The following is a 72,089-nucleotide window of genomic DNA, read 5'->3' on the forward strand; positions in this document are numbered from 1 at the left end:
GTGACTGCTTTAATCCATAAAATGACTTTTTTAGCTTACATACCTTACCCTTGTTCATGTCTGTTCCGGTACATCCTGCTGGAAGCTCCATATAAATTTCTTCAATCAAATCTCCATGCAAGAATGCATTTTTTACATCGAACTGTTGAAGTGGCTAGTCTAGGTTCGCTGCCAGGGACAATAGAACTCGAACAATATTGATCTTGGCTATTGGAGCAAAGGTGTCCGTGTAATCTATGCCATATTTTTTAGTGTACCCCTTTGCCACTAGTCTTGTTTTAAACCAATCAACAGTTCCATCTACTTTGTATTTCATTGTATAGGCCAATTTACATCCCACAGGTTTCTTGCCTGCTGGCAAGTCCGATAGTTCCCAAGTAGCATTTTTCTTCAGCGATCTTAGTTCCTCATTCATTGCTTCTTTCCATCTAGTATCAGCTAAGGCTTCTTGCACATTGTTAAGAATATATACAGTAGATAATTGATTCATAAACGACTTATTTGATTCAGATAGGTGACAGGTCGACACATAGTTGTTTAATGGGTACCTCACTCTCGAGTTATTGGTTGGTTCACTCATCGAATATTTAGTTTTACACTTAGGGTTTACCTCATAAATGGGTTTAGGAATACCTCGATTAATCCTTTTCGGGAGACTACGAAGCGGTGGTCCATATGGAGTAAAAGGCGATTGGTTATGAGAATCACTAAGAGACGAGTCAGAATGTACTATTTCTTCTACAACCGCGGGTTCCAACTGCAAAGGGACTAAGAGGGTCGTGTTATCTGCTATCTTGGGCTCGGTAGCCTACCGTTCGGTGGTGGGTGGATACACTGCAGCTTGCTGCTCAATTTCATAATCAAACATATGAACTTCATCACCTTGAAACTCCCCCTAAAGTGAGGACTCAGAGGAACCAAAATACATCTCTGTTTCATGAAAAGTGACATCAGCAGTGATAAACATTTTCTTGGTTGGAAGGTGATGGCACCGATAACATTTATGAGTTGTAGCATACCCCATAAACACACATCAAAGAGCTCGAGGTTCAAGTTTGTTTTGCCTTTGTGAAGAGTGCGTGTGGACGAAAGCCACGCAGCCAAGAACAAGAGGGGAAAGGTTAAGGATCGGCGGGCAACTGAGTAGAGACATAAGAGTCTGAAACGATGTTTGAAACATGAGAGTTTGAGAGATAACCCGATTAATAAGGTAGGCAGTAGACGTGAAGGCATCACTCCAATAATAGAAGGGAAGACGTGACTCAAGAAAAGAAGCACAAACCATTTCTAACAAGTGTCGATTCTTCTGTTCAGCCACCCCATTTTGCTGAGGGGTATACATGCATGTGGTTTGATGAACAATACCATGCATGTCAAAGAAAGACTGGGGTTCAGAATTAACATACTCGCATTCATTATCATTTCGAACCACCTGAATTTTCATATTGTATTGTATCGAAACCATTTTGTGAAATTTCTTAAAGTCCATACTAACATCATTTTTTTTATTTTAACAAAGTAACCCAAGTCATTCTCGTACAATCATCAATAAATGTGACAAACCAATGAGCTTCACCAAGAGAGGCGATTTTGGAAGGACCCCAAACATCCGAGTGCACAATCATAAAAGGAACGGAACTCTTATTTAAACTTGGAGGAAAAGAAGTTTGATAACTTTTAGCCATTTCACACACATCACACTTCAACTGAGAAACATTGTTTTTCACAAACAAACTAGGAAATAACTTATGCAAATAACCAAACGAAGCATAGCCAAGATGACGGTGCCACATCTATACGTCGGACCCTTTATTATTCTCAGTTGGAGTCCCGTTCACTGATAATGCTTAAGTGAGCAATCCCGAGCTACTGGAATTCAACTCGAGGAAGTACAGCTTCCTTCGTCCAATACCATAACCAATCGTATTCCACGTCCGGATGTCCTTAAATACACAAAAATAAGGCCAAAAAACCACCAAACAGTGTAAGGCAAAGGTTATTTGGGCAACCGACAATAAATTATAATTTAAGGAGGGAACCACAAGGACAATATCAAGTTTTATGGTATCAGAAAGGGAAACCATGCTTTCCCCAAGAACTGGGGTGGCATCACCATTAGCCACATTAACGTATAGGTAGAGTTTTTTAGTGAGGAAACCTGTCTAGAATCACAAGTCATATGTTTAGTAGCTCCAGAATCAATTATCCATGTATTATTCATAACAGAAGTGTAGACATTAAGTGCCTTACCATCAGTACCTGCCACGACAATCAGAGCGGATGCTTTGCTTGCTACATCCGCTGAATCATCCTTAGTTTCTACAACAGAAGCTCGAGGTTTGTTGAAGCGAGGGTCACATGTCTTATCTCAATTCTCGAGATACCCAATTAGCTCGAATCACCGGCTTTTGGAGTGTCCCATCATACCACAATGCAAACATTTACCCTGAGGACAATCATGATCAGTTGAACTGGTTCTTGGCTGCCTAGTTTTAGTCTCGGTCCACCTTGATCAGTGCGGTTGGAGGGGCCTCGGGACTTGGTTGCCATTGCAACCAGTTCTGAGTTTTGGCCTTCCATCTTCATAGCTTCCTTGCGTTCCGCTTCACAACGGACATACGCACAAGCAGTTTGAAGTCCAAGTAATGGGTCTTTGTGCAGTATTTCTCCACGAACCTGATCAAACACATCATCAAGCCCACCAAGAAACAAATACAACCTTTGTCGCTCGGTTGTCTTCTGGAAAATCAGAACATCTTATTCACATGCCAAGGCCACTTTGTTAAAGTGGTCCAATTCCTGAAAAATCTCTGTAAATTCTCCAAAGTTACTAGCCAAAGGCCACCCATTCTGCCTAAGACTTGAAACATTCTAATTTAATGAATAAATTCTAGCCTCATCATTCTCATCAAAATATGCAGTCTTAAGAGCATCCCAAATTTCTTTTGAAGTTGACAATCGAAATATAACGTTTCATGATTTTCGACTTCATCACCGACAAGAACTAACTCTTAATTCTCTGATCTTCAGAGAACCAATCATCATATTTAGGATCATTCTCAGCAGGGGCCTTAATGGATCCACAAAGATATCCCATCTTCTTCCTTCCAACAATATGAATCTAAATAAGAAGAGCCCACAAATCATAATTATTCTCATCCAAAACCATCCAAATGTTGAAGCTTGAATTATCCGACTGAATCATGATCGGAGCGTTAGCATAAGTAATTAGGGTGTTCTCGGCACACATCTTCCACGAAAGATACAGAACCCGTGCAACGGTAAAGGTACTCGGGGCAACAACAACACACGTCATTCATTGCAAATATGGGCAGAACCTCGGAACATAGCAACGACTTCACGTCGCTCGCTATTTGTCGGAGACACAATGGTGGTGCTGGGCATGGCGCAGTAACAAACCCGATTAGCGTTTGAAACTTTCTTTCCTTTTTTGTACGACCTGGCTCTGGTGCCAAGAAGATAATGCTTTGAATATGTTAATTGTATTCTTCTCATTCTGAGGTTTATATAATCATGTACCATCCTACTACAATAAGAAAAGAGTAATTACAAGCAATCAACAACCTAAACTAGGAAACTCAAAATAATAGGAATCCCAAAATTAAAGGGAAATATTATACAAGTCAACACAAATAAATTAGCGAACAATATGTTCTAACCAAAATTGAAATTTTATCTTGACAATTAAATGGTCACATGGTTTCAAATTAGTATTTATAAGGTTTAATTTTACATCATGTGATTTTTAAACGTTTTTTTTTAATAAATGATATTATCTGCACAAAGAGAATATGAGAGTAAGTTAAGCCTCACAACATATCTTTTAAAATAAAAGATGCAATATTCACGTTTGAATTTTGGATAGATTTATCTATCCCCAAACTATTCTATGATGCTTAATAAAGCTAAAAAATAAGGAAGTTAACTCTTTTTTTTTTTTTAATACATCAATAGTTTTAAGGGCTGGTTTGGTATTGCTGTGCTTTGAAAAAAAGCTGCTGTGAGAATAAGCGGCTGTGCTGTGAGAATAAGCGGCTGTGAAATAAAGCCAGTAGAGTGTTTGGTAAACTTTTTTGTGAAAGTGCTTTTGGAAAAAAAAGCAGGATGATAGTGTGTCTTTTCATTAAAGGAGCACTGTAGCTCCGTGTGCTTTAAAAAAACTGGCTTTTTTTCAAAGCAGCAAATAGCAGCTTCAGCTTTTCCTTTGATTTCAGCTTATTCTCACAGCAGCTTCCAAAATAAGCCCTTTTTTTTTCAGTTTACCAAACACAAAAATGACCCTCAGCTTTTTTTCACAGTGGCTTTTTTTAAAATCACCTCAATCCCAAACGGGGCCTTACACTAAAGAGAAGTGGAGTTCGGCTAAGCCACAATATGAGTAACCTAATTTTGTATCGAATTTGCCATCTATGAGATTTGAATTTAAGACCTCTAACTTACAAGTGAAGAAAAATACCACCAAACTGTGGTATTGAGTGGCGAAAATTGAAGGTTGAAGGGGGCAAAAATGGGAGTATACCTTAAAGTTTTATGGGCAATCCTAAAATTCAACACTATCCTTCAGACCAAAACGCCACAGTTTTACGCATAACACGAGATTTGGAACAAAATAATATACAGCACGAGACATCCGGCGCCGAAATGATTTTCTTCTCCGTCTGAAAACAGGTGTAGACTGCGTTCCACCGCCTCAATTGCAGGAATCAAAACGAAACCCTAGCTTACTGCATATTCCGATAGATTGCAATTATCCAGAGAAAACCCAATTGCAATTGGCGAAGAAGAGCAGCCAAACCCTAAGTAAACAATCAGTAAAGTCAGTGTCCGTACAGGTAACACACAATGGGAAAGAAGCAGCACAGCAAAGATCGAATGTTCATCACCAAAACGGAGTGGGCCACCGAATGGGGCGGCGCCAAAGCCCAGCCCACCTCCACTCCTTTCAAGCGCCTCCCCTTCTATTGCTGCGCGTACCCCCCCCCCCTCTCTCTCTCTCTCTCTCTCTATATATATATATAATTGCACATTCTTTGTTTTTGGCTAATTTCAACTTTTGTTTGTTAAATTTGGTGCCTTTCTTCAATTTTTGTTGCAGGCTTACGTTTACGCCATTTGAAGACCCAGTGTGCACCGCAGACGGCAGCGTTTTTGATATACTGTGAGTTTTTCGTAGTATGCTATTCTTAGGCACATCTAATTTCGTGGGTTTTACATTAGCTTCACTGTTTTTTTGTTGTGTGGAGATTCTGTGTGACATGAATTTTGTTTTTGGGTTTTGGAAAATGGGTGCAGGAATATAATTCCATATATCAGAAAGTATGGGAAGCATCCTGTTACCGGAGCTCCGCTGAAGCAGGAGAATCTCATACCGCTAATGTTCCACAAGAATTCTGATGGTTTGTGCTTGTTAGTTTGCTTTTGCATACATTTTGACAAATCATGCATTCATTGGATAGAGTAGATAGTGGTTCATATGCTATAGAAGAACATGTAGGATAGTACCTCCTTTAGTTAGTTGAAGTTGGAATATAAGCTAAACTGGAATTATGGCACTGGATTAATGTTTATTTTTTCCAGTCTTGTGCTGACAGAAATGATTTTAGAATTTTTAAAGTGGAATATTCAGGACAGGAAAGACTGTTACAGTGCATGATTTAAATGAGATCTCAAACCTGAGTTGGAATATGTGTATTCATGCATACATACGTATCTGCATGAATTTAGTGGTTTAACGATATTAACCATAGAAAATGCAAATGAGAAATTGCTTCAATGACCATGAGGTGTGGTGGTAATTGCTTTCCCAGTTTTAGAACCAATATAACTATGTAAGTTTTGCATAAAGGAACACAGCAAGAAGTCGTAAACCGTAAAGTTATCACATCTCCAGTTAGAACTTTGAGGTTGAAAGTGTTACTGGTATCCCTTTGGTCAAACCAATTTCCAATGGTTTGGTGAATCAAATGAACATTTGGAGGCCTACTTTGTTGTTGACAGAAACCTTATTGAAACTAGTTTCTAAGCACAATTTTATTTTTTTTGAGGAAACTCATCAGACGGAATGGTATGATGGATAATTTTAACTACTAGTTGGTTTGGGTGCTATTATCAGCAGAATTTTTCATAGTTTCTTCCTCTGTATAGTTATGGGAGTATGTCAGCCAGACGGTTTTTGTTTGCTTCACCATTTTTATACCTCTGATTTGGCAGTTCATAATCTGTTGTTTAGGTATCTTCTCTTAGACGATTGAATTTTTTTTTTTTTTCACTTGTTGTGTAGGAGAGTTTCAGTGCCCTGTTTTGAACAAAGTTTTCACTGAATTTACACACATAGTTGCTGTGAAGACAACAGGAAATGTCTTCTCCTATGAGGTTTGTTTTCTTGCTATGATATAGTGTCAATGGTATAAGTTTTCTTCAGATTGTATAATACATATAACTGTTCTGTATACATTTTTATCTCACTTCTTCTTTCACTTTTTAGGCAGTTAAAGAACTAAACATCAAGACCAAGAATTGGAAGGAGCTCCTCACAGATGAACCATTTTCTAAGGAAGACCTGATTACCATTCAGGTACTGGAGAATTTTGAGATATATTTTTTTGTATCGAAACATTGTAAGTTCTTGTTTGAATATCATTGGTTTTTATGGATGCCCTTTGCAGAATCCCAATGCACTTGACAGCAAGGTTCTAGTGGAGTTCGATCATGTTAAAAATAGTCTGAAAATTGATGATGAAGGTGAGCTAGACGCTTCATTACCATTGTGGGTCAACTATAGTGTTATTTTTCTGTTAATAACTTTTATTTATTTTCTTCTTTTTATTTCATCTCTTTTTCAGATTTTAAGAGAATGAGTGCAGACCCCACCTTTAACATTAATGTAAATGGAGATATCAAGCAGATGCTCAAAGAGCTTGGAACTGAAAAAGGAAGGCTAGCTGCACTGCATGGAGGAGGTGGCAGCAAGGCACAAAATGAACGGGCTGCTGCACTTGAAGCCATTTTAGCTGCAAGATCGCGTATTAAAGAGGATCCGAAATCAAAATCAAATGGGGAGGTGAAAGCTCAGGCATATAGTATTGTGGATGCTGCTTCTGCTTCTGTGCATGGAAGAAGTGCTGCTGCCGCCAGAGCCACATCAAGTGACAAAACTGCTGCTCGAATTGCTATGCACAAGGCTGGTGAGAGGGCACCAGTGAATGCAAAGATGGTTAGCTGATTTTATTTATAATCTCTCCTACCCAATAGTAAATGCTAGGAGCTACAGTATGATTATTAAACTTAATTGTGTTTAATGTTTAAAAGAGTAGCACTATTCCAGCAACAATTATTTTTCCTCGCTGTCTGTTTAACACAAGTATTAATTTCAGGTAAAGAGCAGATTCACCACGGGTGCTGCTTCCAGATCTTTCACTTCTACCGCCTTTACTCCTGTTACTGAAAATGAATTTGAATATGTCAAAGTTGAGAAGAATCCAAAAAAGAAAGGATATGTACAACTACACACAACACATGGTGATTTGAACATTGAGCTACACTGTGATATTGCCCCCAGAGCTTGCGAGAACTTCATCACTCTTTGTGAACGTGGCTATTATAACGGAGTAGGTTTTCATAGAAGCATTAGGTATGGTGATATGCTCTAGTTTAAATTCCTTGTTCAAGTTAAATTCTTGTTGTGAATGAAGATAGAAATGGTTAAGGATTTACGATTCACTTTTCTGTGTAGGAATTTTATGATTCAAGGTGGTGATCCTACTGGTAATGGGACAGGAGGGGAATCTATATGGGGAAAGCCTTTTAATGATGAAGTGAACTCCAAGTTACTGCACTCTGGAAGGGGTGTTGTTAGTATGGCTAACAGTGGGCCACACACTAATGGCTCCCAATTTTTCATCCTTTACAAATCTGCAAATCATTTGAACTACAAGCATACGGTTTTCGGTGGAGTTGTCGGTGGCTTGACCACATTGGCAGTAATGGAAAAGGTTCCTGTTGATGATAATGACCGACCTTTGGTAAGTTTATTGTTTTTTCTTTTATCAAAACTAAAGTCCTGTATTCATGTTTTATAATTTTTTACCTTTTCAAATAAGTATTCATGTCTGTTGATTGTAAGCATTTTATCAGGTGTGTATAAGAATCATCCATCTACATTATATGTGTTTACTGTTTTAAATTGTCACTCTCGTTCTAGATCATGCTGGCTAGAGTTTATTGAAAGCCCTAACGTAATATTGTTGGTTCTCTTTACCATTTTATAGCTACTATAGTCCAAACCTAGTTCCTGCTAGTTGCAGCAGGAGTTTATGTATATCTATGTACATGCACGTGTTAATGCACACGGCTGTATGAATATCTATAGCGTTTCATCTTATCAGTACTAGTAGCTGAAATTGTTCCATGAGTTTCAATGTTCGACACTGCTACATATAACCTACTGGGCTGGTTTGGTATTGCTGTGCTTTGAAAAAAAGCTGCTGTGAGAATAAGCGGTTGTGCTGTGAGAATAAGCGGCTGTGAAATAAATCAGCAGTGTTTGGTAAACTTTTTTGTAAAAGTGCTTTTGGAAAAAAAAGCAGTCTAATAGTGGGTTTTTTCATTAAAGAAGCACTGTAGCTCTGTGTGCTTTGAAAAAAAGCCAGTTTTCCAAAGCTGCAAATAGCAGCTTCAGCTTTTTCCTTTGATTTCAGCTTATTCTCACAGCAGCTTCCAAAATAAGCCATTTTTATTCAGTTTACCAAACACCTAAAACCCTCACAGCTTTTTTTCATGAGTGCTTTTTTTTTAAGCACCTCACTCCCAAACTAGGTCTGAATCTTATGATTTTTTAAGCAAGGTCAAACTCCTTTGTACCCAGGCCTCACTTTCTTTCTTCTGCTGTGTCTTGTGCAGGAGGAAATTAAGATAACAAGTGTCACAATTTTTGTCAATCCTTACACAGAGCCTGATGAAGAAGAAGAAAAGGCCAAAGCTGAAGAGAAAGCTCAGGATGAAGATAATGTTTGTTACGAGACCCTTAAATTTGTGCTGGTGTTTTTTTTCAACTTTATTCCGTTTGTTACGATAGTAAAGCAATTCGTTTTGTGTTAACTTTCAGGACAAGGTTGGGTCATGGTTTAGCAATCCTGGTACGGGAGTGGAATCTGGCCTTGGTGGTGGTGGTGGTGTTGGGAAGTATTTGAAAGCAAGGAGTGCTCTACCTGAACCGGCTGCTGTTGGTGCTGGTCTGACAGAGCTTCCTTCAACAAAGAAAAGAAAATCAGGAGTTTCCGCGTCCAATTTTAATGATTTTTCTTCATGGTAGTTGGTAAATTTCCCTAATGTTGTATTGTACCGTATGTAGATATTGTTTTGGAAGAGTAGACCGAGCATTGTAACCTATTCTTTTGAAGGTATAAAAAGAGCAGATCGAACGTCCGAGGGATAAACATTGCTTATGATTCTACTTGAAATTAACAATAACAGAAGTTTTCAATCCGGCTGAGACATGCATGGATGGAGTGTGAACCATTATAGTTTTTCAGTGGAAATAGTACTTGAAGTGGGTTTATATTGGTTCGAGGGTGAACCATTATAGCTTTTCATTAGTATGTGTTATAATGGTATGGTGGACAGCTTTCAAATGAATGGTGGTGACACTGACCTTCATTTCCATAAACCAGTTGGAATCCACGGATGGAGGCTATTATGTTGTGATAAATATTCACTAAGTTCTCACTATTGAAACATATGAAATGATGCATCTTTTAAGTCAAGAGATTCATTACTTGCCTCTTCAAAATAAGTCACATATTTTGAGAAATGGCTCTTCAATATCCGTAAATAGGGTAATCCAGCATTCACATATTCAGACATATAGTGCACTAGGTATTAGACACTCATTGAGTCCATATGAGAGTTTTCAATACAATCGTGGTTCACTGGAACCTTGTGATTTGGTATGCTATTGTTATAAGGACATGGTCGTTATATCCTGGTAGACAAACCCCAATCAACCATGAGCGCTGTAATAGAACGTAAAATTGTCTTAAGGACCCTATATCTAACATTTGCCTCAGACTGATTTTTCACATTTTTCTAATCCATTTCCATGTGCATTTAGCATTAGTTATAATTGTTCGTATGCATTAATTTTATGTTTAACTGCATGATGACTTATTCATTTCTCATATGACTAAAATACACAATTAGACTATTTTTCCAACAATTCGATGACTACAAAATAAAGAGAGATGCTAAAAGGAGTACGAAAATCATCCAACAAGCTAATTTAGGACACTCTAGTCTAGCTTAAACTAATATTATCGTGTGCTCAAGCACATGCACACTGCATGCTTTCTCTAGTGATGACATGGGCGTACGTAGAACATATCTCTGATGTTAGATTAAATATAGAAATATGGAGAATAATCCGAATAATGACTTTGAGGTACGACTTGAATCGTTCCCTTAGAAATAACTAGAAAGAAATTGTATGAATGTGATGAAGAGAGAAAAGAGAGCAAAGAAATTATGTAGACAACAAATTTCTGAATGATTCTTTTCTACTAATGTTACCACTATATATAGAGAGAATTACACCCTTTAGACACATCCTTTGATTTGAGTATGTCTTTTCACCATGGGATACAACACATTGCATCATTATGTCCAATGGACATATCTAATACAAACACCAATTACCCAAATATCATATTTGTTGTAAAACATGCAGCAACCGTTGGATATTAGCAAAAGGTTACAATGCTAATTTGAAAAGATATAATTGTTGGGTCAATGACCCAACTTCCCGTCAAACATCCCCATATATATATATATATATATATATATATATATATATATATTATTATATATATAATATATTATTATATATATATTTTTAAAATATTCAACAATCCTTCCCTATTTGAAAAATATATAGAAAATGATATTACAACTCTCTTTATAATTATCACAAGCATACCGATATAATTATGCATACAATAAAGGTGTCTTTCGAATTAAACCTTTAATTAGTGTAAGTAATTCAAAGTTATAACGAATGCGATGGTGACCTAAGTTTAAACCACCTATTCTTATGTTAAAACCGGAATCACTACACACATGATTATGTCTTATTTCTTTAAAGAAATTTCTGAACCAATTAAGCACTATTATGGCCTTGTGCTTCATCCTGGTTTCATAAACATTTACAAGAGAAAACCCAACTCTTGGTAGAAGCGGCACCACTTCTTATGTTCATATAGGTGAGGTTCCTTCCCATGTCCCTGCTACTATAGACATAACTACAAATAACCTCATTAAGAGATAAAACTCATCCTCCTAAACGTAGCAGTCTTGCACTGATCATCCTGGAATGAGTTATATAATAATTTTCAGTGCTTACACAACCACTTAACAATAACTTGTTATTACCCATTAAACTTTTAAACTAGTGATGTTCTAGACAAAGTCGGGTTACCATTATTGGTGGCTAATTTTCAGTAAAGGGTTTTAGCCCCATTCCACTAGATGTACTAACTACCAAAGCTCTTGAAAGTGCTTTCGTTAACGGATCCACCAAGTTATTACTTGATTTAACATAAACAATATTAATAACTCCATCAGTTATTAACTGCTTGACATATTCATGTCTCAAGCTAATATGTCTAGATTTTCCATTGTATACCTTATTGTATGCTCTAGACAAAGTAGCCTCACTATCACAGTATAAAGAAATGGATGGCATTGGTTGTGGCCACAACTCTATTTCCAATAACAAATTTCTAATCCATTCCGCTTCTTTACCTGCTGCTGCTAATGCTATAAATTCAGATTCCATAGTTGAATGTGCTATACATGTTTGCTTCTTCGAAGCCCAAGAAATTGCTCCTCCGGCAATTGTAAAAATCCACCCTGATGTAGACTTATTATCATTAGCACTTGTTATCCAACTTGCATCTGAATATCCTTCAAGTACTGCTGGAAACTCAGAGTAAGTTAAACTCAGGTTAATAGTTCTTTTAAGATAACCAAAAATTCTATTTATTGCTTTCCAATGAGCAGTACCTGGATGACTAGTGTATCTAGAAAGTTTGCTTACTGCAAATGCGATATCTGGTCTGGTACAATGCATGACATACATTAAACTTCCGATTACACTAGCATAGTCAAGCTGTGCAACAGACCTACCAGAATCATTAAGCAAAGTTTCACTATGGTCATAAGGGGTATTTGCTTCTTTTATTTGTAGATGCTTAAACTTAAGAAGCAATTTTTCTATATAATGTGACTGACACAAAGCGTAACCCCCACTATGCTTCTTTACTTTAATTCCCAAGATAGTATCTACTTCATTCAAATCCTTCATCTTGAATTTTGAATTTAGATACTCTTTAGTTTCAGATACACCTTTCATGTTTGTACCAAAAATAAGCAAGTCGTCGACATATAAACATATAACAACACCATAATCATTTGTGAATTTAGAGTATATGCATTTATCAGCACTGTTATGTCTAAATCCATATGATAAAATGACAAAATCAAACTTTTCATGCCATTGTTTTGGTGCTTGCTTCAATCCATATAATGACTTTACTAATTTACAAACCTTCTTTTCATTCCCAGGGAGAACAAACTCTTCTGGTTGTTCCATATAGACTTCTTCATCTAAATCACCATTTAAAAATGCTGTTTTCACATCCATTTGATGCACATGCAAATTATATAAAGATACCAATGCAAACAATATTCTAATTGATGTGAGCCTAGCTACTGGTGCATATGTATCGAAATAGTCTACTCCTTTTTTCTGCTTAAAACCTTTGGCAACTAGCCTGGCTTTAAATGTCTGAATAGACCCGTTTGTATTGTATTTTCTTCTAAATACCCACTTACAACCTATTGCTTTTGATTCTTGGGGCAAGTCTACTAAAATCCATGTCTAATTAGATATTAATGATTCAAATTCATCATCTATAGCCTCTTTCCAAAAGGCTGCATCTCTTGAAGTCAATGCTTCGCTTAGACTTTTAGGATCATCCTCAACATTCAACAATATGGGTATTTTCTTAAGAACCTTTGTTCTATTTCCTTCGACTAAAAATACAATAGATTGAGATGAAATAAAATTAGAGCCTAGAGTCTTTTCTTTTCTTACCCTTTGGCTTTTCCTTGGTTCATTAACAGTTTCAGACTGTTTTCTTTTCTCACCTTGAGATTGACTAGTAGACGGATTAGAGAAATGTGTTTGATCATTCTCTTTTCCAGACACTGAGTAGTCATTATAGAATTTATTTTCTATAAATTCGACATCTCTAGACTCAACTATTGTGTTCGAGTCTAAATTAAGCAACATATATGCCTTTGAATTTTCTGCATATCCTACAAATATGCTTTTAATTCCTCTTGGACCCAACTTGGATCTCTTAGGATCGAGTGCCTTATAAAAAGCTACACAACCCCATACTCTCAAATATGACAAATTTGGTTTTCTTCCTTTCCAAATTTCATATGGTGACACATGTGTCTTCATAGATGTAATTCTATTGTGTATATGGCATGCAGTAAACAATGCTTCACCCCATAAATATTTTGGAGTATTAGCATTAATCATCATAGAATTAATCATTTCAGTGAGTGTTCTATTTTTTCTTTCTGCCAAACCATTTTGTTGTGGTGTATAGGGTGCAGTTCTTTGATGTACAATACCATGCTCTTCACAAAAAATATCAAATTCATGTGAAAAATATTCACCACCTCTATCACTACAAAGGCATTTAATTTTCCTTCCCTTTTGGTTTTCAACTTCAGCCTTATAGCGCTTAAAGCACTCAAAAGCTTCATCTTTATTAGACAATAAATAAACATAAGTAAATTTAGAACAATCATCTATAAATGTGATAAAATATCTTTTTCCTCCTCTTGTTAAAACACCATTAAATTCACATATGTCAGAATGTATTAAGTCTAATAAATTTGTATTTCTTTCGGTAGTTGGAAAATGTTTCTTAGTCATTTTCGCTTGAATACATGTTTCACATTTATCATTATAATCACCATTGCAAGCAATAAAACCAAGTGTGCGCATGTATTTTAAAGATCTAAAATTTATATGTGCTAAACGTAAATGCCATAAATGAGAGGAAGATTCAACAATATAAACAGAAGAATTCACTTTATTATTGATACTTAGTTTGAACATCCCATCACAAGAATATCCCTTCCCAACAAACATCCCATTTTTCGACATTATTAACTTGTCGGACTCTAGAACAGTCTTTATACCGTTCTTACATAATAAATTTGCAGACACAAGATTCTTTCTAATTTCTGGAACATGCAGTACATTAAGCAACGTCAATTTCTTTCCAGAAGTAAATTGAAGTTCAACGGTTCATTTTCCTAGAACTTTGGCGGAATTATGATTCCCCATTAAAACTTCTTGATTGTCCGTTGATGCTTCATATGTCTTGAATTGTGCCTTGTCATTGCACACATGTATAGTAACCCCTGAGTCGAGCCACCAATCGGAGGATTTTATTACCGCTGCCATATTCAGTTCGGTAATCATGCCAATATGCATCATTGATACCATTGCAACAATGTTATCAATTCCAGAGTTTTCCACCATATTTGCGCTATTGGTCTTATTGACATATTCCTCACTTGCTTTTCTGTGTCTACAATCACGAATGTAATGGCCTTTCTTTCCACAATGGTAGCATACACCATTTGCATTCTTTTGATTGTTGTTGGAATTGGTCTTCTTAAACTTCCCTTTGTCAATTTTGACTTTGAAGTTCTTTTTATATTTGTTTCCTTCGACAATGTGAACTTTAGAGAAATCTTGATTTGCAAAATTCTTATCACGATTTCGAGTTTCCTCTTCAATTTGAATACCCTTTTGCAAATTCTCTAAACTAATATCTTCCACCATGTGTAGAAGTTTCTTTCTATAGTTATTCCATGTTTGGGGTAATTTTGCCATAATACCCCCAACTATCATAGGATCCGGAATAACTATTTTAAGTTCACGAAGCTTTGAGACCAAGACCAATAATTCATGAACTTGGTCTAGGATGGGTTTGTTATCAAACATAGTGAATTCATAATATTTGAACATTAAAAATTTATCGGTACCTCTTTTTTCCGTTGTGTACTTGTGTTCAAGTGCTTCCCAAATTTCCTTTGGAGATTGAATGTGTGCATACAGGTCATATAAACGATCAGATAATGTGCCCAAGATGTGTCCTCGACATACCAATTCATCTTCTTCACGCTTCTTTCGATCGGCAACTATATTGTCCGAGTCTTTGTCACTTGGTTCACGAATAGGCTCCAATTTCGGGTCCAACACATATATGACATTTAGAACAGTAAGCATGAAACGCATTTTTTCCTTCCATCGGGTGAAATTTGATCCATCAAATTTGTCTAACTTGTAGACATCTTGATTGATAATCTTTAAAGCCATGTTATCAGATTTGTTATCCATAACGAAAATAACACTTTAGGATTGTTAGATTAAATATAGAAATATGGAGAATAATCCGAATAATGACTTTGAGGTATGACTTGAATCGTTTCCTTAAAGTGTTATTTGCCCCCACTCGAATGAGTTTGCTAAAGGGTTCTTGGCAAATCACTTCCAGGATACAACAAAGTATGGAATATTCGATTAGCAAAACCGAATTATATTCCCTTAGAAATAACTAGAAAGAAATTGTATGAATGTGATGAAGAGAGAAAAGAGAGCAAAGAAATTATGTAGACAACAAATTTCTGAATGATTCTTTTCTACTAATGTTACCACTATATATAGAGAGAATTACACCCTTTAGACACATCCTTTGATTTGAGTATGTCTTTTCACCATGGGATACAACACATTGCATCATTATGTCCAATGAACATATCTAATACAAACACCAATTACCAAAGATCATATTTGTTGTAAAACATGCAGCAACCGTTGGATATTAGCAAAAGGTTACAATGCTAATTTGAAAAGATATAATTGTTGGGTCAATGACCCAACTTCCCATCAAACATCCCCATATATATATATATATATATATATATTATATATATAATATATTATTATATATATATTTTTAAAATATTCAACATCTGAATCATTACATGGTGTTTAAATTCTCTCCTTTCCAGAATATCTCAGAAATTTGATGACAAAGTTGCAGAGAGAATGAAATTTAAGAAGTTGAACTGAACGATTTCTGCAATTTCATATCGTATTTCAGACATCTACTTGATTTGCAAATTATGTTTTTATTTACTGGAGAGGTTCATTAATCATTACAGTATCATATGAGATATGCAATTTATACTTACTCTCAACAGTTAGTAAACCTGTACATGGTATAGTTTATGATGTGGTCTTCAGAACTTTATATGTCTTTCTTTCTTTGGGAGTTTTAACAAAACACTCATGGTACTGTTCACTTTTAACGAAAACCCACATTTGTTCTTTAACTGGCACTATTCACTATACCTTTAAAAAGAGATTTTCGTTAAAAGAGAAGTTTTTTTTAGAATTTTCGTTAATTTTCCTTTCTTTTTTTGGTTACAAAGGAGGTCAAAAGGTCGAGCAAGAAGCTAAACAAAGATAAAACTATCAACATAAAAATTACAAGGAATAGGAATTGAAATTATTTTGATTAGAGTAATGCTACACTTATTACATTTGTACCACCTCTCTAATAGAGGTAAGACCTACCAATACATGTTAGTCTCATCTTTATTAAAAAGGTGATACAAAAGTGGTATGGAAAATGTGATAAGAGTAGAATTTTTGTTTGATTATTGAGTCTCATGCATTTACTAAATTATGAGTATGGGAATCAATATACTGGGGAACTTTCTTCATGTGTTTGCTTACATGTAAGGAATTGGAAAAATGCAAGCTTCACATTAAAATCCGTAATCAAATATCTAGAAGTAGTAATCGAATCAACTAAAGGGGAATTGATTGATCTGATTCGTTTTTCTTAGTTTCCTTCTTTTGAAGTTCTTTAATTCCCTCATATTTTTTTTTTCTATTACTACTTGAGTATGAACAACTCCAAAATATCGTTTAGTAGTACACAAGTGAATAGAGGAGGATCTTCAAAACAAAGCATTGCCCAAGTCCATGAAGATACTACTATATATTTTGTTTGGATGCAGCAATATTTAATCATGTAATTAAACCTCTAATGTAAAAAATATTAATGTACTTAAAAAAAAAAATCAAACATTACTCCACAACAATAATCGGACTTTTATTTTATTTTATGGACTAAAGACTCAATTTAGTTAACAATTCTCAGTTAACCAATTAACCCCACAAGTAGGGCATCCTAACATCATCAACACAGAAAAGAGAATTCTAATTCAAGGAATAATTAAGAAAAAAGACATGGTCATGACTACAACTTTGTAACCACGGACCTATATTTTTCAGTTTCCATAACAAATTAAGAAGATAAACTCTTGATAAACATGATTAGATGATAAGTATGTGGGTACTCCCAATTAATTATTTCTTCAAACCATATCCCTACGTTCCTTTTAAACTAATAGAAAAGATAATAGTTTTCTAACATATAACTAAACTAAACCCACTACACTAAGAACTTGTTGAGTTGTCTTCGCCATCCTAATCCAAAACAAATTTTGTATTGTTGAGGCAGTGACGTTTCATCTATATTATTCATGTGATATTAATGATTATAATAATAATAATACTAAAATCAAACAATAAGGTATCACAAAAAAAAATCATCCCTTAATTATAGCTAGCTTTGAAAGCTTGTCATCTTACCGTCTCTCTACTTTATTCTTTTCTTAATATAATGTATTTTATTCTAAATTTCCAGCATCAAATTTACATAACAAGAAGGATTTATATAGTATTATATATTATATTAGAAGAATACGATAATTTGTTTGAGGTCACAAATGTTAGGCTCAAAATTGGGAGGTCAACACAAGATCAATACGGTCAATTGTTGGTGGGCTTAGATAATAAATCTAGAATATAGACAACAGAATATAAGAGCATCTCCAATAGAGAAATGCTAAGTAGGCCAAATATTTACACCAAATTGTAAACTAAACTATGTGTTGCCAATAAGAAATAAGCATGTTAATCAACACTTGAGTAAGGATAATTGTTGACCCTAGAAACTACAAAGCCTACGTGGCGCGCAGGCCGAGTAATTAATGAGCTAACTACGTCTTTCGGTGAATGCGGGGCGTGCCAACTCGTCGGCTGAGCTCGGCCGAGGAGTAAATTTGTTGATGTTGCGTTGGGTCGCGCTACTGACTTCTGCGTCTTGCGATTGCGGCCGAGAAAGGAACACGTCTCGGCCTCTTGGGCTCTCGAACCTGAGGACAAGGTTACTATTCTTACGAAGTTCAATATCAAATTCGGCTTTCAATGTGCCGAATGTAATAACTGTAACACCTCACTTCGCCGAGAAGGCTGATGAGATGACCTCGACCAATAAGGATTTAGAAACCCTTCTCGACTGAGACTTGGATAGGTAATCAACCGTTCTCGCCGCAGTGCTGTTGATGCCAACGGAAGATACTGCGAGACCGACTAACTCTACGGTGACAGAGCTATCTATGCCGACTTAAGATATCACCGGTTGCTTCCACAGTGCTGTTGATGCCAACGGAAGATGTGTCAGCGAAAAAAGGAAAAAGAAAAATAACAAGTTGTGAGAATTTGCGCAGGGCAATTTTGTATTGATTTGCAGGGGCTTTGAAGGATGTGCAACCTCTTCTATTTATAGCAATGGCTCCCCCCCAAGGTCGAGTTAAAAACCTACTTGGACTAGGTTTTCTTCCCCTGATCAGCATCAACTCGACCAGTCCTACCTTCACTAGGACTGTGAACCTAGTCCCTAACTGAGCTAGATTCACTTCCGGGTCCTGCCGAGACTCCTTATTGCACTAGGATTCGACCTCTTGCGTTATGACCTAGCCGACCTAGGTTTGGAGGCCCACGTACTGAACGATCCATGGTATTCTTGTCGCAAGGCCTTCTGGGCCGAGAATGACCCTACACTCGGCCCAAACTGTTATTTTGGGCCCAAACATTGCCCCCTCGCTTCTGAGGTCCTCGGCCTGAATTCTTTGGCCGAGTTTCGGCCTTGAAGAAGCGAATCTACCACCCAGAACCCTAATGTCCGAGTTCCAAGGCGCATTTATTGAACATGATTGCACGATCTTGATCCTGCTAACCAAACTCGCCACGTGACGTCCTTTAATACGGCCAACTCCAATGATGACGTCCAAGGCGTGCGGCTGCTTGAACCGTCGACATTATGACCACTACCTCAAACCGCGAGCCACTTCCTCAGTTCGTGAACCCACTTGTCATCGTGCAGGCGTCGAAACGTCTTCCGCCATTAATTTCGTCGTCACACGCAATCGTGCGCCCCCAACATCTGAAACCTTCGGTCTTCTCAACTGCATTTCCCAAATGTTCATCATGATCAACGATTCTTTCGGTCGATTTTGCCCCTTTGTTTTGAATTTCAAACGATTACCCTTCCTGCCAAAAGCCTATAAGTACTGAAAATCTCTCATTCGCACTTTACGCTCCCAAAACTTTCTGAAAAACTCTTGCTCTTATTCTCCAGCACCTTTCTTTTTCAAGTCTTCGTTTTCAAATCCCTAACCCAGATAATCCTTTTACGCCGTGCCTCCTTCTTACAATGGCGTCCTTCATCTCCAAGCTTTCCAGGGAGTGTGACCAGCATCAGAAGATTCTTGATCGGAGCTCGATCAAGACTATACGTTTTAAAAATGACATGAGCACTCAGCACCAAATCCTGGGTCCTCTCTTCAAGGCTGCAATCCCACCGACCATCACCGGCCTTCTCCAGGAGCACTGCCTAACACCCTTGCTCCAAGGGTTTGAATGGTCGCGATGGGATGCGGCGAAACCCCAAGGCTCCTGGCCCTCGACGACCGCAACCTGGGCAGCCTGGGTTGTTCGAATGGAACGACTCTTCGGCGAGCAATGGAAGGCCCTCGGCATCTACGACGCCATCCTTCTCTCGTCCATGGAAATCGTCTTCGACAAGGAGCTTCTCCTAGCCGCTCTGTGCTTCTGGTGCTCGGCCACCAACACAATGGTTCTTCCTCTTGGTCCCACCATCCTGGATATCATCGCCATTCTGGGGACTTCGGCAACCGGGATCCTTGTCGACGCGACCCTCTCTGGGCACCCGTCGAATATCGATCTGAAGACACTTTTCGACCGTCGAGCCTTCGAGACCCTGAACCGTGACGGTCACATCCCGTCGAAGGAAGACATTCAAAAGCTCCACAAGAACTTCTGTAATTACAACACACTCTATCTTTACTTCGTCGGCCGAGGAGAAGAGGACCTGCGAGATGGAGAGCATGAAGCCTTCCTCTTCTATTGGTACAACAAATACATTTGTTGTACCAAGTCAAACAAGTACTTGGTCGAGAACATGCCGGTAGCCGAAGCCCTGGCTAGTGGTCACGTCCTGGCACTGAGTTCCAACATTCTCGCCCAACTTTTCCGTTGCCTAGCCGATGCGACCTTCCACAAGGTCGACCCACACCAGAATGGTCCCCTCTGGGTCTTCCAACTCTGGTTGCAAGTATACTTCGCCTCCCTTCGGCCGGCCATAGCTGACTTCTTACCAACGGAGGCTCTTGGACCTCAGCTGGCTTCCCGACCAACACCTCCTCATTAAGCCGAAGAGGTATTTCGGTACCTCTTCGCTCTGGACGACTTCTCCAACGACGAGTTCCTGATATGTCGTCGTCGAGACTATCCTTCCTCCATCAGGCTGCCTACCTCTACGTGGGGCGCGGAGGAGGACGTCGATCTTCGCCAGACCTGGGGTTCGTTTGTGCTTGCTCGCGACCTCCCTCTCGGCTGCGATGGGAAACGGTCGGGTTGGGAAGTATATCATCCGAACTTCCTTGCCCGACAACTCGGCTATCTTCAGGGCTGCCCCGTCCCCCTTCTCACCTCCCGAACAATCCTAAGCCGTGGACGTGAACCTCGTTCCTCGGAGAAGGAATGTAAAACTGCCGCGAGGGAGTTCCAAGAGTACTGCCAAAAATTCCGCCTTCGACCGGCCACCCCAGAAACCCATTGCACCGACACCTTCGGTGAGTGGTGGGAAAATTACACCCAAGAGTTCTTTGGTGCGCCGGTCGAAGATGTGCTGAGCAGACTCTTCGGTGACGGACCTAAGAAGGCCTCGGCCCCCCATACTCAAGGTACCTGTTCAATTTTCCTCTTTTCCTTCGACCTTGCATATTGATTTGCCTTACTGAATTGTCTTTTATCTTCTTAGGTAGTCGGCCCTTGAGAAAAACGGAGGCAGTTGCCGCTGCCATGGCCAAGAAAAAATCGGTCGTGGCAAAAAAGGACAACCCCGCTGGTCGGGCCGTGCTGATCAAACGGCCTTGCCAAGGGGCCGAGCATGCTGTCGAGCCTTCCCCGCCTGCCAAGCGGGACAAAAAACTGGCGAAGAAAGGTACACGGGAGATCCACGTCATCTCTAGTCACACTACAGGGACAACGACTCCCAGTGCTTCCCCTTCTCCAGCCGCCGGCCAACCCTTGGTCGAGAAACAGCCGGCTTCGGTCACAAAGACAGCGCAGGCGCGGCCTGTCTCTGTGGCCGGGGCACCAGTCGTACCTCCCTCCGTCGAGAAGGCACCTATCCCACAACAGGCGGTCTCTATGACCGAGGGAACCTCCCCAAAAAATCCAAAGCCCTCGGTCTTCGTTCTAGAAGAGAGTGAGGGGAGCGACGAAGTCTCCCTGGCACACCGTCCTCATCTTCGCCGACAACCTCCTCTAGTGTCTAAGACGGCGGTTCAAGCCGGACCTTCCACGGCTGATCGCGGCAAGTGTCCGGTCGAGGAACCAATGGTGGTGGCTGAACCCCGTGCTCCCTCTCAGGAACAGGGTGTTCCTGCCTCCGAAGTGGCTGTCCTGGTCGGCCCTTCCACAGCCGACCGTGGTAAACGACCGGTCGAGGAACCCGAGCCAACGGCGGAATCACCCGTTCATCCTCAAGACCAGGGCTTCCACATTCCTCCGCAAGAGGCTACTTCGGCCTTCGTAAGTATCTTCTTACGTCTTTCCTTGATTGCTTTTCTACTTTAGAATTCTAAATGAGGACAATACTAAATGTCAGGTGCCCTTACATTCTTTTCACCGCCAATTCTACGCGCCGAAGGGCGTTATCTATATTTCTTGGCCACCTTAGTGGCCATCAAACGTAGATAACCTCCATCGGCCGTGTGAATTGAGAAGCAATCTGAGACACTGGGCTCGGCCATTGAGTTCTTTAGGTTCGAGCAACGATCTTGGGGACATGGCCGAGGTCTCCTCTCGGCAGGTTAAAAAACGAAACCTTCTTGCTATTCTTGTCATGACTTCCTTTAAGCCTAACCTTGTTTGTACGTGCAGGCTTCGTGGAAGGTCGAATTCAAAGCCCTCATCTCCAGCACAACTGCAGAGTCCGGTCTTTCGGCCACTCCGACTGAAGCTGCCGATCCAAACGCTTTAACCCAACTGCGAGAAGTTCTGTCGCTCTCCGCGTCGCAAGTGCTAGAGCGCAATGGTCTTGATCGGCTTGGCGTATGTCTGAACGACCTTGGGGCCGACGGTCGCCTAAGTGGAGAGGCCATCGTTCGGGCGTCGTCTGCCTTGGAGCAGGTTCGGGAGACATTTAGTGTCTTCCAGACCGCTCTAAAGGCCGAACAAGATCTACAGGCTGCCACGGCCGTTCAAGACACTCTCCGCCTGAAAATCGATGATCTGAGGGCAAAAGGAGAAGTACTAGCCGAGCTCGACCGTCAGATGGCCGAACTGGCAAAACGTCGGTCGGCCATTGCTTCCGAGCTTGCTAAAGACTTTGAGTCGGGTGGAAAGGATTGCCTCACTGAGTACGCGGCTACAACAAAGCGGGTCGAGCGGTTGAAGCTGGATAAGAAGAATCGGCAAGCTGAAATGATCATGGCCGACGTGCGGTGGTTGGAGTTAAAGGCCCTGCTCAGCACCCTTTTACCTTCTCCCCTTGAATGTACTTAGTTTTACCATGACTGACTTAGCTTGTACATGCTCATCAATCTTAATGAGATGGTTTTGTTTATTCTCGCATTTCCCACGTTACCGGGTAGTATTTCTTCAAAAACTTCCCATTGATCGGTAATCTGTGAACTACATCGGTTCGGTCTTTAAGATGATACGCCTCTTTCCGTATACTTTATGCACAATGAACGGCCCTTCCAAATTCGGCGACCACTTGCCGAACTTAGGATCTTTTAGTCCTACGGGCAACACCGTTTGCCACACTAGTTCACCCTCGCCGAATGTTTTCTGTCACACCTTTTGATTATAGGCCCGCTCGGCAATCTGTTTTTGTGCCACCAATAAGTTATAAGCGTCAAGTCGCGCTTCTTTCAAATCTTCCAGTTCCTGTCTCATGGACTGATTATATTCGGCGCTAAACAAACTACTTTGTTCAATTAATCGCAACGAATTTATGCTCAACTCGACTGGTAGCACTGCATCGTGTCCGTAGGTTAATGCGTACGGGGTTGTCGCAGTCGCCGACCGGGGCGACGTTCGATATGCCCACAATGCCTCGTTCAACTTCAAATGCCACATGCCAGGCCTTTCTTTTATTATTTTTTCGAGGATGCCGATCAACACTTTATTACTTACCTCGGCCTGCCCGTTCACCTGTGGATAATACGGTGTGGACTGTTCCAACCGAATTTTCAAATTTGCCGTGTATTCTTTAAACCTTTTGGCTATGAAGATTGTTCCATTGTTGGTTATGATCGTTTCCGGTACACCGAACCGGGTCACAATGTGTTCCTCCACGAAGTCGCAAACCTCTTTAGATGTTAACTCGGCATATGATTTTGCTTCGACCCACTTAGTAAAGTAATCAGTTGCGACTATTATCCATGCATGCTTAGCAGCTCCAGAAGTCGGCATGATTTTGCCGATTACGTCCATGGCCCATCCTCTAAACGGCCATGGCTTAATGACCGAATGTAGTGACTCGGCCGGGACCCTTTGTATAGGCCCATGGATTTGGCACTGTACGCATCCTTCATGAACCTCTGCGATCGCCCGAGCACTCTCTTGGGGGCCGAGGCATAGCAGTAGTAATCCATCCTCCCCTTTTCGATATAACTCGTTTTGGTACGTGACATAGTTCGTGGCGTGAACTCGTGTCTTGTGACTATGTTTTCCATTGGGATTGTCAAGGTACTGCATAATGGGCTTTCTCCAATCATCTGGTGTTGCCTCGACGGTACAAACCTCTATAGTATCTTGTTGGTCTAACAATGAAGGTAAAGACATGACTCGAGTGCGTATTACATCGTCGCGCCGGAAGATTTGCTGGTTGACCAAGGCCGGGTATAATTGTCGTAACACCGGTATTTCTCGGCCTAGCTTGCCCCCCAGGAGTTATGCACCAGAGGCAATTTGAGCCAACACATCTGCGTCGGTATTATGGATCCGGGAAACATGTTCGAACGTAATACCGTCGAAGGACTCGGCCAAATAGCTGGCAACCATGTGGTAGGGTGCTAGGGTACAACTCATGCAGCGAAAAGATCCATTAAGTTGGTTGATCACAAGCTCAGAGTCGCCGAGGACGAGGGCACGGGTGGCCCTCAAGTCATGAAGGAGGCCAAGGCCGATGATTAAGGCTTCATATTCGGCCTGATTATTGGTGCAGTCAAAATCCAACTTAAGCGAAAAATACCAACGATCGTGATTAGGAGATTGAATGACAACTCCAACACCAGCCGAGGATGAAGTGCTGGACCCGTCAAAATACATCGTCCAATAGTTGTCGCGTGTTTCAACCATGCCGATTTCGACATCAGTGTCCCCAAAACCATAGGGGGAAGGATGGTGAGCCAGGAAATCGGCCAATGCTTGGCCTTTGACAGCTTTCTGAGGCACGTATTGTAGGCTAAACTTGGACAACGCCATCGTCCACTTCCCAATTCTCCCTTTTACGATCGACCGGGTAAGCATGTACCGGATGACATCGGTCTGGGCAATGACTTGTGTGACCGACGGAAGCATGTAATGCCGGAGTTTAGAGGCGGCGAAGAACACGGCAAGACAGAGCTTCTCCACGGCGGAATAATTGATCTCCGGTGGATTAAGATTTCGACTGAGGTAAAAAATAGCCTGCTCTCGCCCAGCATCATTGTCTTGGGCAAGAAGGCAGCCGATGGACTCTTCAGCCGCCGAAATATATAGCTTAAGAGGCTTACCGCGCCGGGAAGGAACCAAGACAGGTGGGTTCGTGAGGGAGCCTTTGATTTGCGTAAACGCCGCTTGATGCTCGTTGTTCCACATAAATTTATCGGAATCCTTGAGTTTTAAGAGTGTGGAAAACACTTTCATTTTTCCTGCCGAGTTGGCAATAAATCGGCGGAGGAAATTGATTTGTCCAAGTAAAAACTGGAGCTGTTTCTTCGTCGTTGGGGGTGGGGCAGTGATGATTGCGCGTGCCTTATTCTCATCGACTTCAATCCCACGATGATGTACGAGGAAACCAAGAAAATTCCCGGCCGATACACCGAAGGCACACTTGGCAGGATTCATCTTGAGGTTGTGCTGACGCATGCGGAGGAAAGCCTGTCGGAGATCGTCCAGATGTGTCTGTCGGCGTTTAGATTTGACGACAACATCGTCGATGTAAACTTCAACGATGGTGCCAATTAAATCATGGAAGATGGTGTTCATCGCCCGTTGGTACGTGGCGCCGGCATTCTTGAGGCCGAATGGCATGACAACCCATTCGTAAGTGCCGAGTGCCCCCGGGCAACGGAAAGCAGTTTTGTGCACATCGGCTTCGGCAATAAATATTTGGTTGTACCCGGCATGTCCATCCATAAAGGATAAAATCGCATGATTCGCCGCGGCATCGATTAACAGATCTGAAATCGGCATTGTATACTCATCTTTGGGAGTTGCCAGATTCAGATTTCGAAAATCGGTACAAATGCGCAGTCACCATTTTTCTTTAATACAGGAACGATATTCGCCAACCATTCGACATATCGAGCTGTCCGAATGAATCCGGCTTTCAAAAGCCGAACTAGTTCGTCCTTGATACTGAGTTGTACTTCGGTTGAGAATCGACGAGGTGGCTGACGGAAAGGTTTAAATTCGGGCTTAATACGTAATTCATGCTCGACCAGAGTACGATCTAAGCCGGGCATTTCATGATAACTCCAAGCAAAACAATCTTTGAATTCCGTAAGCAAGGTACGAAACTCATCTTTCATTCGTTGGGGAAGTAAAGCACTAATAAACAAAAACCGTGGGTCATCGGCCGTCCCAACATTAATCTCTTCTAAAGGGTCCTTAACTAGGGGCCGATGATCCTCGAGCTCGGCCGGGGTGGCTCGAATTTTATCAAAAGATAATACAGGCCCATTATCTCCCTCAGCAAGGAACTCGACGAGGTTGACGCCCAAATTTGGTTGTTTAGATATCGTATACCAATGGGCCAGCAGTCGTTCCATAGTAGATGAAACCGCGGCCCTGCGTGTTTCCCGATCGGTGTCAAACATCAGCTTCGGGGAGGAAGTTGGCTAATCCGAGTCTCGTCGAATCCTGCTGGACAGTCTCGGCGCCAACCTCGATAGCTTTCTGAACGGAAATCCGAGTCGACCGTCCCTCTTCATTGAAGCCTTGCAAAGTAATGTAGCCGACGTGATCGTCATAATACCGTGCTTGGATCATGTTAGCTTCGAATGGCTGGCTATCGGCCGGATGAACAGTGACCGATTTACCGTCCCAAAAGACAAGCACTTGGTACAATGAGGAAGGAATACAGCTGGTTTGATGAATCCAATCTCGACCGAGCAGCGCATTATACTCGGTTTTGGAATCAACCACGAAAAAGGCGGTCATGTGGGTGCAACCGGCAATATTCACAGTTAACGGAAGTACACCTTTGGTGTGGGATTTGTCGCCGACAAAACTACTCATGGTGATTCCTGACGGAATAAGCTCGTCATTTGAACGGCGTAAGGCCTTCATGATATTGACGGTAGCTCCACAATCAACAAAAACTTTAGAAACTGGATACCCCTCGATGTGGGCCGTCACATACAATGGCTTCAAATGGTGAAGCTTGGCCGACGATGAACGAGGGAACAATTCGGCCAAAGCGGCCTTTAGACTATCATCTTTTGTTGTTGACTCGCCTTCAGCAATCGATACAAAATCAACATGGCCGGGTTCCTCGGCAACTACATCTCCATCGAGGAAATTTGGTTGAGCCGTGCTTGATTGAAAATCGGCAGGTAACACATGGACCATACTGATTTCCATATTATCCAGGACTGACGGGCCCATCTGGTCAAGACCCTCCTCATTCGGTTGGTCGGCGACTACGGACTCAGTTGTCGTCAAAGTCGGACAACGAGACTCTTCTGTCCATTCTTCAATGACGTCAACCAGCGGAGCTGCTTCGGCGACAGGTTGGTTCTGCGTGACCGCCTCAGGTAAGGTTGAGATTGACAATGTACTTGGGATCAGGACCTGAACCTGCTTCTGGTAGTGTAGCCGAGCATCCCTAGTGTCGAGATAAGCATCCAGACGGGCAATACGTGCGATTTCATCGGTCGTAAGGCCGAAGAGAGAAATCGCTGAAAATACTTCAAAGTGATATCGCAAATATTGAAGGTCCTCCAGCGAGAAAGGAAGGTCGGCTGCATTGATATCGGTGTACGGGTCGACTTCAAATCCAAGGACACGAGCTTCTCGGATGTGCTGGAACCTTGCTTTCAATCCTGGATCTGAGGTCTTCTCGATGATCCGCTCAGCATCCGGACAAGTCAGGACCAGATCAATGGTGTCCTGGCATGCCTTCGGCAAACCATACAGATCGTTGGCCGAATGTTTCTTATGAAATTCTCGCATATACTCCAAAGACTCCCCAAGGAACGGGGGATGCAAATTCCGTCGAATTTTGACCAAAGGTTCTTGTATAGCCGGCGGGTATAATTTGCTTTCGGCCTCTTGCCTGAAATGTTCAAGGCGTGCCTTCATCTCCCCTGGTCGAATGAGAAGTTTGATCCGTTTATCAGCTTCTTCAAACATGGTCTCGACATCTTGATCGACCAGCCGTTTCCCCTGAGCCAACTCTGTCATAATTGCTAGAGGTGGTCGCTCATCATTAGTGGCAGCTGTGTCCTTCGGCCGCCACTTAGGGGCCAAAGTTTCCTGGGCTGCTCGTCGGCGAGCCATGCAATCTATCCGTTGATGCCGACGTTTCTGAGATTTGGACAACGCGGTGTAGACGCCATTCGAAGAATGGTATGTATACCAACGTTGATCTCTAGGCTCGGGAGGCTTGAAGGTCTTTTGGCTCCGCGATGATTCTGAACTGCTAGAATTACGCTTATAGTAATCATCGTCATAGAATGAAGCATCAAAATCGAGGCGCCGCCTGACCGGGGGTGTCTCTTCCATTCGTACTTTAGGACCGAGCCTCTCAAAAACCCTGTGATGTTGGCCTTCATTGGCTACCTTTGGCCGAGTTGTGGCCACAAGTTGCGAAGAGGGCTTCTCCTCTGGTTCATTGTCGACCTTCGCTCTACATTTCTCGCACAAAACCGCCGCCCCACTATCTTCATCGGTGCTATAATCCATCATAGGTTTGACAATAGCAGGCCCCGTTAAAGCCGTAGGTGGCTTGTTTGAACAAAAATCGGCCATGAACCGTGGCCGACAATTCTGACTCGGCGGGCGTTGCGTCTCAACCACTTCGGCCTTGCCTTTCCCTTTGTCCTTGGGTAGGTACGCGTCGACCATATTTACTGTTGCCGTGGGGAACGGATCAGTATCAACACTCATCCTCTTCTCGGGAAACTTCAGTTTGCCATTATCAATCCAGCTTTGGACGTTATCGCGAAATACAACGCAATTGTTTGTCGTATGTTTGCTAGAATTGTGGTATTTGCAATACACCTTTCCTTTAAGTTCTTCGACCTTAGGAATGTTATGACCAGGCCGAAGCTTAATGATTCTTGCTGATAACAGTTGGTCAAAAATTGCGTCAGCCTTGGTAATATCAAAAGTATAAACCTTTGACGGTTTCAATGTTCCTTCAGTGGCCGAGCGACTTTTGGCTTCTCTAGAATCAACCTGAGTCAATGCCTTGCAAACGTATGGCTTATCTATCACTATCTCAGCCGCATCCACACTAACGCATTCATCCTCGGTTGATGCATAATTGACAGTAGGGTTCTTGTAAATCGTTCCCCAAGTTGGAGTCTTCGAAGTCTTTTCCTCGCGGAGCAAATAATCATACTGCTCGACATGTTGGGCTAATTCGTACATATCCCGAAAATTTGCCCCCAAGAATTTCTTTTTGTATTCGACGTCGAGGCCGTTCAAAGCAAGCCTGACAAATTCGACTTCGGGTAAAGGCACTCGGCACCAATTCCTAGCTGATTTAAACTTAGTAAGATAATCCATTGGTGACTCATCAGATGCCTGAGCCATCTGTGCTAATGAAGAGACTGACATCTCCATCCCCGGCTGATAAAACTGCTCGTGGAATTTTTCGACCAACTCTTCCCAGTTTTGGACGGAATTAGGAGGGAGATTGATGTACCAGGCAAATGCCGAGCCGGTCAACGAAAAGTTGAACAGCCGTAACTTATGGAAATCACTATTAACATCTCCGCATTGCGCGGTGAAACGAGCCACGTGCTCCAACGAAGACAGGGACGATTCACCGGCAAAAAGACTAAAATCTGGGATCTTGAAACCTTTCGGGTATCCAAACGTTTCCACGGAAGCTGGGTACAGATGAATAAACTTGGGAAACTTCGGCCCTTTCTTCATGGCCGAGTCGATCATCCGCTGAACTTCGGTCATATCAACAGATGTTGCTTCGATCCTCTGGTCGGTTCCGTCTGACCTACTATTCGACCCTCCTCATTTTTCCAAGTTAATTGGTTTGAACGGAGCAGGAATAGGCTCGGCCGGTACAATCGGTACCGGGTTGTTTCCTGGTGGACAATGTTGGAGAAGCTCGAAAGGCCTGCTGCCACCAACTTTACTGACCAGCATTTCGAGCAACCTGGTTTGTCGATCATTGGAACTGAGTATCGCGTCATGCAACTTGTCAATGCCTCGACTGAACGTCTGCTCGACTGACCGAGATTGCTCGTCTAGTCGCTTTCGGAGAAACGACCTCGTTGGTGGGTAAGATCCTTCACCACCATCCTCGTCACACTCCTCTACTATCCCTTCATTGAGAACGCATGTGTTTCTGTTAGGGATTTCTAAACCACGGAGTTGACCGCCGAGATTAACTTCTTTCTCTCGGCGAGTCGCGCTCGTGGACTCAGGTGTCGCAGTGCTAAGGGGATTCTGCGCCTGTGGCACAGTCTGTCCTATGCTCTGACTCGGCAAATCGGCTGTCGACTTTCCCATAGCTGTTTTCTTTTTTACCGATCGTGTTTCAATTGGCATGAACTTCGTAGTTTAGCACTGGGTCCCACTAGGCGTGCCAAAATGTTGACCCTAGAAACTACAAAGCCTACGTGGCGCGCAGGCCGAGTAATTAATGAGCTAATTACGTCATTCGGTGAATGCGGGGCGTGCCAACTCGTCGGCTGAGCTCGGCCGAGGAGTAAATTTGTTGATGTTGCGTTGGGTCGCGCTACTGACTTCTGCGTCTTGCGATTGCGGCCGAGAAAGGAACACGTCTCGGCCTCTTGGGCTCTCGAACCTGAAGACAAGGTTACTATTCTTACGAAGTTCAATATCAAATTCGGCTTTCAATGTGCCGAATGTAATAACTGTAACACCTCACTTCGCCGAGAAGGCTGATGAGATGACCTCGACCAATAAGGATTTAGAAACCCTTCTCGACCGAGACTTGGATAGGTAATCAACCGTTCTCGCCGCAGTGCTGTTGATGCCAACGGAAGATACTGCGAGACCGACTAACTCTACGGTGACAGAGCTATCTATGCCGACTTAAGATATCACCGGTTGCTTCCACAGTGCTGTTGATGCCAACAGAAGATGTGTCAGCGAAAAAAGGAAAAAGAAAAATCACAAGTTGTGAGAATTTGCGCAGGGCAATTTTGTATTGATTTGCAAGGGCTTTGAAGGATGTGCAACCTCTTCTATTTATAGCAATGGCTCCCCCCAAGGTCGAGTTAAAAACCTACTCGGACTAGGTTTTCTTCCCCTGATCAGCATCAACTCGACCAGTCCTACCTTCACTAGGACTGTGAACCTAGTCCCTAACTGAGCCGGATTCACTTCCGGGTCCTGCCGAGACTCCTTATTGCACTAGGATTCGACCTCTTGCGTTATGACCTAGCCGACCTAGGTTTGGAGGCCCACGTACTGAACGATCCATGGTATTCTTGTTGCAAGGCCTTCCGGGCCGAGAATGACCCTACACTCGGCCCAAACTGTTATTTTGGGCCCAAACAATAATGCTAGATAAACTAAATTTTTAAACCAAATTTGTAAATTAAATGATGTGTCACCAATTGGAATTAAGCACGTTAATCAACATTTAAAAAATAATTCAATGATTAACCACCACATCATTTAGTTTACAAATTTGGTTGAAAAGTTTTGGTCTCTCTAGCATTACCCCTTAAGCTAACCCAATTATAAATAAGCATATCATTTGGTTTGAAAATTCGGTCTCTCTAGCATTAACCCCAAAAAAATGTCAAATGTAAATTTGAAGGCTTATGAGGCAATGTAAAATTTTCTTTTGCTCCAATCCATATATTTTTTCTTATTCAATTAATATTTGTAGGACCCACTCTTAAAAACAAATAAATAAAAACTAATTTTCATGATTTATGATTGGTGCATTATTAGGACCCACACAACAAAACATTTAAAAAAAACCGACATTAGATTTTCTCATATGTCAAAATTGGCAGCGCACAATAAATATATCAATCCACATAGGACTGGCATATCGGTTTGAGCTTCTATTGCCTTCAATTTTTATTACGTGACATTCCATTTAGGATTTGACATCTCCTTTGGAGATGGTCTAAGTGGTTCACCATTAAAAATGGGTTAGTCTGTCACAGCCAATCCTTGAACTTATTGTATTATATTCTCGATGATGCAAATTGATGGAATTACCCCTGAGGGATGGATCGAGTCATTGGACTTGGGCAAAAATTTTGGGTTTATTTTTATTGCCCTAGTTTATTTTGGTCAAGTTTAGACCTAGATATTTTATGGTTGGTGTTGTAAAAATGTTGTTTGATGATGTGTTAGTGTGAGGACCACACACACACACCCAAAAATCTCTCCCTTTCTCCCGTGCCTTCTCTCTCTGGATTTTCCTGCAAATTCCGTACAAGTTGTACGGACGACCATTGAAACCTCCATTTCACGCACGGATCGAGTTTGTGGTTAGCATCATCATCTTCATCTCATCGTCATGAAATCATCCATACCTTTCTTTGGACGTGAAACCCTCATTTTCCCGAGAAACCATCACCCTCCGAATTGAGCATTGTTCATGCAGTCGTAAATGCATTAATTTTTGAGGATTTCAAGCTTGTAGGAAGCTTTAGAGCATCCTTATGAAGCTCGGAGAAGAAAAACCAAGCTAACTGGACGTCGGGAAGTGGAGAACAACGAGTTTTAAGTTTTGGTCGGATTATCGAGTTATCTCCGTCGAGATTCCGTGATTTTTGGAACTTGAAATTGGTAAGATTGTGTTCTTAGCTTCATTTTGGTACAAATTGCATGAAAATTGGTTGAGAAATGATTGAGATATCAAGGTTTAATCATTTTCCAGTTTTCCAGCGACGGCGACGACCGGCGAGGTTCACCGGAGAAGACAGAAGAATATTCTGTCAAAGTTGACGAAATATTCTTAATGGAGAGTAACGGCGTCAGGTAATTTGGACGGAATATTCCTAACGGCAGTTAGGAATTCCGTTAGGGTTCCCTGCGCGTGGCCGCGCGTGTTGCTGTGCACTTGCCGACGCGTGGCTGTGCGTGGTGGTCGGAAAATTATTTTAAAAATATGGGGATGTTCGTGGAGTTGTGTAGATCACGTTGGTATATTCAAACATCCCATTTGAGCAATGTATGAGAAGTTATTAGCTAGTATTGGTTAGGTGCTTTAAATTAACCTTTTTATAGTTGTTTCGCATATAAAAGAGACTTATCCCGAGGACGAGCGCAATCAAGGGCGATTTGAGGGTTACGACCCTTCGACATACCAGTGAGTGGGCTTTTGGTTTTCAGTATATACTTATATACTTGATATTTTCCCAGAAAATGTGTTTAAATGAAAGTATGCTTTGAAATGCCATGCATATATATTTATTTTCTAGATATGAATTAGTATATGATGCATAATATATGATTGTGGTGCTGTGGACGCTCAGGTAAGCCCAGGTGAGTTTATGAATTGTAAATGTGATTAACGTTTGTGATTAATTGCGAAGCATAGAGCTCATAAACTTGCACCTAGGGTGATTGTGATTTAGCCAGAGATATGACACATGCCTGTATATAATGTCACCTATTGCACCATATGCTCACTTTGGATCCAATTTAGGTGCACAGTCTTGTCGTACAGACCATCATAGGTGGTTTCGACTCGTAGGTGACTAGCGACTTATCGCCCAGCTATCATGAGAGCGTAGTATTGAGCATAATTTTATTACACCCAGTCTTGTCGTACAGACCCTTTTAGTGGTTCTGACTTGTGTGCAGTGTAGTGCCGTATAGGTCATTGTAGTGACTCCGGCTAGATCGACTAATGAGCTATGAATTCAGCCGTACAGACTTCTACAGGGATTCCGGCTAATATGTTAATTCCCATGAATTTATTCTCGCCTGAGTTACTTATTTTGTTTATATATTGGCATGGCATACTTATGATTATGAATATGTGAAGCATGAATTGACATATATATAGATATACATATTTATGTTTATATTCTATTTCTGGGAAAAATTTACATGTTTTACGGCGAGGGGTTAGAACTTTTGAGAAATGAAATGATTTTGAAAACATTTGTTTTTGCCCACTCACATTGTCTGTTTTGCGCCCTTCCAGGTTTTAGGTAAGCTTGTTCGTTGGTGGCTCACGAGGATCGAATGGAGGTTCTGACAAACTATCATAATGTACGACATCCCTAGGTGTCGTTTAATTAGTACTTATTTTCTGGACTGAACTTAGGCTACTTATGCTCTGATTGTGTATTCACACACTTTCTAGCACTTATCTTAGCTAGTACTCTTATGAATTGGTTTTTAATTATTCGTATTCTCTATTATCTTTATTGCTTTTATACTGTGTATATGGTTACGTCACCCTCATGTGACGGCCAGCACGCCCTGACTCGGGTCGGGGTGTGTCATAGTCCACTATGGTGGTCTGATAGATATTTGACGTGGATTGCAATAGCTCTCAAAACAATGTATTGTAATTTTATTCTTGCGGATCCAACCACTTATAAGGAGTACTCAGCCCCTTTTTATAGGCTTTTAGTGAGCCCCAAAAGTTATGGATCTTTAATTCTCTCACATTCCTATTAATAAAGGGAAATAGTGAGCCCCAAAAGTTATGGATCTTTAATTCTCTCACATTCCTATTAATAAAGGGAAATTTTATTTGAACCCATATAACCTATTTCTACTCTCAACTTACTTTTTACACTCATATTACTTTTAACTAAACTATCAATATCTATTAACCGAACTTTACTACCTAAACTACTCTCACAAACCTAATTCAATATATAAATTTGTCTATACATCCATTTAGGAAATAAAAACCAAAATCAGTGTTTTGCAACTCATTACAAGTGTAAAGATCTCTCACATATTTGTCACATGCTTCATCCTCTTTTGCTAATTTTTCTTAATCTCATAAATGTTTTAAATAATCCCTCATCTGCTAATTCTGCTTAGTCCCATATAGATGATTAAAAAAAAAAAAATTTAAATCACATATATGTTTCTGCTAGTAATTATGCTTTGGAAAATACGATGATGTTGTCCTAAATCCTAAAAAATTGAAATCAAATGAAAAGAATTTTTCATAAATCGATTTATACCTTAGTTGGAGGATTCAAAACTTCAAAATCATTATTCATCAATCAAAAAGAGTTTGTTTTTTCCTCTCTCTCTCTCTCTCTATGAGAGCATCTTAGAGGTTTAGCAAGAATGAACGTATGATAAATATTTTGTGATGGTAGGGTTTGATGTGATAGTAGGGTTTGATTATTAGGTGTGAGTTTATTGAGAAATTTTAATTTTATTGTTAATTTCATCTTGAACTTGATGGTAATTATGCAATAGGGTAAATAACAATCAATTCACTTTTAAAGTTTAAGTTGGTGTAGAAAGAAGTTATATGGGTTCAAATAAAATTTCTCATCAATAAATGGGTTGAGCATGTAGGCACCACCTATAAGCTACCTCCTCACTATCCACTTAATACGTGGAGAGGAAGTGTCATTTACACGTAGCTACTTGCATGACTTTCCGGATCGACGCATCTCGAGTGCGGCGCTCATCCAAGAGTGGTTGAAAAATCACTTTGACCCAAGCGCTAAGCCTGACAGAACTTGTGTCACTTGATAGACATCTTTTCTCGTTGATGGTCAACACGTGGCTCGAAGTTGACGTGTGGATAGATCTGTCCTTTGAGTTCTGTGCCAGAAAGTTGTTTAGTCCACCAACTACCCTAGGCGATTGGAAAGTATTTTAGGTTCTACACTCGTCTCTTTCTGTCGGTAAACTATCCAAGACCAAGAGCGGTCCCTGTTGGTGGTCATCTTCGTCATTGCGATAGTGTTCTATCTAATGATTTCTTTGGGCTAACTTGTAGGCCTCATGGCTTGATCTTTTCATCTTTTAATGGGCTTTCTCAACGTCCATCTATTTAAGCCCAAAACAACTATATTATTTTAATGGGTATAAAAGGACTCTGCATTAACAACGAAATACTTTCAGGGCGCGTTTACTAATCCGTAATCAAATTGAGAGGAATTGAATTGAGGAGGAATTGGATTGAGGAGGAATTGAAATGAGGTGGAATCAGAATCAGATTCCTGTTAAAGATGTTTACTAAACTGTCTGGAATCAGATTGAGAATGATGCAAATTCCGTAATAGCTGTTTACTAATTTACCTGAATCGGAATCAAAAGCAAGTTGATTACTAAAATACCCTTGTATATATACAAAATTTTAATTTTATTCAATTATTTTGTATATATAAAACTAATACAATTATTTACCCTAAAAATTAAGAAATATTTATTAATTAAACTACTCAAACTTGTGTGCCTCACACCGCATACTATTTACCATAAAAGAAAATGAATATAAATTGTTCTCCAGCAAAACGAAGAACACAACAGGGCTCTGGGCTTTTGCTTCACAGATCCTGCTATTTCTGTGATTTCATCATGAATCTTTGCTTCCTTTTCAATATTTTAGGTATTCTCTCTCAAATTCCATGCGGAATCTGCATCTCATTCATCTTCTCCGGTGCGGCCTGAAGTTTTTGCTCCAAATTCATTTCTGTCAAACCCTAACTGTGCTTCAATAAACATTGGCAACATGGTTCAGATCAAACTGAAGTGCGATAATTACCTATCGTGGAAGTCTTGTTAGTCGGAGTTTGGTCCAACGACGATCCCGGTCTGTGATGGCGGTGGCGTTGGGGAAATTTTGTTGGTCCAAGATCAGAAATAGAGGGACAGAAGCAGGTTGAAGGAGGAGAAGATAAGAAGATAAGGGTGTTTTGGGTAAAAAAACCCGATTTCGGATGAAGGCTTTGTCCCGGAATCCGAATACTAGCTATTGTTCGGTAGTCTGATTCTGGGAATATTAGGAATTGGATTGCTGATTTTGAGTGGACCCCGCATAAATTTTTATTCCCAAATGGATGGTAAACACTGGAATCCTTCCAATTAGGAATGATTCCCTTTCATTTGATTCCAACCCCGGTTGGTAAACACGCCATCAGTTCTACGACTAGGACAATCAACATGTGTGGTTTTAAGGACAGGTTAATGAAGAGAATTTTATCGAGTGATATTGACTTTATTTTGAGAGGGCTATTATTTTTCTTAGTCCTAGTTGGACATGAAAATTGTTTTATTAACTTGTATGGAAAAAAAATATAAGGTACAACAACCTATGTTGGAATTAGGGTTGGGTAAACAAACCGAAAAATTAACTTATGTTATTTTAGGGTCTTTTTTTTGGGTCCATTTGGCTTATACATTGTTCTAAAAGTTCTCGCATAGTAACGACTAGACGCTAAGCGGCTGGCCACCGTTCCAATTCGTCCTTAGGTATTTGAAAATTAAGAAATGACACCTCGACTTTTTGAATAAATTGTAATAGACTTATTGAATACTTGGATTAACACTCATTATATACTTATTTCCCCACGTTTTCAACATGTTCTAATATGATTACATTTTTTTAAAAGTATAAGTAGACATTTTAAATGTTAAATTTAATTAAAAAAAAAAGAACCGTGAGGCCCCCGCCTAGGCCTTACCTACAGGCCTAGGAGTTAGACCTCTGCTTTCCACTCGACTAGCACCTAGCGCATTTCAGAACCTAAGGTTTATAAAATCAAACCAAACCAGAAGAATCGGTTTAGTATGCAGTTTTGATTTTCACAAACCGTGGATTAACCAAATCAAACCGGTTATAATTAAATACAAAGAATAAATATCTACATAAATATATAATATTATATATTTTAATGTAGTGTTGTTTTAGCATTCCAAACTTTCTATATTTAGAAGAAAAAAAATAAATCACCTTACGGAGTGTGCATCAGCCACTGCATTGGCTTCCCTGAAAAATGCTTAAAGGAAATCTTTGGCCTTACAAATGAGATTATTGTAGGGATAATACTTGTATTCTGCCTTGGGGAGTTGAGCTCATTCCTTCACTTGCAAATAACGTACCTTAACCGTAAAAGTTTCATAATCGGAACCACTCAATCTCTTAATCAGCAGTTGCAAATCATCCCAGTAAAAAGTCATTCGAATAAGAGACTGTCTGGTCATCCAAGTGTATCAAAATAGATCAACGTTGTAGATACCAAGTACCATACTTCATCAATTCCGTAATTACCAATCATCGGTCAACTAAATACCTTCAAAGACCTCATGTTGAGACATCCTTGCCAAAACACATAAGTTTCTCTCCAATCAAGAGACCAATCACAATGTGACACGTGTTGACATCAAAATAAAGTTCTTAGAGTCCCACATTGACCACAGATGAAAACATGGGACTCTCCTCAATGATAAAAGGAGATCATTCTCCTACAATTAATCCCTAAATTATTCACTCAATTTTTAGAACTTACCAATAATGATTATGCTTAAACCTTTGTATCATGTAAACTCTGCATTATTAATGAGAGCTCATCTACCCTTATGGACGTAACCCAATTTAAGGTGAACCACGTACATCTTGTACTTGCTTCTCGATCTCTATCTCCTTACATATTATCTTCACTTCGCAACCGAAGCAATTTCAAAGGTCACACCTTGACACTTTATGTTGTTTTAAAATCAAACCGATGTGCATCAACAAAATGCATGTTAAACCACAAATTAGTTAACTGATTACATCAGTTATGAGTCACAATATGCAATTCATTTAGTGCGCAGATTGAACTCAAAACCGAACCAAACTCAAACCGCCTCAAGCCCTAGCTGAAAAACAAAATTGTTTATTGAACTGAATCAAATTTTCTCTAACATTAATTAAGATAAATAGACATGATGGGTTATAGTTATACAAACAAATAACGTACTTTAGGAATATGTTAAATACTGTGTATAACGTTTTTTATTTGAAGTTTTTTACCATATTGCCAGTGGGGTCGGAACTACTCCTCATAGGGAATATTATCTCTTCTGTTAATTCTTGGGAATTGAGCGACTTTCCCACAGAAAAATTTTCTTTGACTGTTGGCCACACTTTAGAGGGGAAGAAAAATTTTCTTGTATGTTTTAAAAAATTGATGCCTCCTAAGAAATATTCCTCAAACCCACTTCTCAACAAGAGACAAAGAGTAGTCCAAAGCATGGAATTTTCCTAATGATTCATGAAGGAAACCAAGAAGAACAGGAAGGATCCATTAACATTCCTGTTTTTTGTGACTTCTACAAAATACAAACTCATCACCCTTGATAATTGGCGTAAGAACAAAAATATATTGTTTTCCTAATCTTATATATATATATATATTAGAAATTGAGGAAACTAGCAGCCTAGATATATCTCGGGGCCAAGGGGGCACAGATTTTCTCTCTAGAAGGAATTATGTTTTAGCTTCAAGACAACAAGGGTTAGGACAATGAAAAATCAAGTTGGGGACTTGGGAATTTCTGGTGCATGCAGTCATATATAAACATCACCCGATAAATATTGGCTAACTAGCTAGCTAGTTACTGCATGTAATTCTTAGATTTAAGAGAGAAACTAAAACTATGAACGATAATAATGGTTGGGTAGCTATAGCTGTGTTATGGATTGGAGAGATTAGAGAGAGCATGCATGTTTGTTTTTATAAACAATCAAATATGTAGCGTGATCATTGAGTGGGAAAAAAGAAAAGCAAGTGTGTTGGAAAAGAAGTGAAAGGGCAAACGCATGCCCTCGGGTTTTGGTGAAGTGTACATTTTGGTATTGTTTACTACGTTAAGATATGCGACATTGGTGTATGGGTTAATAATGTAACAGCCAACAAAGGTGAATGTGGTGGGAATTTTGGCAGGGATTGTTAGGACTGAGGAGTGGGTTTTAATTATATTTTGTGGTGGTGGCTTTGATGATGATATGATGCACGCCGGCAGCTTTACTGGTGTCTCCATCTCTCTCTCTCTCTCTCTCTCTCTCTCCCCCCAGAACCCAATTGGCACGCCTGCTCCCACTCAAAACTATTCCAAAACTATTCTAGAGAGAGAAACAGAATGACAGAGATGAGAGAGAGAGAGTGAAAAGCTAATCCACTAGCCATTTGGTGATCTAGACCCTGTTAACTTTTTCTCAGTTTTTTTCTTCGTCTTTTTGTCAGATGGAATTCTATTTCGTAAAAGTAAAAACACCACCAAGATAGTCCATTCCACCTTCTATGTTTTAACCGAAAAAACCTCTATAGATATATATTTTTAATAAGTCTTGGTCGTCCATCAATACCATATCCATATATATGTTAAAAAAGAAAATGAAAAAAAAAATTACCCATCAGATTCCCACTACTCGCATAGTCACATATATTCCTCATGGAATAGGCTAAGCTAGAAAAGAAGAAACCCACTATTCACATATATTCCTCATCGATTGCACCAAAGGAAAAGCAAATATTATCCACTTAAGATTCCCCATTTACCTCCACATCTACCTCTTGCTAAGACAGTTAACCTAATTAACTAAAGTTTAATATAGCATGTTAAGTTGTCAGATAATTTACATATATATTCTTAAAAGATTTCATCTATTAATAATAATACATAGTTATAGGTAGGAAATTAGTATGTTATATTTTTGATAAAGTCATGCATATTCAATATTACAACGGTACAACCTCCCCTCTCCTAGTCCTATACCTATGTTATGTTATTGAAATTAACCCAGCTAAAATCCAACTTGAAGATATCCTCCTCCACCTTCTAATCATTTTCTATCCCACATTCTCCCACAGTTAAAAACACAAAGACCCATCTATCTATCCATCTGCTGCCCAAACAACCCAAGACTGCAGACACACTCTCTCTCTCCTTCTCTTTCTCTTTCTCTCTCCGAAAGTTAAGTTTATTGATGTGGGTCTTTGCAGGTTAAATGGATACCTTGTTTAGGCTAGTCAGTCTCCAATCTGATCACCATCAATCTTTCAACAACTCAACCACCACCAAAACCTTAACACCTACAACAACCACCACAACTTCCAGCAGCTCCAGATCCTCCTTCCTTAGTAACCCTCCTCACCCTAATTACCCCCACCAAAACGACGACGTTGGAGAAGAATGCTTCAACTTTTTCATGGATGAAGAAGACTTCTCCTCGTCTTCTTCCAAACACTACTTCCCATCGAACCACCCAACCCCTCCCACCCCAAACCCTCTCCCCACCGCCACCACCACTCCCACCCCCGCCGATTTTTCCTTCTCCCCCTCCCTCGTCAACTTCGAGCTCTCCAACGGAAAGTGGGCCCCGGAAATCCTCTTGGAGACCGCCAGAGCCATAGCTGACAAGAACAGCTCCCGCGTCCAGCAGCTCATGTGGATGCTTAACGAGCTCGGCAGTCCATACGGCGACACCGACCAGAAACTCGCCTCCTATTTCCTACAAGCCTTGTTCAGCCGCATGACCGACTCCGGCGACCGCTGCTACCGAACCCTAATCTCCGCCTCGGAGAAAACGTGTTCCTTCGAGTCCACAAGAAAAATGGTGCTCAAGTTTCAGGAGGTCAGCCCTTGGACCACTTTCGGACACGTGGCGTGTAATGGTGCGATCATGGAGGCCTTTGATGGTGAGCCCAAGCTTCACATAATCGACATCAGCAACACTTACTGCACCCAGTGGCCGACTCTGCTCGAGGCGCTGGCAACTCGTACTGATGAGACGCCGCACTTGCGTCTCACCACTGTTGTGGCTAACAGAGCCAACGACGGTTCTGACGGCGCAGCCGCGCAAAAAGTAATGAAGGAAATTGGCGCGAGGATGGAAAAGTTTGCCCGGTTGATGGGGGTGCCTTTCAAATTCAACGCAGTCCATCACTCCGGCGATCTTTCCGAGCTGAATTTATCAGAGTTGGATATCAGAGACGATGAGGCCTTGGCAATCAACTGCGTCGGCACTCTACATTCCGTTCAGTCAGTCGGAAATCGCCGCGATTATCTTGTTTCGGCGTTTCGGAGCTTGAGGCCGAGGATCATTACTCTCGTTGAGGAGGAGGCTGATCTCGATGTTGGGGTTGACGGCCTTGACTTCGTTCATGGGTTTCAAGAGTGCTTGAGATGGTTTAGGGTTTACTTCGAGGCATTGGACGAGAGCTTTTCCAGGACAAGCAACGAGCGGTTGATGCTCGAGCGGGCCGCCGGGCGAGCTGTGGTGGATTTGGTGGCCTGCGCGCCTTCAGAGTCAGTGGAGCGGCGCGAGACCGCCACCCGCTGGTCGAGGCGTATGCATGTGGCGGGGTTTAGTACCGCGATGTTCAGTGATGAGGTGTGTGATGACGTACGCGCCTTGTTGAGGAGGTATAAGGAGGGTTGGGCGATGACACAGTGCACGGATTCCATCGCCGGAATATTCTTGTCGTGGAAGGATCAGCCGGTGGTTTGGGCTAGTGCTTGGAGGCCTTAATACGGTGGTTGTTGATCATATATTTCACACGTGTTTTGGTTTTTTCTCGCACGTGCATGGAATGAGTACTTGTGTTTGAAAAAGGAGGGAGGGAGGGAGGGAGATAATAGTGCTTTGGTTTGAATAGAGTTAAGTAAATTAATTTAATTTTCATGGACGACTTGTTATTATTTATTTGTATTTTTTTCTTTATTTGTATTGAAAATTAAATAGGTTATGATTTTGAATTTTCACCATCTTGTGGGCAAATCATCCACTATCAACTCCCACTAATCAACCATCAGGGGTGACCTAGTGGTTGGTTGGGGAGGAATTTTAGGCATGTATTCCACACAACACATCATGTGTCGATTCATGTTGCTAGTGAATCGCACAATGATGATCATATGGAGGTTAAAATGTCTCTGTGAGTCTTCTTGACCGACAGAAGAGTGGATTGTGCTGTGGCGAAGCTACTAGCTAATCCCCTATTAAAAAAAAAGAAAAAGAAGAAAACTCCCACTAATCCATGAGATTTTTGCTTAAAAGGTGTGGCATGAGTGGAGTACATTCAAATGTTAATATATCAATATTATGTAATAAAAAAAAATATCTCCATGCTACTAATTAGGTCTAACTTTGACTAGAGTTGGCTCTCGACATTGCCTTTATGTTTACTCCACAATTATTCAGTTAAGACAATAATACTACAAAATTAAGAGGTTATTTGGTATCCTTTTTAAATTTGAATTTCTTTTGAATTAATGATTACTAAGCAATTTATTAACTACAGTCATTATTTTTAAAAGATCATTATTTATAAAAGAACTGTAACTTGTTTTAAATTGAATACCAGACAAAACCTTCTGTTTTTTTTTATTTTTTTTATTCAAATATAAATTAGGTTCAATTGTTTTGGCATGTAGGTTCAAAATTGAAATGGGGTGGTTTGGTTTGGTGTATTAGTTGTGGGGGGCGATGAGATCAGCTAAAAGTATAATTAAGAACTTATAAAAGGGTCTTTATGTTAATATAATGGAAGCGTGTTCAGTACTTAATTAATTTATGGGTTTAAACTTTAAATTATAAAAGGGTCGTTATCTATTTTTGGTGCCATAGAATCTTAGGACGGCCATGGAGTTGGGTTGTGTTTGGGGAGTTGGGTTGTGTTTGGGGAATCTCATGGAAAAAGTGGTTTGGTCAATAGTGGCATGGCATAAGGTTTTAGTGGGCAGCACGCTGTCTATGATTTTGATATGGTCTTCTTCTTCCTCCGCTTCCTTCTTTTTTTAATTTCTTCTCTCTTCCTTTTACAAAAGCTTCGCATCCAAACACTTTGCATTTGTGTGATTGTTTTGCCTTTGCATGCATTGGCCCCCACCCACCAAAGTCACCAGCTCCATCAAAATCAAACACTTTGTCATTGTGGTGGTGGAGGAAGCGGTATTGGTGTATATATTAACGGTCAGACTAAGAAAGGTAATGCAAGTAAGATTAAATTTAGAGATAAAATTTACGAGAAATTTTTATTTGTAACGGGAACATAGACGTGTTTTTATGCAAGTGGTGGAAAATTTTAATTTTTAAGTTATTAACCTTTTAACATATATAACCCACCATTTATATAGGGACACGTGGTACCATCTCGTGTGACGGTCACATTGAAAAATCTCTCAAACTTTACAAATAAAATGATGTGTCATAAATAAGAATGAACACGTTTATCAATACTTAATTAATAAATAAATCATCAATTTTTATTTCTTTTAATTTTTAAAATTTTATTTACAAATTTATTTTCTCTAGCATTACCGATTAAGAAAATGTACTTTTTCGCCCGCGGCAAGGAGGGGGGACACTTGAAATGTGAAAATTATTAAAGGATAACAAAGATTTAAAGTGGGAACTTCTTTTAATAAGAGTTGCGTATCTTAATTTTTTGATGAGACTTGCCCCCCTCCAGGGGCGGATTTACAGAGGGATCCGGGTGGTCCCGGGACCCTCCAAAGTTCTGGAGAAAGGCTTGAGAGGACCTTCGAGGACCCCCCGGTAATCTGGGCAGTTTGTGCTGGCTGGGTTTATATGCACAATCGACGGTGCAGTGGCTGCAGCTCGCGAAGAAGACGAGTCCTCTTGTTTTCTCTGTTTCTCTTTTAACCTAACACGTTGTCGTTTTTAAAATCTTGACTTTAATAAAACGGTGCGTTGCTGTTTTTTTCTTTTGGGGAAAGGTTGCGTAATTGTTTGCTTTCCCTTTTTTTTTTTTTTTTTTTTAGATCTGATTTTTTTTCTCCTTTTTTGGGTCAGATTTTTTCTCTTCTAAAACTAAAACCCCACAAACTCCAACATATCTTCACTGTTATATAGAATATCCGTGCCCTGATAATTTTATTTTATCCTAAAACCAAAGCAACTCATCTAAACACTACATTAATGAAATCCTATTTATCGATCAAAAGAAGGTAAAAAGATATGTTCTACCACAAAATAAAATCATGGGTAGTAAATTAAATTCACACAAACTAAATTTTACAGTTTTTTTCAAAGCCTCACCCCAAGATGAACTGCCGTGGGGCATATGCTAGTATTAATTATAAAAACACTTATTAAGGGCAGTTAGATAACCATCTTATTTTTAGTTTTTATTTTTTTTACACTTTTTTAGTTTTGTTTTACTTTTTTTCTCTACCATAGGATTAAAATTAAACGATGAGTGAACGTGATTTTCTTGAACCCTAGAGTCTAGGAGAACAAGACTTGTGTTGTTTGTACCAACATTTATAAATGAAAGTGACGGTTTAATGTTTCAATGTTGTTTTCATCTAATTTTTTTTTTTTTTTAACATTTACTTTAGGACCACCCGAAGTTAATATCCTGGATCCGCCACTGCCCCCCTCCACGTGGACAAGCTCACTTTTCCTTCACTCTCCCAGAGCCATCGTGAATTCGTGATATAAAGAACAAAGAAATCGAACGAAATAACCCTAACATCTCACGCTAGATTTTCCTTATAGCAAACTAGAATTCTTTAGGAATTGACAAAGTCTCAAAGTTTATTATAAAGTATGTGAAAAATAACAACCCTACCACCCTAAAGGTTGCTTGGCTTTTCTAGTGCCTCTTGACCCTAGATTTTCTAAATGTGCAAATGGGAAACAAATCAAACAAACAACATAGTAAAATGTTCCTAAAATCTTAAAATTCTGTTGTTGGCTAGTAAACGAAAGAATATGGCCAAAAATACTCCTCTGTTAGGACTAATAGAAGAGTAATGCTAGGAAGATTAAAAATTTAAACTAAATTTTGTAAACTAAATGATGCCATTGTTGATGATTAAATTATGGGTAATGCTAGGAAAACCAAATTTTTTAAACCAAATGATGTGGTTGTATATGATTGGATTATTAACTAAGTGTCGATTAACGCGTTTGTTTCTTATTGGTGACACATCATTTTGTTTAAAAGATTTGATCTCCTTAGCATTACCCTTGAATTATTACTTAAGTGGTGATTTACATGCTTAATTATTTCCTATTGGTGATACATCATTTAGTTTGCAAATTTAATTTCTCTAGCATTACCATCCTTATGTTAATTTTGTTCGATTGAATTTATGGTGGAATTCAGCTTCTTCATGGTATTAGAGCAACATACTCACAAAGTCTATCAGCCTGACATATTAACGGATTGGTTACCTATGTAGTTGTTTATAGTATTTTTCCCATTAGGGTGATTTTAAAGAGAGATGCTTGAAGTGGTTGCTGGCCCATGCCCTCCTTTTAGACTAAGCTATGGATTCAATCTTCCTTTTTATCACTTCGCCCATGGCCAGCTGTTGCCCTTTTTCCAACTTTAAACGGGACCAGCTGGTTCAACTTGCAACGTGTTGAAGATGATCACATCATATACATGGCGCAAGCAAGCCAAGCTCTCATGATCATGAGTTTTCATATGGATGATACACACACACACACACACACATATTAATGTAATTGAATCGAAAGGGTTCCAAGTGTAGAATGCTTCAGAAAACTTAAAACTTTGATGCAACCAAGCTCTCATGACCATGAGTTTTCATATGGATGACACACACACACACACACACACACACACACACACACACACACACACACATATTAATGTAATTGAATCGAAAGGGTTCCAAGTGTAGAATGCTTCAGAAAACTTAAAACTTTGATGCAACCATTTATGGCTGCATGGGTACCAATTCAGTACCATATATGGCTGGCCTCACTCACATGAGAGGAGCTTATTTTAGTGGCTGGAGACCCACTCTCATGCATATATCTAAAGGATCTTGTTAACTGCAAGGAATTGTACTGATGATTTAGGGTTTATAGCCCTTGAAGCATTATAGAAACAGCAGTCAGCAAAGTTATATGTATAGGAGGGAGGGAGGGAGGGTTCGGAATGATTATGACTATATATAGTCTTAATTATGAATCAAATCTCATGAACAACAATTATTTATAAAAATTGGAGTGATGGCGATATAATTGAGCTTTCTCTGTGTAATGGTTGATAAAGGTTCTTCTGTTAATTAAGAAATAATAGTAGTAATGCTTTTTTGAGTTAACAAATCATGATGTATTATATATTTAGGGATTTTTTATACTATAATTTAGGGTGTATACTAAAAAAATCATAAAACATACAAGTTATAGTATCTGGTCTAAAGAAAACCAGTTTTATTTTGTTGAAGTAGACATGAATTCACATTTTATAAACTACAGTTGTTTATAATAGACAAAGTAGTGTGTGATTTAACGAATCAACAATTAAAATATTCTATGTAATTGGATTACAGTGTGTCTGAAATACCGACACATACGTTATTATGCAAATAGAGAAACATTTGAAAAAAAAATTCTCTCCACTTGTATAATGACTGATATATAACATACTGCTCAATATTTCAACCACATTAAAAAATCTCTCTATAATTACACTATAAGTATTGACATTTTCTCTATGTAAAGGTGGATAGATAAAGACTCTTCTCTTGATTATACTATGGGGTGTGATATCCACACACCCCATTTTACTTCTCACACATCCCTTGACAATTTCTGTCCGTTGATATTCTTCAATTCATCCGATCTGACGGTCGAAAATTAAAAAGGTGTGTGAGAAGTCCACGCACCCCTTATAGTATATCTACTAAGCGAGACAATATAATAGTCATAAGAATAAAAATTATGCCGACATCATTCACACCCAATAGGTCAATTGCTTAAAGCAATGTCTTGTTATATAAACATAATTGACGATTCCTTTGTTAAAGAAATGTACTTTTATTTTGGACCCAATCATTCATTTCTCTTTTGATTGAGTTGGGAGTATTATTTTCACATCAAAGAAAAAAAAAATTTGCATGTGCTTACACTATTCTAAAATTTTCCGCCTAGGCGGGATTTGTCATGTGCATACATTGTTCTAAAAATCCCCACCTAGGCGCTAGGCGGCTGGCTATCGGCCTGATTAATGCCTAGGCGTTTGAAAATTTAGAAAGAGTGCCTTGACCTGCTAAGGAGTCTACCTAGTGCACCTAGGCGCCTGCCTATCCCGCCTAGACCTGTCTAGGCACATGCCTAGGTCACGACTCTCACTTATACAAAAAATTGATAACTTTCTTTTACCTATTTTTTTCTTTCATTTGTATGAGATTTGTTGAATACTCAAATGAACACTCAGTATATGCTTGCTCCTCATGTTCTCAATATGTTTTAATATTTAATAATCTATATGCCATTTTATTTTGCAATTTATGTATCTGTTTTAAGTATAAATAGTAGACCTGACATTCGTGTCGTGTTTCTCTTGTTCGTGTCATACCTGATAGCTTAATGGGTCATGTTGTGTAACACCCGTTAAAGTAAACGTGTAATATGACCCGATCCAAAATCGATCCGTTAATATTATAAAGTAATATGATCCGACCCGTTACCTGTTAAGAAAAATATATTTTAAATCAATAAATAATGAAAATGAAAAACATAATTTGACCCAAAAAAATTTAAAACATAATACTAAAATTTTGGAGTTGACCCCTTCATGTAAGTTGTAAAGCTTGTCATTATGAGTGATTATATATATATATATATATATTTTGTTGCATTTTTCACACTTCTACAATAGTTATTATTATTATTTTTTAATTTTGTACTCAAATAAAAAAACACTATTTGTGAGATTTGGAGGGTTTTAAAAATCAAAACAACCATGTAACCATCGTCTAAGCGTACATTTATATATGCTTTCACATTTTTCAAACCTATAAATTAATGATTATGAAATTTTATTTATTTTGAACTTCCTTAAAAATACTATTCATGAGGGTTTGTATGGTTTTAAAAATTCAAACGATAATATACCCATCCTCAAAGCATAGAGGATGTGATTACGAGCATTTGCATATTTTTTTTCACATTTTCCACACTTGTAAAATAATTATTCTAATTTTTTTAATGTGTTTGGTATTTTTAAATTACTTGATATTTTTAATAGGTTTTATAATTTTTTAATCTCATTCTTTGCCTATAGTATACTATAAAACTTAAATTTTTAAATTTTATACAGAATAATAATACAATAATAATTAATAAACAATATATACATATCCACTATATCTATTGTTTTTATAGTAAAGTTTTTTAGTAGTTTAAAAAATTAAAATCATCAAAATATTTTTTTCCTTATCGTGTCGAAATAGGGTATCCACGTGTCACTCTCGTGTAAACCTGTTAAGGATATATTATTAATAGTGTTTGTACCATACTTGACCAATCCCGAAACTACTGAGCACTGGTCAACGTTATACCGTCAAGGACCCAGAAGAGTTTCCTTCCAACCAGGAGACCAATCATAGCGCGACACGTGTCGACATCAGAAGCCACTCATAGCGCGACACGTGTCAACATCAGAAGCCAATCACAACACGACATGTGTCAATGTCAGAATGAAACTAGAAACTCTCTTCTATAAATAGAGATCATTCTCTCACAATATATCCTAATGTCATTTGTACTAAATCATTCACTAGTACTCACTAAAGGAGAGCTTGAATCTATGTACTTGTGTAAACCCTTCACAATTAATGAGAACTCCTCTACTCCGTGGACGTAGCCAATCTGGGTGAATCACGTACATCTTGTGTTTGCTTCCCTGTCTTTATCCATTTACATACTTATCCACACTAGTGACCGAAACAATCTAGCGAAGATCACAAACTTAATACTTTCTATTGTACCAAAGTTCTCACTGATTTTGTGCATCAACATTTGGCATCGTCTGTGGGAACGACACTTTTTCCCATTCTCTTCAGCTTTGCCAAGCTGGTTTCCACCATTCGTACACTCTTTTTTGACCAGGCATCCCTTTCCAACATGGGGAGCGAAGGAAGCCACAGCACGGAGAATGACACCCATCTTGCACCTAGTGCGAAACAACGAAAGAAGGAAAGAAATAAGGTTGCTCTTCAAGCTAAAGTCGATGAGCTATAAGCTCAGAATAACAAGATAGCAATGAAGAATGAGGTCCTCCAGGAGCAGTATGAGAAGCTTTTTGAGACGCTCCTCTAGGCGTACTCAAACACGCGAGCTCGTTGCCCCTGTGGACATCAACCATCATCTGGGTGCCCCCAACACGGAGGGTCACCTCCCTTCGACATGGGTATCCCTGATGAGGAGCGAGCTAATCATCAAAACATTGATCAACATGAGACTTCTCTCAACCTAGATGCTTCGACCCGAAGTAGAAGAATTGGAGGAAGACACCTCCTTGCAGAATGGTTGGAAGGATCGAAAGCCGTTTATCGTGACTGCCGAGATTTCCTAAAGCAACGTCAAGAGAATCCCCTCCACATATGCTCGAAGATCAATGACCCAAGGGTTTCTAAAAGACTCGGTCCCCTTCCACAATCCAAGCCAGCTGCCAATCTAGGGAAGGAATGACAGGTTCCAGAGGAACATGAAGGTACGGGGGACTTTGAGGTATTCCGACAGACTCGCCCTAAAAGTCAGTACGGCGAGTCCAAGAAAAAACCACACGCCCATGCTCAAACTTTCCTACTTCCAAGAGACGATAGAGACTTACGAAAGAAAATTCCAGTGGTACATGACTCCACTCAGGACCCCATTGTCCTACAGCTCCTTGAGGAAGTAAACAAGTTGAAGGTCGAACATCAGGCCAAGATACCTGACTGGAACCAACCTAGGCCTGACCCTCTCACAAGAAGGATCATCGACACCCCCTTCAAGCGAAGACAAAACAAAAGCTTGGTTTACAACTCTATACTGGAAGGGATGACCTAATTGAACACCTTAACCTCTTTGAGTCCACCATGACATATCAGATGCACACCGACGAATAACGATGTCTTCTCTTCCACTCCACCTTCTTTGGCGGAGCTCTAAATTGGTATTGCCGTCTTCCACCTGAGATAGTAGACTCATTTAAGGAATTGAGGAAACTGTTTCTCTCTCAACACATCTTCCAGACCGATCACTTGCATTCTACAGATGACTTGTACACTATTTGCCAGAAGCCGGACGAGTCACTACGAGAGTATGCCAGTCGCTTCAGCCATAAGTATTCTCGCTGCGCTGATGCAGATGACAAAACTGTCCTCAAGGCCTTCACGGCAGGCCTACGTGATTGCTTCTTCAAGTACAACCAACACTTGGAAGACTTACTCTGAGGTGATGGCACAGACTTACAACCACACCTTCGCCGAAGCAAGGACATACCAAGGGAACCCCCATATGGTTAACCTCTATCAACAAATGGGAAGTGGAAGTCAAGTTCTACCAAGTGAGGAGATATTGGCCATTCAGACACCCATTGCATCATCTCCTGCCTCATTTAGCTACTTGCTAAGTCACTAAACGTATTTGTCTCTTAGTAAGAAGAAGGATTTTTACTCTTAGCAAGCCTATTACAACAAGAGAGATAAAAGTTTGTATCAAGACAACCAGGGGTGACTGTACCGTCGACTATTATGATTATGGGGCCAAGCCTCACTCTTTCAAAGTAGAGGACTAGGTACTGAAGGAAATGCTATTATAAGAAGGCATACACATTACAAATGTTTTGACTTTTAACCGCTTGAGATCTTTTGTCACACAAGCCATTCGGTAAATATTTAAAGAAGAGGGAATTCAGACAACTTCTTCTGAGTCTTTTGCGTTCCTAGCACTGGAACACTTTGTCTACGTTGACCTACCCTTATACTCCAACTCAGAGCTTCAACATGCGTACTTTGACACAAAGTATGTGATACTAAGTGTTATAACCAACATGGTTCACATATTAAAAGCAAGAGTATCCCATATCATGCTTTTTCCCTGTCTTTTCCTTTGGCCTTATTCTTACCTGCAAGACAAAGAGAAAGAGAGCAATCAGTCAGCACTTAGAATCAAGCTTCCAGTCAGGAACTGACTGCCTGGAACCCCTTGCCTGATTGCTTACCTGGCATTGCTCTCAAGTACTCATCTTCAACATCTTATGCTTCCAGAGAAGATACCACATCTGCCTGAGGAACAAATAGGGCAAGTAAGAAGGATACAAGGAAGCATGTGGAGACAAACGTAACAGAACACGTGCTGATACATCCACTACTTTGTCAACAACAAAAGTATCCCATATCATCAGGGTCGAACATACTCTAGATTTGATGGACTTGTTTTGACCCTCAAATTCTTGAGTCGGCCTTATACTCTGGAGGAAACCAGAAAACCCTCCAGCCCAGTTCAAGAATAAGCTTGTGGAAAGTTACTTCTTCAAAAGCAAAAGTATCTCATATCATCTCTTCTCCATTTGCTTCTCCTTATCCTTGTTGCTGTTTACGACACAAAGAGAAGGAGAACAATCAACCGGAAGCCGAAGTCGAACCTCCAGTCCAGGTTGCTTGCTTGGAAGTCTGATTGCTTACCTTGTCTGTTACCTCCTTCGACAAATCTCCTAGCTCGACGACTTGGGGGACTCCTACTATAGGTTTGTATCGCACTTGACCAAGCCCGAAACTACAAGTAAGCTTCAAGTGAATTTGATACATTACCTTGTGCATCTTCATCGGTTAAAGATACCACCCCTGGATGGAGGAAAAGTACTTCCAGAGAAGATGCCAAATCTACATATGAGACAGATAAGGCAAGTGAAAATGATACCACACTTCGGTACGTAGAAGTTTCGTGATTACTCAATGGCTTGGATCTTGTAAGTCCCGAACCGAGGAGCTTCCCTCACTCGGGAACTTAAGGGAGAACTGTTTGTACCATACTTGACCAATCCCGAAACTACTGAGCACCGGTCAATGTTATACCGTCAAGGACCCAGAAGAGTTTCCCTCAAACCAGAAGGCCAATCACAGCACGACATATGTCGACATCAGAAGCCAATCATAGTGCGACATGTGTCAACATAAGAAGCCAATCACAACATGACATGTGTCAATGTTAGAATGAAACTAGAAACTCTCTTCTATAAATAGAGATCATTCTCTCACAATATTTCCTAATGTCATTTGTACTAAATGATTCACTAGTACTCACTAAAGGAGAGCTTGAACCTATGTACTTGTGTAAACCCTTCACAATTAATGAGAACTCCTCTACTCCATGGACGTAGCCAATCTGGGTGAACCACGTACATCTTGTGTTTGCTTCCCTGTCTCTATCCATTTACATACTTATCCACACTAGTGACCGGAGCAATCTGGCGAAGGTCACAAACTTAACACTTTCTGTTGTACCAAAGTCCTCACTGATTTTGTGCATCAACAAACAGGTTCTTATCATGTGACCCGATATCGACCCAATTAGTTATTGTGTTGACCCGAAAACTATTATTTTCGTGTTGTTTACGTGCCATGTTAACGAGTCGTGTAAGAAATTACCAAGTCTAATAAATAGGCACTTGTTTATACAATATATAATAAATTTGCTTAAATCCACCTAGTTCGCCTAGCAGCTAGACCCCAACCTACTGCTCGACTAGCACCTAACGCCATTTAGAACCTTGTGTGCATATAAGTAGATGGACTATTTTCTATATTGCCAATTGGTTTTATGGTGAAATCTCAACTTTCTTCGTAGTACTAGAGCAAGTTATCCTGTGTGAAACATAACGGCCACACACACGTTCCATGTCACTCGATTTGTGTTGTCCATGTGCTAGGCTTGAAAATTCGTTACACGTGTGAGAGCGTGTTGAGAAGGTTAATCCCCTATCTAAAAAAAAAAAATTTGACCTTGCATCATAAATAGGTGGACTACATATTGCTAATTAGTTTTATGGGGAACATCAATTTTAATTTTTTCAGCTAAGGTTGTCAAAATCTAGTATGCAAATGCTTAGTACACAAATGCATCACATACATCAGCGTATTGTAGAATTTTTGTAAAATGCTGCCATGGTTGCTTGGTTTGTACAACAAGTTCAGCCCTACCACAAAGCACCAAGTGAGAAATGAATAAATGCAATCCTGAAGGACTTAGTAGGCCAGTCATTAAGGAACTCGCAAGCCATATTCTGGGCTATACTATGATTAGGCTCGAATTATGGTGGATAGTCCTATTTATATACAAAACATAATACTTACATACAAAAGATTACTAAATTGTCCTATTTTTGTATAAAATATGGTTGAAAGATTGTGGATAGATGTTTATAGGTATGTTGTAATAACGCGTCCCTAATTTTATGGTTTTTATAATTTTAAAGGTGTGAATTGACCAAAATGCCCCTAGAGGCAAGAATATTGACTTTCGTTGACCATCGTATAACAAGACGTACGAAACATTCTTTTAGCATATCCTTGTAGTTCTCGACGTTACGAACGTGCGGGCACAAGTGGAATTAAAATTTGAGTTCCAATGAAGATTTTACAGAATTACGAAACTTGAGTGTATTTTAGTAAATTGGTATATCAAAATTTCTCTCCCATTATTTTATTATTTTTGGCAGGATTTTTATGGCCCGTAGGACCCATACCTTACTCACCCTCTCCCTCTCTTCCATGCGTCTCTTTGTTTACCATGCTCTTGGGGACTTTCTCGAACTCTCCCCGTTTCTCTCTCGTTCTAACTCTTTCCTCCCTCAAACTTACTCAAACTCCGTCTGTTATTTGCCAACCACCAAGGCACCACCACTGGCCTCCTTGGAGAACTTGACCCCACCAAATACCTACAATCTCTTAAACGCCCTTTCATCTCTCCTCTGTGAACAAACTGCCACCACTCCTATTATTCATTGTCTTCTTCGACGAACCATTGCCATTTCCGACTAGGTAAGGATCAAACATTCTCAAATCATGTCATTATAGTCATTTTGAGTTGTTTTGTCAGTTATTTGTAAGAGTTGGTGATGATTTGGTGCCGGAGATACCTTGGGGACTCTTTCTCTGTTTTTCGAAGAGGAATCCAACAGCTTTCAAGCCCTTTTTCGGCCAAATCCAGCCACGCCCAAAAAATCCAATGGTATATTTCGATTACTTGTTCTTTAAGGTTCAAATTGGTATAGTAGGTTGCTAGTTTTGGTTTAGTTTTAAAGCTAATCGGAGCCGTGGAAGTTTTTCGGCCAAAATCCCCATAAACCAACCTACCCGCAGCCCAGATTGGGTTAACCCGACTTGAATATCAGAATCAGATCTGATGAACCGAATTCGACCAAAATCCACGAACCGATCCTATAACCCTGACCCAGAACCGACCCAACCTGTTTATAAAACCGGATCTGAAATATTCCTTGAATATTCTTGGAATATTCCCTGCGTTGATTTTCAGGTTTTTGTCGGGAGCTCTCTTAGGCTAATTATGATGCCTTGAGTCTATTTTTGTCATCCATTTAGTAAAATTTCAAAATTTTAACGTAGTTGACTGTCCCGGCGACTCGGTTGACTTTTTACGAAATTTACCCGTGACCCTTCTTAGGATATTTCGACGCCCTAATTCGAAATTTGCGATCCGTTTTCCCAAATTTAATCATTTTAGTTGAGTTTTACTACCGGTCCCAATATTATGTTTAGATGCGATTACTATCGGAAACTCCGACTTTCCTAGTTCGAACAGCTAGGGACTAGGTATGAAAATTTCTGACACGACCCGTTAACCCAACACAACACAAAATTAACAGGTTATTGGGTCGACATGATAACGAATCGGGTCTTTATTGGGTAACCCGATAAGCACCTGTTAAGATAACAGGTTGGCCCAGGTATACACAGGTAACCTGATAGACGATAAGCAAAATATTAATTTAATAATTTTATAACCCTAAAAATACTATAATAATTATATATATATATATATTAAACTAAATTTAGAGAATTTGGGGAAAAAATGAGGTAATATATTTTTATATTGTATAGTACTATTGTTTTATTTCTTTTCATAATTATTTTGGTAAACTTCTCATAATTTAAATGATTTATAATGTTTGGTTTTTCCATATTTAGTTTATGCGGAAGAGAGTTCTAATGTGGAAAACCTTACTGAAAACATCATCAACATAACTCTTGAAGGCAATAGCTCAAGCCAAAGTTCCAATACAATTTCCCCATGATGATCGATGAAAATTGAAGAATTTTGTAAAAGGAATAACATGCAAGCTTTGAGTTTCATTGGCAAGGTTTTAACTTTTGAGAAAGGCTTCACAACTTTGAAAAGAAAAACTTATTTATTTTTCATATCCTTGCACATTTGATATTTTGTAGCAGACTAGTAGTGTATTGGTGCTTTTTTTATTAAACTCTTATTTTGGAGTGTTGATGTAGTACTTAACGACAAATGTGTTTTTATGTGTTGAAGTAATATTTATGTGGTAATGTGGTTTGTGCAAATTTAAGAAAAAAAAATATTTTTCTTAACGGATCATAATAGGTCGGGTCATTTTACCTGTTGGGTAAAGTGACCCGGCCTGTTAAGATAACATGTGTTACACGAACACGGCACGAAACACGACAAACATGACCTGTTTGCCAAGCCTAGTTGGGACCTCGCAAGTATCTGTGAGTGGGTATATATATTTGTTTAGTATCCAAAATATATATATATATATATATATATATATATATATATATATATATTGAATTTTCTATGTGATGCCATAACTAAATTAACGTTTATAAGAAATGTTGTAATGATGAGAATTAGGAGATCATTTTAAATCCTATGGGATGCCTTAATTATAGTTATGGTCATGAATAGTATTATGTCGACCTGAATTATTGCATGATCATATTTATGTTATCTGCTCATTGCGTGTTACATTGGTGTTAGTATTCGCCTGGGTCAGGACCAGTCTTCACGTGTATGTTCACATTGCACCGTACACTCACTTTGGATCCATTGTAGGTGCTAGTCCTGTCCTAGATTTCTATAGGTAATTAAGACTCGTACGTGATGCACATAATGCCAGTCTTCACGTGATTGTAGTACTAGAACGTAAATCATCATTACACCCTGTCCTGTTCATGTCAGAATATTACTGAATGAACTCGTGTGTCAGCATATATTGACGAGCACTCGAGATGATATGTTTGTTTATGCGAGATATTGTGATTACAAGATATTATGTGTTTATTTTCAAAATATTATGAAGTATTGCACTATTGAGATATTACTGTTTACGGTAAGTATTTTCATACTATACGTAGTACGCTATTTTTGGAAACTATACTTGTTTTACGGCGAAGGGTTATTACATTTTCGAAATGGTTTTACAAAACTTTATTTTTAGGCTCACTCGCCCTTGTTTTTCGCTCCTCTAGGTTTTAGTGGCAGAGATTTCGTGTCTACAAGGATTTTTGGCAAATGTTGGCATAGGAGATTACCTTCGATGATATAATTCTTATTTTACTTTTACTGTACTTTACTTATGCTCTAACATCATGTGTGAAATGAGTTCAACGCCGCTCACATGCGCACTCTTGCACTTAGTCACTTTTAGGTTTAAATTTATGCATATTTTCCACATCAACACACTTTATGGCTTCATCACCTTTCGGGTGTCGGCTAGCACAACTCGATTCGGAGTCCAGGTGGACATTCTGGGTCGAGGTGTATGCTAGATGGTACAATACGAGTTGTTCATTCTTCTTCATTGGGTTGTGGAAGCACCATATCTTATTTTCTTATCTATGTACCCTTCTCTACCAAGCTGTTAAAAAATAAACTCGCCATTTTCAATTAAAAAAAAGCTAAACCTATTGTAGGCCTGATTTACTGAATTATTCTAAGGGAATAGAGAAGAGGATGCTGGCAACCAAAAAGAAAAGAGAGAGATTTAATTGTGAGGTGTGTTGTATTCCACTATATTGTGCCTTTATTAATAGTAGTAGTGAAGGTTAATTCCTTACCCTAATAAGATTACAACTCTAATAGGATAATATCTAACCCTAGATAATATTCTTAGATATCCTAAATATACAAGGATTTATACAATTACATTCCTAAATTAGATATGACTCTAACACTCCCTCTTGAGTGTGTAAATACTTAAACAAAGCATCGCATCAGGTCTTCAACAGATATGGTAAAACAGTTGATGAATTCGTCGGCACAATAGGCGAATGTGAGTCTCAAATTAAAGAAAGTATGCATTGGTAGTAAAACTCACAAAACCTTGCTATGGTAAAACCTAAGCAGGTAAAAACCCATAAACTAAGGAGAAAAGTGAGAAGTACTAAGGAGAAAAGTGAGAAGTATTAAGGAGAAAAGTGAGAAGTATGCATAATGTCTAAAACAAACATCATACGAGACAAAAGTAGTGAACTCAAAGGAGTATGATTATCCCAAGATGGGTGTCTCATCAAAACCTCGTTAGGTAGCAAAAACCCAGTGGAAAAAATGCTCCTAATTGTTGGAAAAAGAGTACATTAAGATCAATGGAGTGTACTTCGGGATACTACCATTGAGTTAGACACAACTTCCAAATCAGAGAACTACAAGCAATTTAACTCAGATAATTTATGTATACCGATTCCTTGGACGAGCTTTTGAAAAGTGAACTTGGGCAATGACTTAGTAAAGAGATCGAACAGGTTGTCCTAGGAACGAATTTGCTTGACTTTAATGTGAGAATAAAAGAACTTTAGCACAATGTGCTTGATGTTGTCTCCCTTGATGTATCCTTTCTTTAATTACTCGATACATGATGCATTGTCTTCAAAGATCGTTGTAGGATGGTCAACAATGGTAGTAAGACCATTAGTGCTTCGAATATGTTTTATGACTACTCTAAACCAAAATCACTCACGCGAGGCTTCATGCAAGGCGAGAATCTCAGCATGGTTCAAAGAAGTCGCAACTAGCATTTGCTTGGTAGACCTTCAAGATATTGCGGTGTCTCCAATGGTAAAGACATATCCCATTTCGAAAATGTGCCCTATACGGGTCAGACAGGTAACCAGTATTTGTGTAACCAATGAGGCAAGAATCAACTTGAGGACCGAAGGGGGCGGTGGATCCTTTCAAGGATTCATGGATGTAGAACAAGCCTAAATTTGTCGTACCATTATGGTAGCGAAAAATATCTTTAACACCATTCCAGTGTCTGCAAGTAAGAGTATTGATGTATCTAGCCAAAAGATAAATAAAGGAGATGTCGGGTCTAATGCATTGAACCAAGTATAATAAAGCACCAATTGCACTTAGGTATGGAACTTCAAGCTAAAAAATATCTTCGTCATCTTCCTTGGGACGGAAGGAATCTCGTTTAACATCTAGAGTCCGAACGATCATAGGAGTACTCGAAGGCTTAGCTTTATCCTCATTAAAATGTCGCAACACCTTCTGGGTGTAGTTCGATTGATGTACTAGATTCTATTCGAACAATGCTCGATCTTTAAGCTGAGACAGTATCGAGTTTTCCTAAGATCATTCATCTCAAATTCCGATTTCAAGCGAACGGTAATATCCTTAAGCTCTATGAGAGTTCCAATGAGGTTCATGTTGTTGACATAAACTGCAACGATCGCAAATTCAAAATGTGACTTCTTGATGAACATACATTGGCATAGTTCGTTGTTTACAAAACCCTGACCTGTCAAATATTCACTCAGAAGGTTATACCACATTCGCTTGGATTGTTTCAATTCGTAGAGTGATTTCCTCAATCTAATTGAAAGGGTGTTTCGTGGTCTAGAACTATTTGAATTAGTCAATGGTGAAACTTTCATGTAGATTTCTATATCTAGATCCCTATAAAGATACGCGGTTACCACGTTCATAAGCTGCATATTCAATTTTCCGGAAACTACCAAACTGATAAGGTAGCGGAACATTATGACATATATTACAAGGGAATACGTCTTCCCTTAATCAATCCAAGGGCGTTGAGAGAAACCTTGTGCTATAAGGCGTGCGTATCGCACTATTTCATTATTCTCATTACGCTTCCTCACAAAAACCCACTTGTAACCCATGGGCTTTACATGTGGTGGAGTAGGAGCTACGGGTCCAAACACCTTACGTTTCATAAGCGAATCGAGTTCGACCTGGATTGCTTGTTTCCAGTTTGACTAATCAGTTCTACGTCAACATTCATTAACAGAGCGTGGTTCAATGTCATCACTAAGCATGCTGTCAGTAGCTATTGTGTACGCAAATGCATTGTCGATGATCATCTCATTCCTATTCCAAACCTTATCCAATATTGTGTAGTGGATCAAAATCTCGCGATTCTCAAGAGGCCGGTTTGTCTTATATAAGACATCACAGTAATATAGAATAACCTTATATGTTGGAACAAATGAGCAAGCGATGGTTGGATTTAGACTAGGTTCCCTAGTTTGTGCCATTTTTCTTTTCCGAGGTTGTGAATCATTTGAACCAGGGGGTCTGTCATGCTTAAGGTAGAATCAGATGATTAACTAGCTGCCAGTGTACCAGGCTACGTGGGAGGTGCAACAACCCTTCCTTCGGGGACAATTCGTCCTTTTAGGGCAATGTACTCTAGGTTAATCCTTGCAAGTGCGTTTGTAGCTGGTATATGTGATCTTGTCACCTTAGCTAAATTAGTAAAAGCATCCAGCATGCTTTGAGCAATGCTCTGGATCTAGAATATGACCCACTTTAGTTTTAGACTGAGTAGTGCGAGGATCTAAATAAGACTTAGTGGGAGCAGACCACGACAATTCTCAGTGTTCTATAGGAAAATTAGCATTGGTATCTCCCTTTAACGACGGGAAGACTGTCTCATCGAAGTGACAATCTACAAATCGTGCGGTAAAGAGATCTTCTATCAAGGGCTCTAAGTAGCGAATAATTAATGGTGAATCATAATCGACATAGATTCCCATTCCAATCTGAAAACCCATTTTGGTACGTAGTTGCAACGCTATTGCCACATAAATTGTGCACCCAAATAGACGTAAATGCGAGACATCAGGCTCATATCCAGTAACCAACTATAACGGTGAATGAGCTTGAGTAGCGATGAGCCTTAGGCTAACCAACATGGTTACGTGCAATATTCCATAGCCCCAGACAAATACTGGCAATTTGATTCTCATAACCAAAGTCCGAGCTATCAATTGAAGGCACTTTATGAAAGCTTCTGCAGGCTATTTTGGGTGTGAACATAGGGCACATGATGTTCCACTTCAAACCCAATTAACATGCAATAATCGTCAAAATTCTATGACGTAAACTCTCCAACATTATCTAGTGGAATCGACTTGATCGAATAATTAGGGTGGTGAGCCCTAAGCTTAACTATTTGAGCTTGGAGTTTCGCAAATACAGCATTGCGTGTCAACAGTAAAATATGACCAACGTGTCGATGTATCAACCAACACCATAAAGTATCTAAATGGTCCACATATTGGTTGGATAGGTCCATAAATATCCCCTTGAATGCTCTGAAGAAACTTAGGATGATTCTGAAAAATCTTTGTAGGTGAGGGTTGATTATTCAGCTTTCCTAAAGAACAAGTTTTACAAGGCGAGAATCCAACGTAAGGAGGTAAATGATGCCCAATGTGATGATTTGAGGATACGATGCATCGTCACATTCGGGATGTCCCATACGGTCATGCCAAAGTAGCAAAGTTTTCTGGAACCCAAGAATAGGGCTGGCCATATGGTGGGTCTCTATGTCGCGAATGGTTGTGATGTACAACCAACTCGAGAGACATTCTAGCTTCTTATGAATACGTTTCTAGCCATACTCATAAAAAGTCATACAAAGAAATTCAAAACCATTCTCTTCAGTGGTTTCAATATGATATTTATTATCTCGTATATCTTTAAAACTCAGCAACATTCTTCTGAAATAGGGAGAATAGATGGCCTTTTTAATGGTTAAGACAGTACCATTAGACGAGACTTTCCGTATTCTTCAATCAGGTTGGATGAGCCTGAGGGGGTTGTCAAAGGTGCATTTTTAGGTACAAAGTGAGTAAAATAGTGCCGCTCACGCAAGATGGTGTGTGTGATAGCACTATTAGCCAGACAACTAACTTCCTCACTAGTCATACCTAGAAGTAAAGTAATTGAATAGATCATATGCATATAATTTCATTCATTCAATTAATTAATTGAGAAATAATATCCATAAAATAATTATTCATAATTCAAAACAAACCAAAACCAAACAAATTATTCCAATTAGAAAGATTGTCCGAAAAATTAAACCATAAACCTAGAAAAATAAGGGGTTCGACCACTCCTAATGGGTTCGGCCGCTTATAGTGGGTTCGGCCACTAGGGGTAAAATACCCTAAAAACATGTCTAGAAAAATAGAACTTATTCTTTCATAGGAGCTGATGCCTCATGAAAATCTGATATCTTCATAGATGTGGTAGTATATTCGGGATGCTCCACATGCACAAAGTTAGACTCACGACGGGAATGATACTGGGCAATGGCCTCGGGGGTAGCTCGGCATATGCCTGACCAATGATCCTTTGATCCATAGTGGTATCACATATCCATTGTAGTAGAATCCGATTTAATGGTAGCTTTTCCCTTGTTTTTGATGTTTATGGCATTAGGGGGCAAGAGGTTGGCGCTTCTGGGTTAAATTTCCTCCATTTCCTGGGCTTCTGCTCTGTTGACCTTGGGCCTTGGCTAGGGTTTCCACCCATGTACATGGCCATAATGATTCTTTTGTCATTTGTGGCTGCTAGAATTTTCTCGCATGCACTTCAGGCAGAAAGTTCTAGCCAGTGGGTCGAGCTTGATGATTCTTCATCAAAAGCTGGTTCTGCTTTTTAGTGAGAAGTAAAACAGAGATCAAATCTGAAAATTTGGTGAACTTCTGTGCCTTATATTGTTGTTGAAGGACAATATTGGTGGCATTGAAGGTCGAATAGGTATTCTCCAGGAAATCCTTTTCGGTTAAGTCATTTTTACAGAACTTAAGCAGTGATCGGATTCTACAAACTTCTGAGTTGTATTCATTCACATACTTAAAGCCTTGAAAGTGTAAATGCTACCAATCGTGTCTCGCTTCAGGAAAGTAAATGTCTTTATGGTGATCGAAGCGATCGGCAAAAGCAAGACATGATGTGTCTTCAGATGAAGATCATAGTAGTAGCTTTCTGGTCTTCGTCGACTGAGACATCCTTATGTTCCTCGATGGTGGCTCGAAGGCTCTTTGAGGTAAGATGAAACTCTTCGGTTGGCGATAGGCCAAGTGACAATTATATTAAAATTAATTAGTGTAAACCAAAATATCCCAAAAAAATAAATGGGTATGATTTATAATGCGGGGATGCCAGAAATTGGTATTGGGTCAAAAAAGTATTACAGCCAGCCAAAAATGGGTTGGCTGCGGTGCGAGACTAAGCCCTGCAGCAAGTTGCGGGCTATTGGGCTTCGGGAAGGGCTACGATAGCTGCCCAATTATGGTTGCATGCCATTGGAATGGTTCTGAGGTAAGCACAGCAACAAAGGTTGCTAGTTTGAGCCAAAACAAGGAATGGGGGCAGGCCCAGCCAAAGGTTGGCTTGTAGGTTGGTGCGTTGGAACCCCAGCTAAAGCTGGTTTTCGGGTTTGGGCCGGGGAAGGCAAGCCCAACAAGCAACAAGGGTTTGCTGCATGCGGGCTTAGGGCACAAGACAAGGCTTATAAGCATGGGGTTGCCGGTTTTTGGGCCAGGGACACGGTAGGATGGGTTCAAGAAAGCTGCAAGCCTTTCTAGAGCTGGGCTGAGGTTGCAGGCCCGTGGAAACCCTACCAGATCGAAGGCTGGGGTGTTTTGCGTGCACACCAAAGCCTAAAGGGTTGTTGCTATGTGGTTTAGACGTCAAACAATGTCGTCCTGGTGGCGTGCCTAATGCGGCTAGCTTTAGGCCAACAACGATATTCAACGATAATGCAAACGGCTGTGCGGCGGTGAGCCGCAACTTATGTCGTAAAAAAAAAAATCCTAGTTTTTATTTTTTTCAACTTTTCTAGGGTTTGAAGGACGCTAATTGCTTCTAATTTATTTCGATGCTTTGACTCACAAATTCCACATAACAAAATAAATAATGCTTAATGCATGAAATGTGTGTGTGTATATATATATATATTGACAAATATATGAAACACATACAATATATATCGGAAGGTAAATATAAATATAGGGGTTTCATGCATCATGGAGAATATTTTCATACTTCATGGTCGTATCAAATATCTTACTTTATGTTAAGCGCACCTGATTGGCAGAGAACAAATAAAAGCCTTTGAATTTTGTAGAATAAAGTCTCATCCATGATCCTTCAGTTCTTTAGTTTCTGGCAAGAACATGCTGATAACATGTTGTAAGCTTAATTTACTGAACTATTCTAATGGAATAAAGAGGGGGATGCTGGTAGCAAGAGAGAGAAGAGAGAGATTAATTATGAGGTGTGTTGTATTCCACCCCATTGTGCCTTTATTTATACTAGTGGGGAAGGATGATTCCTTACCCTAATAAGATTACAACTCTAATAGGATAATATCTAATCCTATAGAATATTCCTAGATATCCTAAATATACAAGAATTTACACAATCACATTTCTATATTAAATATGGCTGCAACAGAACCAATATTGTAAAGTACTCAAAGACAGATTGCCCAAACTTGTATGCATGGTTAAAACATGTTATTTCTAAAATGACCTCTCAAATTATGCTCAAAGAAAATTCAAATGGGCTGGAAGTTATATATGTTAGAAATAACATGCTCTAAAAATGGCGACTCTTTGAATAAAGCGGCAAAATGAAAATTCAAACAAGCTGGAAGTTATAAATGTTAGAACTAATTAGGGTTAATCTTAGACAAGGATCACTATATATATACACAGTGGCGGATCTAAGAAATCATATTAGGGGGGTCAGTAAGAATAGCGCACGCAAAATTTTTTTTACCAGAAATAACATGCATATCGCCATTTCATCGAGTCTTGGTAGGCCTGAAGTCATTTAGAAAGGCATAAGGCACACCTGTTAATGCCTCATTTGCAAAGGTAACTAACATGTTCCAGGGCTGCTTCCATATGAATGCTTAACAAAGAAACACACTTATCTTGAACACTAGCAATGTTTGATATCATTGCATCCCATTAATATGTTTGTCCAAGAATGATGATGCTTTGTTATTCACTGAAATCACCATTTCATTCACTCTTCTTTCAGACATTTTATCAAACAGTTAGATGACATGTATGAAGCGAACTATAATCTTCAAAAGGGCAGCATCTAAGGTATCCATGGACATTCACCGAAGTTCGGATGGTCAGCACCCAAGGTATCCATGGATGTTCATTGAAGATCGGTGGATCAGCTGACCCTTCTGCCCCTTAATGCATCCGCCACTATGTGTGTGTGTGTGTGTGTGTGTGTGCGCGTATCAACACACACATGTCATACACAAGTATAAGATTAAGCATGCTAGAATGGTGGATGGAGAGAATATGTACTTGAGGATGACATTGTAAAGGATTGGAAGTGCAATGAAAACCAAGAGTCATCTACTCACTGTGATAGTGCCAGATAATTTTTGAAGTGATTTTCTTATGAGCGGGGACACCTCTTTTATGGGCATATATCTTAATTGAATCCCAGCTATCATGTGGTTGTTGCCTTATAATCTTCCATGTTTATCAAGTTATTAAACCACAACTCTTTCACGTAAACTTAATATCTTATAATAAAGGAGATTAGCGCCCTCAATGGTTTTGACTTTAACTAATTTAATTCCACGTTAATTATCTTTATCATGATTAAGGAGAGTTCAAATGGAGTCCTAACAATAAACAGAACTGTGCATTTATCAATCAGATTAATATGAGCATGTGATATCAAAGGTTCGAGGATCTAATATAGCATTGTTCTAAAAATCCCCACCTAGCACTGCCTAGGCACTAGGTGGCTACCCATCGCCCCGATTAATGCCTAGACATTTGAAAATTAAGAAAGGGCTCCTAGACCAATTGAGGCGCCATCTAGACCGCTTAGGCACTCGCCTAGCCTGCCTAGGTTGCGACTCACTTAGATAGAAAATATATAACTTTCATTTTGCATTTAATTTATTTCAATAAATTGTATGAAACTTGTTAAATACTTAAATGAACACACACTATATGCTTGTTCCCCATGTTTTCATTATGTTCCAATACTTTATAATACATATGTCATTCTATTTTGTAAATCCGCTAGTTCGCCTAGGCGTTAGGCCCGCCGCTCGCCACCTGACTAGCATCTAGTGCCTTTTAGAACATGTTGACCCTAAAAACTACCAAGCCTACGTGGTGCGCAGGCCGAGTAACTAATGAGCTAATTACATCTTTCGGTTATGTGCAGGGTGTGCCAACTCGACGGTTGAGCTTGGTCGGTAAGTAAAATGAGTTGATGTTGCGTTGATTGCGCTACTGATTGCTTGACATTGCGACTACAGCCAAGGAAGGAACAGGTATCGACTTTCGGGTTCTAGAGCCTGAAGACAAGGTTGCTAGTCTCGCAAAGTTCATGGATCGTGGGCGCCGGGTTCGGTCACGGTGATTATATTCGTAAGAGTATAAACACGCCGAACTGGCTCCAAACTATACGGACAAAAGTACTCAAAAGAGATATATGTCTTGATGGTGAATGTGGTTTGGCCGTCGGAATGCCGAACTCTAAAACTTACTTGTGAATATCTAATCATAAAACAACTCGGCATTCAATGCGCCGAGCCTAGTAATCTGTAACACCTCACTTCATCGAGAAGGCTAATGAGATGATCTCTGCCAATAAGGATTCGAAAATCCTTCTCAACCGAAACTTGGGTAGATAATCAGTTGGCCTTGACGCAGTGCTGTTTATCCAAACTAAAGATGCTCTGCGATCGGCTGATTCTACGGCAACTATGCTGTTTATCCAAACTGAAGGTGTTCACCAGTTGCCTTCACAATGCTATTTATCCAAACTGAAGATGTGTTGGCGAAAAAGAAAATAAAAATCTCAAGGTTGTTGAGAGGTTTAGCGTGGAGCGAGCGTTTGCGCAAGGCAATTTGTGTGTTGAATTGGGGGGGCTTAGAATGATGCACCCCTTTTTATTTATAACAGCCAATCTCACCATGGCCGAACCAGAACTATACTCCGATTAGGATTCTTTATCCTAATATAACCAAGTCTCGACCAATCCTACCTCTGTTAGGACTTTGAACCAAACTCTTCATCTGACCACATTAAATTCTCAAATCTCAGCATCCTCATTTCATCAAGACTCCTTATCATACTAGGACTCGACCCATTCGCTCTTATCCAGATCAATCCTTCTTGCAATAGGACTCGACTGACCTGACTGGGCAGCTTATGACTACTGGATGGCCTATAGAGCTTTGAACCAAACATAAACCTACACTCGGCCCAATATTATTATTTTAGGCCCAAACATTACCCCATCGCTTCTGAGGTCTTTGACCTGGAATTAGTCGAGTTTCGACCTTGAAGAAGTGAAATCAAATCCTAAAGGTATCTTTAACAGATGATGAAAAGTCTCAAATATTCTATCCATTAGGCGCATTTATGAAGCACAATCGCAAGATCTTAATTTTGTCAGACATCCAGCCATGTGGCATCTTCTTGGCATGTTTATCTTCTAATGATGACATTTGAAACGTGCATGCAGACGCCAAACATCTCTTCATCATTAATCTTGCCGTTACACATATCCATACTACCTTGAATCACGAACTGCTAGGTCATCGATTCGTCACTCCATCATAAAAACCTTCGCCACACGTCACCATGTTGCCTTAATCCTTGAGTTCTTCAGTCTTTTCACACGGATTTCCTGAATCTCCATGATGATTGAAAAACTGTCTGACTGGTCTTACTCTTTCTTTTCAAAATCAAACGATTGACCTTTTTCTAAAACCCTTATAAATACCCAAAATCCTTCATTTTTCTCTTTACGCTCTCAGAACTCTCAAGCCTTTTATTCCCAGATCAACCTTTAAAACTCTTTCGAGCCTAGAAATTTCTTTGAGTTCTCAACAATGGCTTCTAACACCTTCATCTCTAAACTTTCTAATGAATGCGCCAAGTGCCAAGACTTTATCGACCGGAGCGCCATAAAAAACCTGCGATTTGAAGGTGACTCAAGTGCTTCTCACCAATTCCTAGGACCACTCTTTAAAGACAATGTCCTAGCATCCATTACCAACCTCCCCAAAGATCACTGCCTGGAACCCTTGCTTCAAGGATATGACTGGTCGAAGTGGGAATCGACCAAACCCCAAGGAGTTTGGCCTTCAACTACCATGGCTTGGGTAGCGTAGGTCGAAAGATGGAGAAATTCTTCAAGAAGGAATGGAAGACTCTCGGCATTGATGATGCCATCAAGTTCTCGACCATCGAGATAACCATGGACAAAGAACTTCTCATGGTAGCTCTAGGCTTTTAGTGCTCGGCCACCAATAATATGGTCCTTCCGCTTAACCCTATTAGCCTCACAATTCTCGATGTCTCAGCCATCCTCAAGACCTCCATTTCAGGTCTCCCGATTGACGTCTCCCTCCTTGGGTGCCCATCCAACCTCGACCTCAAGATACTCTTCGACAAACACACTGTCGATTCGCTAAGGAAGAAAAACCAAGAGCCCTTGAAAGAAAAAGTTCAGAAGTTGCACAAGAACTTCTTCAACTATAACACCCTCATTCAACACTTTGGCCGAGGGGAAGAAAACCTCAGGAAGGGAGAACACGAGAACATTCTGGTCACTGAAGCATTAGCCAGTGGTCATGTCCTGGCTTTTAGCTCGACTATCATTGCCAACCTCACACGTTGCTTAGCTGAGACGACGGTCAACAAGATTGACCCACTATATACTGGCCCACTTTGGGTTTTTCATCTCTGCCTGCAAGTTTATTTTGCCACCCTCAGGCCAGAAATCCCCAACTTCAGACCCTCTGAAGCGTTAGGTCTTCAGTTAGGCTCTAGATCTGCTCCTCCTCATTAGACAGAAGAAGTTTTAAAATACTTTTTAGGTCTAAAAGACCTTTTTGATGACAAGTTTTTGATATGCCGTCTTAAAAAATAACCCCCTTCCATCAAGCCCCCATCACTGGCATGGCATGAAGCTTAAGACGCTGACCTCTGAAAAAATTGGGGATCATTTGTGTTAACTCGCGACTTTCCTTTCTGCTGCTATGACAAGTGCGCAAGTTGGGAAGTCTACCAACCCCACTTCACCGTACGACAACTTGGCTACCTCCAAGGCTGCCCACTACCTTTACTCACCTCCCGTTCTCTCCTAAGCCAAGGAAGCCTCTCTGGCACTTCAGAAAGAGAATGCAGAGAAGCCGAGCAAGAATTTCAAGAAAGGTGCCAGAAATTCTACCTACTGTCGAACGTCCCAGAGACTCTCAATACTGCCACCTTTGTTGATTGGTGGGCCATATAGACTCAAGACTTCTTTGGCGTTCCGGTTGAAAACATTATCAAGAAAAAATTTGGCGACCGCCCGAAGAAAACTCCCGCCCTAACATCCAAAGAAACGACTCAAGGTATTTGTCTACGTTTATCATTTCACTCTAGTCATTTGTTCAAACTCCTTTCTGATTTGATTTTAGCATTTTCAGGCAGTCATACGAACATGGTAGCTGCGATCGTGGCTAAGAAAAAATTTTCCCCCTCGCTGAAGAAAATCACGACCGCGTCACCAACCTTGTCGAGCAAACGTTCTCACCTAGAGGTCGAAATTGCTGGCGATGCTCCCCGTCCTAAAATACATGTCAAGAAGTTGGCGAAAAAAGGGGAACGAGAGATTCATGTCATCTCCAGCCAAACCACAGGATCAACCGCTGAGTCTCCTTAGGCTCCTGCCGTTCAGGCCTCGATGGACATGCAACCAAACCCTTCTGCCGGTCGAGCACCTGAGGTTCGTCACTTTCGACAAGTTGTAGTCAAACTAACCTATGATCTGGTAGTCAATGAACCTGCAGTACCAAGGCCAACCTTTGCTCCCGTCTTGGAGGAAGTGGCCACCTTGGCCCAAAAAAATCTCCCCCCGAATCCAAAACTAAAAACAAAAACAGTGGTCGTTCTTAAGGAAGATGTATGATTATGTTGTTGGCAACTTCTTCGAATATATTCTAAATACTAATAACTCTTATTTTAGGATGATGACAGCGATGAAACCCCGCTAACGAGTCGCCCTCGACCAACCAAACCCCCTACCATTAATCTTCCACTTATGGTTGGGGAGGCTGACCTGGTCGATCCTCCTGTAGCAGATTGTGGAAAAAGACTTCTTGTCGAGCCTGAAGCAATGGCGGAGACACCAATCCATCCGCAAGATCAAGACATTGACATTCCTCCACAAGAAGTCACTTCGGCTTTTGTAAGGCTCGATCCCTTTCTCTCGTTAATTTTACTATAACAAGTCTGAACCGAGAAAAATATTAAATGTCAGGTGCCCGATTATTCATTTCACAGAAAATTCTATGCACCGAAGGGTGTTATCTATATTTCCTGGCCACCTCAGTGGTTGTCGAACGTAGATAACCTTCATTGGCCGAGTGAATTGAGAAGCAGTCTTAAACACTGGGCTCGGCAATTAAGCTTTCTAGGTTCGAGCAATGAACCAAGGCACATGGCCAAAGTCTCATATTGGCAGGTCTAAAACAAATTCTCTCGTGACTCTTTACGATTTTCCTTTTACCTAAATTTTTTTTTAGATATGTGTAGCCTTCATGGGAAGTCGAACTCGACGCTCTCTTCTTGAACATTTTTGGAGTAGCTGAGCCATCTGTCATGTCAACTGAGCCTTTGATGACTGTGGTCGAATCCAACGATTTCACCAAGTTGCAAGAACTCCAATCATTTTCTGCCTCATAAATCCATCAATGTAAAGGCCTCGACTCCATAGGAGAGTGCCTGAACGATCTTGCAGCTGGTGGCTTGCTGATATCTTAGAGCGGACTCGGTAATTTTTTACTACTTTTGAAAGGACTCTTCGGGCTAAAGATGACCTAAAGGCTGTAAAGACTGCTCACAAAGCCAGTCGGCCAAAGGTTGAGGCCATTAAAGCAAAGAAAACATAGATGGCCGACTTTGATCATCAAATCGCCGAGCTACAACGTCAAATTGCCAAACTTCAACGGCAAAGGTCGGCCGTTGCTTTGGATCTTGAAAAGAAGTTTGAAGTAAATAAGGCTCGACTAACAGACTTCGTGGCTGGCGCACGGCAGATCCGGTAACTTTAGCTTAACAAAAGGACGAGACAAGCCGAAGTCATAATAGGCGAAGTAAGGTGGTTGGTGCTGAAGGCTGCTCTTGAATCCTTCCTTCCTTCGACCCCTTAGGACTTTATCTTTTAGGAATCTTTTGTAACCTTACTTGTACGCCCTTTTGCAAAATAAATGAAATGATCTTATATTCTCGCATCTCCTAAGTGACTGGATAGTAGTTCTTTAAAAATTTCCTGTTGATTGGCAACTTGTGAATTAAACCAATCTGATCTTTGAGGTGGTATGCCCCTTTGCCGAGAACTTTGTGAATGACGAACAATCCTTCCTAATTCGACGACCATTTGTCGAACCTAGGGTCTTTAATACGCACGGACAAAATAGTTTGCCAAACCAACTCGCCCTCTCCGAATGTTTTTTGTTTGACTCGCTGATTATAAGCTCGCTCGTCAATTTTCTTCTGTGCCACTAATAAATTATAAGCGTCAAGCCGAATTTCTTCCAATTCTTCTGACTCTTGTCTCATGGCCTGAATGTATTCGACACTGAACAAACTACTCTATTTAATCACTTGCAACGAGTTTATACTTAGTTCGACTGGTAATATAGTGTCGTGTCCATAGGTTAACGCGTATGGAGTCGTTCCAGTGGCTAATCGGATTGAAGTTCGATGAGCCCATAACGTTTCATTCAACTTTAAATGCCACATACCAGGTCTTTATTTTACCATTTTTTTTAGAATACCGATCAAAACCTTATTACTTGTTTCGGCTTGTGCATTTGCCTGTGGATAATATGGCGTAGACTGCTTGAGTCTATTTTTTAGATTTGTTGTATACTCCTTAAACCTGTAAGATGTAAAGATCGTACCATTATCTATTATGATTGTTTCTGGTACGCCGAATCTAGTCACAATGTTTTCTTCAAAAAAATTATAGACTTCTTTAGATATTAGCTTGGCATATGACTTGGCTTC

At 40.0% G+C, this 72,089-nt stretch overlaps 2 protein-coding genes and 1 long non-coding RNA gene across 3 annotated transcripts; all 3 read left to right on the top strand.

Moving 5' to 3' along the window:
- Positions 1-4,573: 4,573 nt before the first annotated feature.
- On the top strand, positions 4,574-9,455 carry LOC103415383 (peptidyl-prolyl cis-trans isomerase CYP65-like). Its single transcript, XM_029094331.2, has 11 exons — positions 4,574-4,991; positions 5,117-5,179; positions 5,314-5,417; positions 6,302-6,393; positions 6,506-6,595; positions 6,687-6,762; positions 6,864-7,234; positions 7,395-7,651; positions 7,754-8,042; positions 8,920-9,027; positions 9,125-9,455. Exons 1-11 carry the CDS (start codon positions 4,864-4,866, stop codon positions 9,329-9,331), a joined length of 1,785 nt encoding a protein of 594 aa, XP_028950164.2. The 5' UTR covers positions 4,574-4,863; the 3' UTR covers positions 9,332-9,455.
- Positions 9,456-32,453: 22,998 nt separating this feature from the next.
- On the top strand, positions 32,454-34,630 carry LOC139192403 (uncharacterized). Its single transcript, XR_011576549.1, has 3 exons — positions 32,454-32,800; positions 32,892-33,323; positions 34,167-34,630. It is a non-coding gene; the product is annotated as an uncharacterized lncRNA (long non-coding RNA).
- Positions 34,631-40,702: 6,072 nt separating this feature from the next.
- On the top strand, positions 40,703-42,691 carry LOC103415371 (protein SHORT-ROOT-like). The gene has a single exon (XM_008353707.4). It carries the CDS (start codon positions 40,941-40,943, stop codon positions 42,462-42,464), a length of 1,524 nt encoding a protein of 507 aa, XP_008351929.4. The 5' UTR covers positions 40,703-40,940; the 3' UTR covers positions 42,465-42,691.
- Positions 42,692-72,089: the final 29,398 nt, after the last annotated feature.

The sequence above is a fragment of the Malus domestica genome, chromosome 15 (genome assembly GCF_042453785.1).
Source record: "Malus domestica chromosome 15, GDT2T_hap1".
Lineage (NCBI taxonomy): Eukaryota > Viridiplantae > Streptophyta > Magnoliopsida > Rosales > Rosaceae > Malus > Malus domestica.

Coding starts and splice junctions, on each gene's coding strand:
- LOC103415371 (XM_008353707.4), top strand. CDS start 40,941: ATGGATACCTTGTTTAGGCTAGTCAGTCTCCAATCTGATCACCATCAA.
- LOC103415383 (XM_029094331.2), top strand. CDS start 4,864: ATGGGAAAGAAGCAGCACAGCAAAGATCGAATGTTCATCACCAAAACG. Junction 7,235..7,394: donor CACCAGTGAATGCAAAGATG/GTTAGCTGATTT, acceptor TATTAATTTCAG/GTAAAGAGCAGATTCACCAC. Junction 8,043..8,919: donor ATGATAATGACCGACCTTTG/GTAAGTTTATTG, acceptor TGTCTTGTGCAG/GAGGAAATTAAGATAACAAG.